The sequence below is a fragment of the Coffea eugenioides genome, chromosome 3 (assembly GCF_003713205.1).
Source record: "Coffea eugenioides isolate CCC68of chromosome 3, Ceug_1.0, whole genome shotgun sequence".
In the NCBI taxonomy this organism is placed as follows: Eukaryota; Viridiplantae; Streptophyta; class Magnoliopsida; order Gentianales; family Rubiaceae; genus Coffea; species Coffea eugenioides.
In genome coordinates, this window is record NC_040037.1 from 15,265,860 (window position 1) to 15,335,295 (window position 69,436).

General features: G+C 36.1%; 4 protein-coding genes and 1 pseudogene across 4 annotated transcripts; all 5 read left to right on the plus strand.

Moving 5' to 3' along the window:
- The first annotated feature begins 11,410 nt into the window (after positions 1–11,410).
- Positions 11,411–13,606, plus strand: LOC113766144 (annotated as a pseudogene).
- Positions 13,607–22,271: 8,665 nt separating this feature from the next.
- LOC113766145 (putative late blight resistance protein homolog R1B-17) lies at positions 22,272–25,857 on the plus strand. Its single transcript, XM_027310363.1, has 2 exons — positions 22,272–25,685; positions 25,795–25,857. Exons 1-2 carry the CDS (start codon positions 22,272–22,274, stop codon positions 25,855–25,857), a joined length of 3,477 nt encoding a protein of 1,158 aa, XP_027166164.1.
- A 10,402-nt stretch (positions 25,858–36,259) lies between these two features.
- LOC113766146 (putative late blight resistance protein homolog R1B-14) lies at positions 36,260–39,751 on the plus strand. The gene has a single exon (XM_027310364.1). It carries the CDS (start codon positions 36,260–36,262, stop codon positions 39,749–39,751), a length of 3,492 nt encoding a protein of 1,163 aa, XP_027166165.1.
- Positions 39,752–44,512: 4,761 nt separating this feature from the next.
- On the plus strand, positions 44,513–47,640 carry LOC113766147 (putative late blight resistance protein homolog R1B-17). The gene is made up of 2 exons (XM_027310366.1): positions 44,513–47,476; positions 47,623–47,640. The coding sequence occupies exons 1-2, from the start codon at positions 44,513–44,515 to the stop codon at positions 47,638–47,640; spliced, it is 2,982 nt and encodes a 993-aa protein (XP_027166167.1).
- A 6,072-nt stretch (positions 47,641–53,712) lies between these two features.
- On the plus strand, positions 53,713–55,529 carry LOC113766149 (putative late blight resistance protein homolog R1B-12). Its single transcript, XM_027310367.1, has one exon. The coding sequence runs from the start codon at positions 53,748–53,750 to the stop codon at positions 55,527–55,529; it is 1,782 nt and encodes a 593-aa protein (XP_027166168.1). The 5' UTR covers positions 53,713–53,747.
- The last annotated feature ends 13,907 nt before the right edge of the window (positions 55,530–69,436 follow it).

Below are 69,436 nucleotides of genomic sequence, written 5' to 3' on the forward strand. Positions count from 1 at the left end.
ATAATCTGGTTACTTTCAATTCTCGATCATCACTGGAAGCCACGGCCGCTACTCCAACAACTGCATTACCTTGATAGTAATACAAGTTATTATTTTTCCGGATTCCTTTCACCAGCACCAATGCACCTGAAATGATTTTCATCACTCCATTATATGCCGACACCTTGTAGCCCATTGATTCTAGTACTCCCACAGAAATGAGGTTCTTTTTCAATTCTGGCACATATCGGACATCAGTTAGAATCTTAATTGATCCATCCTGATTCCTCAGCCGAATTGAACCAACCCCATTTGTTGCTAATGTGGTCTCATCTGCCGTGTAAACGACTCCACCTTCTTTTTCCTTGAAATCAAAGAACCATTCTCTATTGGACGTCATATGATGGCTACAACCTGAGTCCAATAGCCATGTACTAGAATGACCAGTAGGCATGACAGCTAATGAAAAATCTGAGTTTTGATCAATGCACTCAGATACATTTGAATCCGCAACAGCTTTTTCTTTGTCAGGTCTACCCTTCAGTTTTGGACAGTCCTTCTTCCAGTGCCCTTTCTCTCTGCAAAAGGCACACTCATCTTTACTTAGTCTGGCTCTTGACTTGGATCTTCTTCTCGTCCCCTTTCTCTGGTTTTGTGAGCGTCCTCTAGTTACCAGAGCTTCTGCTGCTCCATCTCTGCTATTTTGCTTGTCTTTTCTTCTGAGCTCATAGCTGTACAGGGCAGAGCTAACTTCACTGAGGGACACCTCAGCTTTCCCATGGAGTAGAGTTGTTTCAAGATGCTCAAACTCCTCAGGAAGAGATCCCAACAACATGAGAGCCAAATCTTCGTCTTCAAATGTCACATCTAAATTCATCAGATCAGTGATTAACTGATTGAAATTAGTGATGTGATCACTTAGAGTTGTGCCAGGAACATAAGTGAAGCGAAATAAACGCTTCTTCATGTTGAGCCTGTTCTGACAATTTTTCTTCAAGAACTTCTCCTCCAATCCAGTCCATAATTTATTTGCAGAGGTTTCTTTTGAGAACACATATTTTTGTTCCCTTGAAAGACACGATCGAATTGTACCACACGCTAAACGATTTAGCGTCCTCCATTCCTTCTCTTCAATCTCTTCTGGTTTCTCTTTTTCGATGGCAATGTCTAGACCTTGATTAAAGAGCGCGTCTAGAATCTCACTTTGCCACATGCCGAAATGACCGGTACCATCAAATGTCTCCACATTTAATTTTGTATTCGTCATAACATTTCTCGCCATAATAGATAATGACGAGCTTGTTGATGCTTGCATTGTAGATGAAGATCTACTTTCGGCCATCTCTACAAATTATATTTAGTAGCTCCTAAATGTAGAGTAACAATAGCCCAAGAAATCTTTTCTGATGTGGAAGATCAGACCATGCTGCAACCACAGAGCATACTAAGAAACCTCGAGCTCTGATACCAATTGTTGCGGAAGCCCTACCAAAGTTAAGGTATAACGAGTAAATTATTGTACCTAAAATTGCAAAACAGGTAATTCCCAGGAAATATTTGGTGAGGCACACTGGCCTGCTTAAGTACCAATTTCCTAGACAGAATCACCTATATATGCACTTAATTGCACAATAACTCACTACAAATATACCTACAAATATAGCTACTAAATAGACAATAAAATAGAACACCAGAATTTAACGAGGTTTGGTATGAATGAAAAGACTAAACCTGTTAGTACTCCACTTGCTCCTCATTTCAAGTTTAGTGCATCGTTATCTCCAAAGAATGATGCAGAACGAGAATATATGGCAAAGGTACCGTATGCAAATGCGGTGGGTAGCTTGATGTATGCTATGGTGTGTACAAGGCCCGACATTTCACAAGCAGTTGGAGTTGTGAGCAGGTACATGCATGATCCTGGCAAGGAGCATTGGCAAGCTGTGAAATGGATTTTACGGTATATTTTGAACACCGTAGATGTTGGATTAGTATTTGAGCGGGATGAGAAGATTGGTCAAGGCGTAGTTGGATATTGTGATTCCGACTACGCAGGAGATCAAGATACACGTCGATCAACGACTGGGTATGTTTTTACACTTGCTAAGGCACCAGTCAGTTGGAGGTCTACCTTACAGTCAACAGTTGCTTTGTCTACTACAGAGGCGGAGTATATGGCAGTTACGGAAGCTGTTAAGGAAGCAATTTGGCTTCATGGATTGCTTGATGAATTGGAAATTGGACAGAAGTCTATCAAAGTTCATTGTGATAGTCAGAGTGCTATTCATTTAGCAAAGAACCAAGTTTATCATGCAAGGACGAAGCATATCGACGTACGGTATCATTTTGTGAGGAAGATTTTGGAAGATAGTACGATACTACTTCAAAAGATTCAGACCAAGGAGAATCCTGCTGATATGCTTACGAAGGTTGTGACAACTATCAAATTCCAACATTGTTTGAATTTGATAAATGTTGTGCACGACTTGAAGATTGGCGCTTGACAACGCATTTGAAGACACCACCGAATTTGAGGGAAAAAAAATTTGTATTTTTGGTGGGATTAGAAATTATGCCAAGGTGGAGATTTGTTGAATTCAAAGCCAAGCCTCAATTGATGACTTTTTCAAGCCAAAATTGAGGACTTTGAATTCTTTGGCCTAAGTTTCTAAATTCCACATCGGTTAAGTTTAACATTTGAGAGGTTGTTTGAGAACTATAAATAGCTCTCAAACAAACCAATTCAAGTACACCAAGCAAGAGCCAATAACTTGCTTTCTTCTCTCTCTTTGTAATATTTCTTCTAGTGAAATATTAAATTGTCGGTAGTGTCCGAGGACGTAGGCAAATTAGCCGAACCTCGTTAAATTCTGGTGTTCTATTTTATTGTCTATTTAGTAGCTATATTTGTAGGTATATTTATAGTGAGTTATTGTGCAATTAAGTGCATATATAGGTGATTCTGTCTAGGAAATTGGTACTTAAGCAGGCCAGTGTGCCTCACCAAATATTTCCTGGGAATTACCATTTTGCAATTTTAGGTACAATAATTTACTCGTTATACCTTAACTTTGGTAGGGCTTCCGCAACACGAGGAACTGCAGATATTCCTGCCCTGCTGTTGGCTCACTTTGAAGTGGTGGCTTTGAACGCAGCACGCCTCTCTTACATGTGTTCCTTTTGGGAAGATGAGGAACTGCACAAACCTGAGTTCTGCTCCATGATATATGAGCAACAACAGAAAATCACACCTATTGATTTTCAAGTCTATGAGATTTATATGGATGTTCTTAGAGCTACAAGATCCTCAAAATCATTGCATAATAGAATGATGGATAAGCAGATATTGAACAACTTAAATGATTCTCTGATAAGTTGTCTTTGGGAGCAGTTATGCTGCAGCTCTAGCTTTATGGATTCCTTGAAAGACGAAATGCGAATGCTCTATGCAGGACTGAAGTTCTTGAGAAGCATTTTAAGGGAGCAGCAGGAGAAGATGGATGAACATAATGAAAAAATTGGTGCTCTTCTCAGTGAGGCAGCCATTATAATTTGCTCGCCTTCTCTAAACAGAGTGGAAGAAGAAGTTAGTCTCTCAGAATCCACAGAGGCCCTTGACTGTTATGATATGCTGGCTAATACCAACATCCATATCAAGCATTTTAAGGATCAGATCAGTGGCTCAAGCATTATTGAAAGAATTCCTTCCTTTCATAGCTTCAGAGTACCAGAAGTTAGCAAGACTTCCAGCCGCGTGCTATCAAAAGGAAAAATGCCAATACCCCATGAAGTCATGGTTGGTCTTGATGATAAGGTAGAAAAAGTAATTGAACGACTTGTAAGCGGATCAAAACAGGTGAAAATTGTTCCCATTGTGGGAATGGCTGGGCTTGGTAAAACAACTTTAGCCAAAAAGGTTTACAATGATAGTTCAATTATCTATAACTTCCAGATTCGTCTTTGGTGTACTCTTTCTCAAGCCTTTAACATGAAAAATGTCTTACTTCAAATTTTGTGCTCTGAAGGCAAACATTCCAGGATGGATGATGAGTTAAAAAATCTGGATGAACATGTGTTGCTTGAAAAGCTCTACCAAAAGCTAAAGGAGAATCGGTATCTTGTTGTTTTTGATGATGTCTGGGACATTAAGGTATGGAATGAGCTGAGAATTTCATTCCCTGATGACAAGAAAGGAAGTAGAATCATCTTCACGAGTCGATCTTCTAATGTGGCTTCACAGGTTGAATATGGAGGGAAATCTCACAATCTTCGCCCACTCAGTGAGAAAGAAAGTTTTGAATTACTGCTGAAGAAGGTATTTGGAAAAGGAGATTGTCCTCAAGCATTGCATGGATTGGGAATGGAGATTGCCAAAAAGTGCATGGGATTGCCACTTGCAATTGTTGTTGTAGCTGGAGTCCTAGCAACTAAAGAGCATGGTATTATGGTATGGGAAGAATTTGCTGAAAGTTTAACTTTGACCATGGTGTCTAGTACAGACCAGTGCAAGAAGTCATTGGAGCTCAGTTATGAGCATTTACCATATCACTTGAAGGCATGCTTGCTGTATTTTGTTGCATTTCGAGAAGATGAAAAAATTGGTGCCAAGAATTTGATGCGTCTCTGGATTGCAGAAGGATTTGTGGAAAAAATTGAAGGAAAGAGATCAGAGGTCATTGCAGAAGAATATCTGATGGACCTAATTGGTCGAAACTTAGTTATGGTAAGTAAAAGCAGATCCATTGGTGGAGTCAAAACTTGTTACATTCACGATTTGATATTTGAGTTCTGTAAGGGCGAGGCGAAAGAAAAGAAATTCCTTCAGGTCCTGCGAGGATATGATGAGATTTCTACCTTTATTGAGCCTCCCAACCTGCCTCGGTTGTCCATTTGCTCCAGTGGAGAAGATTTTATAAAGTCAAAGCTATTTTGTCCATATTTAGGTACTCTGCTACTCTTTGATGCTACTCCAGGATATATTAAGTTTGAGTTGCGTAACATCTCCTTCCTTTTTCGCATCTACAAACAACTTAAAGTTTTGAATTTAGAGGGCATTAACCTAATGCTGAAGGAGCTTCCAGCTGAAGTTGAATCACTTCTTCGTTTGAGGTACTTATCCCTTAGAGCAGAGCGCATGGAATTCATTCGACCATCTATAGCCAAGCTCTCACATTTGGAAACCTTCTGGCTAAATTCTTACCGGAGGGTTTCATTGCCAGATAGCATCTGGAACATGAAGAAGTTGAGGCATGTAGATGCATGGAGTGGCGTTGTTATTTTTCTATCTTCCAACGGCAACGTTGTTGAAAACCTCTCTACTTTACCCAATTTAGACACACTCTCTACTCTGCGTCTTTATCTTGATAAAGAAGGAGAGAAACTGTTGAGAAGGATTCCCAACATTCGCCGACTTAAAATTTTCCATTTTGGGGATCAAAACAGAGTATGCTGCAACATGAGTCGACTAGAATGCCTAGAGTCACTCACCTTAGGGGCCTTCTGCCTCTTAGGCTCAGTGGAACATGTTGAGCTTTCTTTTCCCATTAATTTGAAAGAGTTGACTCTTGAAGCTCTGGGTCTTCCCTGTAGAGAAATGTCATTGATTGAACAACTACCCAATCTTGAAGTCCTCAAATTAGGAGTCCAGTCAATGGAGGGCCAAAAATGGGAGCTGATGGAAGGAGGATTACCTAAACTCAGGGTCTTGACTTTGAAATGTGTAGCGATTGTTGAGTGGATAGAGACAGACCCTGACAGTGATGATTACTTCCCTTGCCTTCAGCAATTAGAACTCCACGGAATTTCTTATTTGGAAATTATGCCTGCTTGTTTAGAACTCTCTACTCTCTGTCTTTATCTTGATAAAGAGGGAGAGAACATATTGAGAAGGATTCCCAACGTTCGCCGACTTAAAATTGTCGATTGTGGGAAACAAAACAGAGTATGCTGCAACATGAGTCGACTAGAATGCCTAGAGTCACTCACCTTAAGGGGCTACGTTTTCCCAGGTTCACGGGAACATGTTGAGCTTTCCTTTCCCATGAGTTTGAAAAGGTTGTGTCTTTCCCGTGTGAGTCTTCCCCGTAGAAAAATGTCATTGATTGAACAACTACCCAATCTTGAAGTCCTTAAATTAAGTGACCAGGCAATGGACGGCCAAAAATTGGCTTGCAGAAATAATCTATATTTAGCTTTTGGTAGTTTTTTTTGGTAATGCAGGCATGAAATTGATGAGCAAACAACTAATTATTGCTCTATTTTTTTCTTAATGATATCATCAGGGAGTGCTACGGTAGTGCTCATCTGTGTGGTTTGGCTTTCTTTGGTGCTTTTGTAGAAGATTTGAGGTAACAGTAGGCTCTTTTCTTGTCAAGATATGGTGGAAACAATGAATGAGGTTTGTACACCATTCACAATTTTATCAATCTGCTTGCAGCATAAAGGCCATTCAGATAATTTGTTGTTGGCGTATTTTGTGTAATTTTGTTTTGCTGAATTTAGTAATGGTTGTGTTATTTCTTTTCGAACACGTGTGAATTTGCTGAATCGGGACTTGGAAAATAGGAACAGTGTACGAAGATACTACCGCAAAATGATTGGCTTTTTGCTCTCAAGAAACTCTCTTATCTTTTCTCATTTTTTTTCTATTTGAGGTTGAAATTCCATCATTTTGACAGAATTGATTAGCAATTTATATTTGAACTCATGATTATTGGAAGAATAAGACAGCCCATACTTTTGATCTACAAATTCATGCCAAAATGAAACATCTATGATCTTCTCTGTTCTGCTCAAAACAGGTTTAAGGTAAAAGTTGCAATTGGGATCGCAAAAGGCATTGCGTGGCTTGATCAGGATAGAGTAGTACTCCGTCGTAGAATTGGTTGAAGATGTATGCTCAATCTTAATTTTGAATCCAGGATATCCAACTTTGAAATTTGCTAAATTTTCAGAATCATATTTTTACTTCTTCAAGTTAAAGAATTTTGGCAAAGAATGAAGTATGGACTTAGGTTCCTTTAAGAAAGATGTCTGCAACTTGATTTCCTGCTGCTTGACCTATTTGCTGGAAAGGACGTTAGTAAAAATAATTAATTCTCCAAAGAGCTTCAAAGGTCATATGATTGTATGGATATTTAATCTTCTATTTTTGAATTCCACACTATAAAATATCCAAATTGTATAAACTTCACAATTGTAGAGTAGGTCGATGCCTATATTTATTTGTAGGCTATGACAAGTGAACCTAGACAACTAATACAATGAATTTTGGGCTAATTAACATAGAATCAAATGAAAAAAAAAATGAGATTTGAATAATTTTAAAAGCCTCTGCTTGTCAAGCTATGCTAATAGATGGTAGTATTCCAACCGTGCAATTATTCAACTAAGTTGATTGACGATTCAACTAACACAGCTTTGTTTGGACAGAGTATTATTTCAAATAATTATTTGAAATAATTACTGTAGTACTTTTTGCCGAGTGTTCTCCTTTAGGTATTGAGTGATATATTGTGATAGATAAAAAATAAGATTGAAAATATAAAATTAAAGTAGTTTTTTGATTATAATTGATGTATTTTTATGATACAAGCAAAAAAAATTTTTTTTTGAAAAAAATTGACTATCCAAACAAATTGGACGTGTTTTGCACCTTACTCTGTTTGCGCATTGAATAATTGAATACTTGCTAGCTCCCTACAAGATGAGGATTGGTTCTTCTTTAGCTGCACTAAATTAAGAGAGTGAAATTGAGGAAGATCCCTACAAAAGAGATGGAGATGGCCTCCACTTGAGTCAATTGCAATTAGGATTAAGGTAAATTTGGGATTCCAATGGAGTGACAAAGCTTCCGTAGAGTAGTATAAAATGGTAAAGTTAAAGATCTAAGAGATAAAAATAGGAGCCATTCATAAAATGCTTTGGTAGCCATTTAGGTGGGGAGTTAGGATTCTCTCCATTGGATTTCTGTCTATTGTTCTCTTCATTTTTTATGTCTAAAATTTTATAACTCAATAAATTCATCCGATTATGTCATCCATTTTTTTATATCTATATCAACATATTAAAAATGATCCTCTTTTACAAATAATTTAGCATTCAACTTGCACAAAACTTATGAATGGTGAAAAATGAGTTAAAATTATAACAAAATTTGTAATGATTAATCCAAGGGCAAAACTTAGTTAATTTCATATGAAGTTTTATGTACAATTAATACAAGTAATGAAATATATTATGAACGGGATTGATTTTTAAAAATAAGTTTTAAATTCATTTTTAGGTAGGGGAGCTCAAATTCATCTCATTTTTAGGTGTTGCATATATTTAGGTCGCTATGTATTTAACCAAAGTTGATTTTGGCTACGGAATTCTAGGTCATGGATAGTCATCTAATTTAAGCAGTCAAGAGGTTAGCATTTAATCTAGCCCGTGTATGATATTTTTAAGCTAATCAAAGATGAAGCCAATAATACTATTGCCATTGCACCGTGGTTCATGACAAAATGTGCCAAAATTTGCTAGACTTTGGCTGCCAATTCCATTTGGGACGATGCAACAAGGCCTACAAAAATTCCTTTAAATTTTGGACTTGGATCAAATGTATGTATATCTCATTCCTGTCTCATCTTCCTCACCTTATTATCTCCAACATTGTTGGTGAAACTAGCCCTTTCATGGCCGAGCTCAAAACTTGTGCATGTCATTTCAACAAAGAAACTGCTAAGGCCCTCAGCAGATGCATACCAGGATTGAAGAAATCGATAGAGGCTACGATGATGGTAAATATGATGAACCCTACAATCGCATCCGTAAGCTAGGATGGATAAGGTGTGATACCTAAATCCTTCATTTGGGTAGGGTGTGATGAATTCTACACTTGCATTCGGACTTGATAGTAGTTGCTTATACGTTTGGTATCTGGTTGGGTCCTGGAGCTTAAATTTGTGCGTGTATATTTTTCTTTTGGTTGCGAAGGACAAATTGTTAAGTGTGGTTGTAGATCACATGGATGTTTAGGTTTCATCTAGCAAGTCTCAACTCAAGTTTTGAGAATAACTAAAATGTGACATATATTTCAAGGTGCTACCTTGCATTAGTTTAAATACAATAGAGAATTTAAATTCTCATTTTAGGGTGTATTAAAAGATTGTAATTATTCCCTGTGTGCAATTACTGTGCTATACATTAATGGTTTATCTAAGTTGAAAATTTTAGTGGTGGAGAGTTTTATATATTTTGCACGCCGAATTCAATAATTCAATGTAATAATAGCGTGCAATATGCTTTTGTTGTCACTATATTCACAAATAAATATGCTATTCAATATTTTGCTTAAGAAACTGAATTCAAATATAAAAGCTTCATTGGCACTTAATTACGATTTGAGGTCAACACGATGCCTCATGCAATATATAATTAGAAAAGTTTGCGTAAAATTTTTTTTTTCTAATTCACAAATTAAATTAGCAGTGGCTTTATTTCATAAGGATCACCTCGAGTGTATTTGGAGCTTACAGAATGATTTGGATACTTTATAGTACTATTTTGCACTATATTTTTAGAAACTAAAAAAAAAAAGAATTTCAATCCCATGCAAAATTTTTAGCAATGCTTGTTGAGATCCAGTAACTTGTTCCATCTGTCCTAAGCTTGATTACAATTACTTGTCTATCACCTTGGAAGGTGATAATCCTATAGTTATTGGGTAGAATAGATTTTAGAGTAAATTACTCATAACTCCCTTATATTTTTTTAATAATATGATATGAACCCATAGTTTTAAAACATCCACATAACCTTATGTAATTTTATGTAAAGTGAAAAATGTAGACAAATCTACAGTGAAATTTGTTTAGCTTTGCACATCTAATGTAAAGCACGAGTTGAAACTCGACGAGTAGGAATGACAACAGAGTAACAGAGGATCCTGTTGTCATATAACTCCCCCTGCTCCCGCTCCATTCCCGGCCCTGCTCCCCCTACCTCGCCTTGCTCCCTCTACGGGGGCATCCTTTTTTTCCTTCTTAGCACCTTCTTTTTTTTTTTTTTGGCTTGAATTCATTTTGAAAATGTGTGAAAACATTTGTGAGTATACCAATGGGATGAGTCAGAACCTCCACATTAAAGCATCAGAACTACAGGAAATAATTCGACAAGAAAGGTAGGGAATGAAGAGAACTAGAGAAGAGATTTAATTATATTAGTCTCTTTATTATTAGAAAAGACTAATATTATCACCACTACTACTACTAATAGTACTATTATTAGAAAAACTAATATTATTTCTACTACTAATAATTTAACCCAACATAACACGAAAAAAAAAACTAATATTACCACCACTACTACTAATAGTAATGTTTAATAAATACGGAGGACGAGGCCCCATTTATGGCCGTACCTCATACCTCCCTTCACAAGCATTGCCCCCATTGTCATCTCAAGACAAGACTTGATTTCATAGAAGTAGAGGTTGACAAAAAATTGAACCCAATAAAACTTGAGTTCAAGTATAATTAATCGAGCACATATGTAACTAGATATTAATTATAATTTTTTTGAAGGGGGTTTAAAATAGATTATCAATGCTACCGTTAAAAAGTATGTCTACATATCATGAAGTTTCGAAGCATCTTCTTAATCAAACTAATTAATACTTTAATTAAACTGCCTGAACTCAGCCAATATTGATTCAATTAGTTACTGATAAACTGGCTTATGAGATTTGTTTGTAGCTCTATCTAAGAGATAAATACAATATTATAAAAGCCTTATCAATTAGCTTTGTACAATATTATTAAATTTAACCACGAGCGAATATGAAAATATTCCTGCGACATATATCAATTGGTTTAAAAATTCTTCAGGTCCCAAAAACCTGAGTATAGTTGGTCACATATGAAAAATGGAGCAAGTTAAAATTACACGGCCAGAAATCGGTTACACATTATGAATGAAATCTTCTCCCACCTAAAACATTGCCCCTTAAATGCTAAAGCTTGAATTAAAGACCAAGAAAAGGGACAGTCCACTAGCCATGCTTGACCAGAATAGTATCCGGTTTTCATCAATCTATCGAATTCTCCACATGGACCCCCTGAATGTGGAAGAAAGACTTATGTTTAGAGTTGAATTGATTTCCAGTAGCCCGGTAACACTACATGCTTGTATTAGGCTATTAGCGTGCATTTCGGTTCTGACTCTTGAGACGACTACCACTAATTCTCAGTCAACTCATGGTTTTTCTCTGTTTTTTTTTTTGGGGAAAAATCCGGGAGGATGCCAACCCCAAATTCGTGGAAGTTGCTTTAGGAGACTTTCCCACTTCTTTCCCTGATTTACATACTTCAACCTCTGTGCATAAATATAGGGATCACTCTCTCATTTGCACTAACAAGTGTCTTGCACAAGTTCTGTTTCAAATTGCATGGCTACGGCCATTAATTCAAGGCATCTAGCCCTCGTGTTTCTGCTAGGAATATTTACTTTGGGAAGTGGTAACCCACGCGATGTTGATTGCTTGAGATCTATAAAGGAGTCCTTGGATGATCCATTTCACCGTTTATCAAGCTGGAATTATGACAACAGAACGGAAGGCTTTATATGTTCCTTCGTGGGTGTTGAATGCTGGCATCCTTACGAGAATAAGGTTCAAACTATTAACCTACGCGGATGGGACTAAAAGGTGAGTTTCCTAGAGGCCTATCCAATTGCTCAGCTTTAACGGCTATAGACCTTTCAACAAATAGTCTCTATGGAACCATTCCTTCTGATATATCAAGTATTGTCAAATTTGCTACAAGTCTTGACCTTTCTTTCAACAAATTTTCGGGTGAAATTCCTGCAGATCTTGCAAATTGTTCATTTCTAAATTCCCTACAACTCAGCAACAACCAATTAACAGGTCAAATTCCTCCAGAAATTGGCCTATTAGATCGCTTGAAGATTTTTAATGTTTCCACCAACCTTTTATCTGGCCCAGTCCCTAATTTTATTAACACAACTACACCTTCTGAAAGCTATGCAAATAATTTGGGACTTTGTGGTGGTCCTTTAGAGCCTTGTAAGTCTAATTCAGAAACAAAGAAACATGACAAAATCCTCTTCACAAGTGGTTTTGTGGTTGGATGGGTGCTTTCTACCATCTTGGCTCTAGTTCTTAACTTGTTTATTGTGCCTATCCTGAGTGCAAGAAAACTAAAGAGCAAGAATGAGAAAAAACAAGAGACTGCAGCTTCTCAAGGACCACGACTTTTAACTTCGAATGGGAGAATCCAAGACTCTAAGGTAACTTCATTCCCTATAACCAAATTGAGTACATAAGCTTGTGTAAAGATCCGTACTATTTCCAATTCTATCGCACTCCTTGTTCCAAGAAATAAAATATTCTTTGATCAAGAAAGAAGTTTCCCTTTTTTTTTGTGGGTAAAATGTAAAAGGTTTGATCATTCAATTCATTCAAGTTCTAGTATAAACTTGCTAGCACACAGTTTTGTTTTACTATAGACAGAATGAACTTTAAGTTACACGGGTGTATATATGGATTAAATTGAACATCCTATGACTAGTTTTGTTTTCTTTTTTTTGGTTATGATTAAGCAGCTAACTGTTTTCTTTCTTTTACCACTTCATGAGTGCTCTCCATTTTTCAGATCATATTTACAACCAAAATTTTTTTGGCATAAGTGAAGCTCCTTAAGGAGTATATATTTTGCAGTAATACTGTGTGCTCTAATGATAGATTATGGCACTGGAAAAACATGTAACAAGAATGAGTTTCGAAGAACTCAGCAAGGCAACTGATGATTTCCACTGTATGAATACAATTGGAAAGGGGAAACTGGGGACAATGTACAAGGCAATACTCCAAAATGGTTGGTTTCTTGCCATCAAGAAACTCCATAACTCATATGATTTCGATCAAGAATTTATGTCTGAGCTCATGACTGTTGGAAGGATGAGACATTGCAATTTCGTACCACTCATAGGCTTCTGCTATGAAATTAACAGCAGACTTTTGGTCTATAAATACATGTCGAATGGAAACCTCCATGATCTCCTCTTTTCTGCTCAAAACGGCAAGGTCAAGTGCATAGAATGGCCTATGAGGGTGAAAATAGCAGTTGGGATTGCGAGAGGACTTTCATGGCTTCATCAGGTTGGAGTAGTACATAGCAGCATTTGTTCAAGATGCATATTGCTTGATCATAGTTGTGAACCCAAGATATCCAACTTTGGAAGTGCAAAACTTTTGAAATCGAACTTTAGTTCTTCGAGTTGGAGAACTGTGGTAGATAATGAAGTATGGGAGTCGGGTTCGTTTAAGAAGGATGTCTATGAGTTTGGAGTTGTGCTTCTTGAGTTAATTGCTGAAAAGGAATTTAGCCAAATGAATGGTTGTCTGAAGAGTTTTGAAGGTCTTGATATGGTCGAATGGACATTTCAGAACTCCAAACCATATGATTCGGATGAGATTAGGCAAGCATATGAGGACGAGATCCTTGAGTTTGTTAGAATTGCAGTTGACTGCACTCAGTCTGATCCGGCAAGAAGGCCATCCATGCTAGAAGTTTACAAAACATTGAGCAAAATCACTGGGAGATCTGTACTTGCAAATGATTAATTTGGCTCTGTATGGGTGGATGATTTTTTTTGTTTTGAACTTCAAAATTCATAGTATTGTAAGATCCACCAAATAAACTCCAATGTACTTGTGATTGCTAGGAAAACTAATACCCAGACACAGTGCATCACTCTAATCCTAAGATAAAAGCAAACAACATGGAGTGTGTTTAAACACAAGATAATTTGAAATAATATTTTGAAAAAATATTGTAGCATTTTTTGTTGTTTGTACAATATATATGAGATTAAAAGATAATTAAAAGAATAAAAAAAATTGATTGAAAAATGTGTTTACTATAATGCAATCAAATAATTTTTTTTGCAAATAAAATAATATCTATGGTTGCTGAAGTACTCGAACACAAAATATTTCAATTTGCTTTCAAGTAAAAAGCGTAATGTAAGCAATAAGGTCAACAGAGTCAATACGCGAATTGGAAATTAAAAGGACGAAGAAATTTACATCTTTAGGTCGCTTTCTTGACTGCCTTTCATCCTTTTTAGCCTATCACAGAGAGTTAACCAGACTAATGACAGAGAGTGTGATGGGCACTAGTCCATGAAATCGCCATTACAAGCCGAGATGAGACAGTCAAGTGACTTGTGCAATAATGTCATTAACAACATTGTCACGTAAAAAGGTTGCGCATATTTCTACCTTGCAAGCCTTATTTTTCTTCATTTCTTTAAGCTTTATGAACAGGTTATAGACTTTGAAATCCGTGTGTAATGTAATTTGAAAGACTTGTTCAAACTGGATTAATGGGCATGCATACTTCTCGTGGCATCAAGATATATTGAAATTAAATTGGAAGTACAATAATTACTATCTATCTACGCGAAAGCATGCTATTTAGGGATTGGGATAGTTACGTTAATTTGAATCTTCCTTTCATAGGGTGGAAATGCTTGTGAAATATGCAATTAATTTTGGACCCTTACACTATAAACACATTCCTATTTTGGTCCTTAAATTTTAATTTTGGATATTTTACTTCCTTTAAGTATGAAATTTATCCACTTTAATTCGTATACTTCATTTTTAGACACTGTATCCCCTCAAATATCAACTCCTTTCCCTAGAATTGTCAAAACTAATGAAACGGTAGGTTAGTGATGCTCAAATTCAAGAACTAAAATGGGAAGGAGTCGCATTTTTGGGGGGGGGGGGAACTATCCAGAAATAAAGTTTAAGGAATAAAGTGGGATGAGATTTATATTTTAAAGGGTGAAGTGTCAAAAAATGAAGTTTAAGGTATAATACGAAAGTACATCTAAAGTTCAAGGGATCAAAACAAAATTTAACCTAAGAATTGCCTCCAATGCCTAAAAGTATTGGCTGTATACAAAACTTGGGCTTGTTTTCTTACACGGATCAAATATTTTCCGTTACTTCCGGTGTTTGGTTAGAAATAATTCATGAGTTTAAGATTGAATTATATGGTTCCTCCATCTGGAGAAAGATGCATCAACACACGTATAATAGTATGACCATATTCTTTTATGCAAATAATGCCCAAATAGACCATTCTGTGGCCGTGCTTGACCGGAACAAATGGACCCTCCTTGAACCTGGAAGAAAGATTAATTATTAGACTTGAAATAATTTTCAATAGCCCAAGTAAGACTATAAGGGCATAGACTTTGTCAGTCATGACACTTGAAAAAGTACTATTATTAATTAGGAGACTTCTCTGCTTCTCTAATCCAGGCTTTTCTGCAAAAATTGAATATCATTCTCCTTATTTGCAAGAGTAGCTGGCTGGCACTGGTTAAATTTGTTTCATTTTTGCAGGACTGCAGGTTGGGGTTCTATGCAATTGGCACATGAATGATTAAAAAAAAAAAAGTTGATGGTTGGAATAAGTTTAATTTGAGGATGAACAAGATTATTGTAGGACAACTTTCGACCGATAACAAAATTTGTTGTGTCTTATCATGTTATTATCTTAGTATCTATATTTGTGTATGGTGCTTACATTTCAGAAGACAATTATCCATCTAATTCGACTTCTTCAACGGTTGAAGCCCTGATTCTATTTTCTTTTTGGCGTGCGTTTACTTTAACACTCATGGTCATTAATGTTGGAGAATAATAGTCATGATTATTAACCTCGTTGGTCAAATTTTGGTGGTTTGGGACTTGAATGTGAATAAGAAAGAAAACAACCGAAGAAATTTGGAGAGCTAACTTAAACATGTCCTTGCTGAAGCGAAAAAAATCCAAAACTAATCAACTAAACATGAATGCTACAAATGTTATTGTTGCGATAAAAAAAAAAAAAACTAAACATGAATGCTAAGAGTATTGCCCGACGGAGAACCAGAGAAGAGATTTTAGTTTTTTTTTTGTTGCTCTAAATTAATTTGTTTTCTTTCTAAATTTCAAAGAAAACACAAATGCAAACCTATGACTGATGCTTTTTCTTCTATTTCTTTTTTTTTTTTTCCTTTTTGTTCTTTCTGCTTATCTTGGTAATTAGATACCAGAAAACCTCGGTAACCAAGCCAACATGCAAATATTGCTTTTGATTTTTATGAGCTGAAAGTCTTATAGACCCTGTTTGATAGCTTAATTCAACACCTAAATTTAATGGGTTTAGATCTTAACGTGCTCAGATATGTTTGATAACAAAAAAATAGAACATGTGAATTAAGTAAGTGGTATTGAATTTTTGGTAAAATTTGTTCCAAAAAATAAATGATAAGTTATTTACTTTCTCACTCAATGTGATATATATACTCAAATGTGTCAAATTTAGTATTTAACAATTGAGTCACTTAAAGAATTCAAACTTCATATTTCCCAATATGGCCCTCCTCAACTACACAATGAGTATGAATGAGTCCAAATCAACAAAATTACTTTAAAATGTTGGCTAAATCTGACTTGAACCAACCAAAAAGAAGAAAACAAACAAATTTTCTCGGCTCACTTAAGAACGAAATTTAGTTGAATAAAACTAGCATAATGTTCTGCCAACATGCAGCTGAAATATCAGCGTTTAAGAACCCGGAGCAAACCCCTTTCTCAACAATAAGAAAACAAATAAATGTAAGGAAACTAGCATACAAAGTAACAAACAAGAAAGGAGGACTTCTCAAAGTCTCCCTCGTGCATCAAGTTGAGGCTCCATATCTCGCTTGGTGCGTATACAGGTAAACTTGGCTCCCATTCTCTTATAAATCTAAAGGGCACGGTACTATACTATCCAGTATCCACCACCAACTCCCTCACACAACTCACTTGGGCACTCTCCTTCCTACAGTATAGGAGTAGGGTAAGATAAATCTTGATGCTTAACTCGGAAAAAAATATATGAAAACGAGAAAGAGTCTTGAAGGTGTCTTAAGGGCATTTACAGTGGAAGAGTGTAATTCATATGCTATATCATTAATTTATTATCCCCTCTTTCATTATATTATCACTCACTGTAGATTACACTCTACATAGTATAATAGCGTGGACCCATAATCAAATCATGTATTTATTTTAATAGTTCTCAACACATATCTCGTAAATAAATAGATCTATTTTCTGAAAAATAATTACATTTATTTTGGAAAAATATTATTAACTTTTGTTGAAAATTTTGTATTCTATAAATTTTTTATTTTCTAAAAAAAATAATATTATTAATTTTTGAAAACTAATAGTATATATTTTTATGGATTTCAAAAAATGCATTGTTATTTGCTAAAAATAATTAGGTAATTATTAAACAAATACCCAACGCTATAAAAAATTAGATAAGAGGTTAAAGAAAACAAATGATGCAGTAGGAGAAATGATGGAGTGGGAGAGTAAGAAATTGAGAAAACGATAACAATATTTATAGACAAAATTTTGACAATTGAAAGTGAAAAAAGAATTACTGTTGCAAACTGGTAAAATTGAAACAATGCTACCAGTATTTTACCATTGCAAACATGTTGAAAATTGGATTCAAGGGACCACTGCAAAGCAATGTTTTTAAACTCGGACCGGTCAGTGAACCGGAGAGGTGGCCGGTTCGCGGTTCGACCGGTCCGACCGGTCCAACCGGCCGGTTCAAAGGTTCACTGTTTTTTTTTTTTTTTTTTTTTTTTTTTTTTTTTTTTTTTAGTGTTAAGTACTAAGCAGGTTTCATTCTACACTTGAACTTTACCAACATAACTTAATTTAAGTTATGATAATAATAAATTTTCTAAAAGTTATACACAAAACATGGAATGATAAATATAATTAAAATATCATAATTCACCACAAGTTTTCATAAATTCATTATAAACATAAATAGATACAATCCAAATGTGCACCAATTATCACAAATAAAAACACAAAAAATAAATAAATTAAATATTGAAATTCTTTTACAACCCTTAAAAAAATCCATAAAAGAGTTCAAGTTAAGACAAACTATTTGAATAGCAAACTTTTATCAGTGGCATGATAAGCAACCACACCACCTTCACAATTTCATCAACTTAAGCTGAAAAAGTTAAAATTTTATTATAAAAATATAAATCTAATTGCTCAAACTAAAAAAAACTAAAAATTTTTGAAAAACAAATATACAGTTAAACACATAAAAAATTAATTGCTACTAAACATTACTAATTAACATGTTATATTAAATTCAATGATCCTATACCATTAATTATTTTAAATTCAATTATCAATAGCTTCGATTATGTGCCAACTACCATATTTTTGACCAACCCAATGTTATTATTTGTAATTCCTACCCAATTCCTACATGGATGTGCACTACTTTTGCAAAAATTTCATCCTTAATTAATCGAATAAAAATAAAACAAAAATGAGGGAAACATATGAAAATTGAGGGGAAAAAGAAGAAAATGCAAAAAATCAACTAAAGATAATAATATAGAAAAAAACCTTGAAAAGAAAAAAATTAAACTTACTAAAATGTTGGAAAACAAGAAAAGTTGAAATTTTCAACTTGTTTACAATCTGCTAAAGATAATAACCTGATAATAATGGTGAAGACTTGAGAAAATCTTGTTGTGGATATTTGGGTTAAAAATGGTTAAGAAGAAAAAATTGAAAAAAAAAATAAGAGAAGAACTTGATGTTTTAATATATTTTTTAGTTAAGTAGAATTCTCAACAAACTTAAGTACAGTCTAGCGGTAAGATTGTCATATTTAAACTTGGAGACCCAGGTTCGAATCTTAGCTACACCATTCTTAATATTTTGTTGAAGAATTTAAAAAACCGCCGGTTTACGGTTCTTAACGGTTCGCACGGTTCGTCCGGTTCGTCCGGGTTTCAACGGTTCTCCATGAACTTCCGGCTTTAACATTAGACCGGACCGGTGACATGGCCGGTTCGCGGTCCAACCGGTCGAACCGGCCGGTCCGGTCCGGTTCTGAAAACATTGCTGCAAAGTTTTGAATAATTGGATAAAATGAAACCTTTGCAAAGCTTTGAATAATGGGACAAATGAGACCCACTCTTTCAGCTTTTTTTGCTTCAATTATGCATGCAGTGACTGTTATGCGTGTAATAGGCATTATAATCTTACTAAGGGAGAGTTTACAATGCATCGGTCTAATAAAGGGTAATTGTGGATACCCCAAACAATATTTGACCCCAAAAGGGCCAAAACTAGGGTTCAATGAACTAAATTGTATGGCTTTCGAATACCAAATACTAAGCCTTTCGAACATCAAATAAAAAGTCCAAAACTTCCCCAGTTTAAAGTTGTGGTGCGTTGTGGACTTTTTCTCACTTCAGCCCACCTCTAAATGATCCTGTGTGGCCCAATAATTTTCAGCAACCTAGGTGAAGTATATTACTGGTTTTGTTATGATCATTCCAAATCATGTACTTTCATAGTTTGGAGTTTATTCTCGTTGCCCAGTATGTTGATTGTAGCACTTCAAAGTTGATTATAAGCAGGGATAATCTCATAAACCTCCTCTAAGGTTTCAGATAATCTCACTAAGCTCTCTTGAGGTTTTAAAAATTATACTTACATCCCTTGATTTTACAGATTTGGTAATCAAACCTTAGACCTGGTCAAAAATTTAAATGAACATCCTAAAATGTCCTTGATTTATATAGTTTATATTGCTTTCCAAAACAATTGTAAGATATATAGCATAACTATAAAGAAAAAGCCTCAAATTTTCAACACCTATATTTATTATTTAATAAACAATTATTTTCAATAGTTTTATCACTATGATAGGCTACTGTACATAGTGCTTTACTAGGGATACATATTCCCTGAAGGTTGGAGAAGAAAGTATTATCATAATTGTTTTAGAGTTTGTAGATTTTTGAAATGTTAGAGATATCAATAATTTAGTAGTAGTTTTGGACACTTTCTTTTTAAATCACTGTTGTTTTTGGTGCAAAGAAAAAAAATATCAACAAAAAATTAGATCACATTCAAAGTTGTCCAAAAAAAGGTCACTAATTCAACATTTGGTAATGATAGCGACTAGAATCAATATTTATAGTTTATAGTTATGCAGTTTTACTTGTAAACTATGAACAAAAAATGAGGAATAAGAAGAGAAAAAAAAGAAAAAATAATTATAAATCCCATTCTTTCTATATGTACCCAACAAGGGAGCTTCATTAAAATGGTAAGGTTAATATTGTCATTTTAAGTGGGTAAGGAAGGTAAGTGTAATTTCTAAAATCTCAAGGGATCTCATTGAAATTGTTAGAAATCTCAGAGGAGGTTTTTGAAATTATTCCTTAAATTCAATCACAAAAGGATATGAAAATATTCATGCGACATATATCAATTGGCCACGAGAAAAGAGATGGGTTGGATGGTTCGAAAAAAAAATATAAATGAGAAATTTAAATTCAAACCCTCTCTCACTGTATCATTTGAGTCTCCAAAAACCTGAGTAGAGCTGCTCACAAATAAAAAATGGAGCAGGTAAGAATTACAAGGCTAGAGGTCGGTTGCACAATGTGAATGGTATCTTCTCCTATCTAAAACATTGCCCCTTAATTGAAGGCCGAAACTTGAATTAAAGAACAAGAAAAGGGATCGTCCACTAGCCATGCTTGACCAGAACACTATCCGGTCTTCACCAATCTATCGAATTCTCCACATGGATCCCCTGAATGGGGAAGAAAGACTATAAAAATGTTTAAGAGTTCTAATAGCCCAGTAACTAGTACATGCTTGTATTAGCCTGCATTTCGGTTCTAACTCTTCAGACTATTACCACTAATTCTTAGTTGACTCGTGGAAGTTTTCCACTTAAATACTAAGAATTGATATCAAACATTTAAAAATAGGTATGTGGTATTATACCCTTAAGCCCTGTATTAAAAAGCAAGGAAAGTGATGGTTCCCTAGCCAGTTTCCCATCTCTCTCATTTTCCAATTGGACCCCCAGAATGTGGAAAAAAGACTAATGACTAATGAGAAGACTAGAATTAATTTCCAATGGCCCAAGTAACACTGAAATGGGCATATAACTTGTGTTTGAATATGAGATTATTTGGAATAATTTTTTAAAAAAGTATTATATTATTTTTTTGATGTGATATATATGAAATAAAAAAGTGATTGAAAAATGTGTTTATGAAATAAGTAGATAATTTTGTACAATAATGAGCGTGCATTTAAGTCCTGACTCTTGAAAAGAAGTACTACTACTAATTAGTAGCAATTTTCACTTCTTTAATCCAATCATTTTCTTTGACCATTGTATATTGGTAACATTAATTTTGCAAGTTATCATTTTACTGTTTATATTTATTATCTTAGAGTTTACATTTATTATTGTAATGCATATATTTTATGATATAATTGACACTAATAATTGCAGAAATCCCAAATTCTCTACTTCCACAATATCAAGGGTTGAAGAAGCCCTCAATTATTTTTTCTCATACCTTTTACTTTGTTGGTCATGGTTATTAATCTCCAAGATCAATGGTCATGATTATTAATACGAGATAATTAGAAGAGAAAGTGATCAAATTTAGTGGTTTGCTAAAGAAAGAAAACAATTGAAGAAAATTAGAGAGCTAGCTTGAAGGTTCATTATACTTAGATCATTTATATTGTGACGTCTCTTGGATCATTTATATTTTGATGTTTCTTTGTTTTCTGTTCTTCCTAATTATAAAGTTTAACATATTAAACTGTGGATGCTTGAAGCAAAAAAAAAAAACATATTAAAACAGGGACGCGCAAGAATGGAATACAATCATTCCGAATAATTCTATGAAATCGGACCCACTACTTTATTGAGGCAATAATATCATCAAAGTGTCTTAAATCACCCTAACCACTGCTGTTATTGTCTTAAAACATAGACTTTTATGTGATCCCTAATATCAAATTTCCCTAATAAAATGTTGATGACAGAGTCAACTAATCTTGTTTATCAATTTCCTCCATTTGTGATTAGTTCAAGATGAATTTGGATTTTGGGTGCCTAGCTCCAATTCCACCTAGTTGAATAATTGATTATCATTGCCTGGGATCCACCTTGATGCCAATTCCACCTAGTTGAATGGTTGATTGTCTCAATACTCTTCTTCACCTTCTCACCAGAAACAAATAAGCCATTTTCAGGAAAGAAATGCTTTGCTAGCTCTGCAGTTAGTGAGATTTGTTTCTCTCTTAAAATTTGAGAGTGAAACTGACGAAAATCCCTCCATAAGAGATCGAGATGGCCACCACTTGCAGCATCGATCGTGTCTTACTTGGTCTAGAGTTGCTTCTGAACAGATTCCGAGACAATTTTTCTCTTTCGCATGTTGGTGGTAATCTTCTTTTGGATGTTCGTGATGCAATCAGACACATGAAATTTCTCAAAACGTTTCTTATGTGTGCTAGAAAGTGGAGCCTTGTTCATTTGTACTTGCAATCTGACAATGTTGTGAAGAAGGTGAGTCTTCCATCTTTCTTATCTTGTATCGAAGATACCTTTCACAAATCCGAGGAGGACATTCTGTCTCTTTGCCTTAGATTAGAAATGGAAAAATATGAATGGGTTATTCACAATTCTATTTTTGCTCGTGGAGTGTTCCGCGAAATTGAGAAAAAGATCACATCACTCAAGCAAGAAATCATCCAAATTTACCTTGCTTTGGCAAGCAGCAGGTCATTTCAATCAAATTCTTGTGTGACAGATGATGAACTGTTGGAATTCATAGACCTCATCCTGCAAAATCTAGCAGATTTGACCAATGACTATATGAATTGGCGAATTCATAAATATGATCCTTTGAGTGCTCCTTTGACTGCTCAAATCCAAGATCTTGAAGCAAAGCTGACATTCTTGAAAAGCTTCATTCCCTTTGCCAAAATGCGAGGAACCGCAGATATTCCTGCCTTGCTATTATCTCACTTTGAAGTGGTGGCTTTGACCGCAGCACGCCTCTCTTACATGTGGTCCTTTTGGAAAAATGTTGAGTACAGAAGTACTTGCAGCTTCAAACTCCTCAGCATCAGAGCGGTTGATTTTCATGTCTACGAGATTTATAAGGAAGTACTTGCAGCTTCAAACTCCTCAGCATCATTACATACAGCAGTGATGGATGAGCGGATATTGAACAACTTCAATGATTCTCTGATAAGTCGTCTCTGGGAGTTGTTATGCTGCAGGTCTAGCTTTGTAGATTCTATGAAAGATCAAATGCGAATACTCTATGCAGGCCTGAGGTTTTTGAGAAGCATTTTAAGGGAGCATCATGAGATGATGGATGAACAAAATGAAAAAATTGGAGCTCTCCTTGGTGAGGCAGGCATTATAATATTCACGCCCACTCTGAGCAGAGTGATAGAAGGAGAAGTTAGCTTCTCAGGATCCACCCAGGTTCTTGATTTTTGTGATATGCTGGCTAGTACCAACATCCATATCAAGAATTTTAAGGATCAGATCAGTGGCTCAAGTACTATAGAGAGTCTTCCTAATTCCTCTCATAGCTTAAGAGCACCAGAAGTTAGCCAGACTTCCAGCCGCATGCTATCAAAAGGTAAAATGCCAATAGACCATGAAGTCATGGTTGGTCTTGATGATGAGGCAGAAAAAGTAATTGAACCACTTATCTCAAGTACTATACAGAGTCTTCCTAATTCCTCTCATAGCTTAAGAGCACCAGAAGTTAGCCAGACTTCCAGCCGCATGCTATCAAAAGGTAAAATGCCAATAGCTCGTGAAATCATGGTTGGTCTTGATGATGAGGCAGCAAAAGTAATTGGACGACTTAGATGGGGATCAAAACAGGTGGAAATTGTTCCCATTGTGGGAATGGCTGGGCTTGGTAAGACAACTTTAGCCAAAAAAGTTTACAATGATAGTTCAGTAACCTGTCACTTCCACATTCGTCTTTGGTGTACTGTTTCTCAAGAATTTAACATGAAAAATGTGTTACTTCAAATTTTGTGCTCTGATGGCAAACATTCTAGGAAGGATGAGTTTCAAAATCTGGATAAACATGCGTTGCTTGAAAAGCTCTATCAAAGGCTATTGAAGAATCGGTATCTTGTTGTTTTTGATGATGTCTGGGACATTAAGGTATGGAATGAGCTGAGAATTTCATTCCCAGATGACAAAAACCAAAGTCGGATCATCTTCACGAGTCGATCTTCTAATGTAGCTTCACAGGTTCAATATGGTAGAGAACCTCACAAGATTCGCTGCCTTACTGTCGAAGAGAGTTTCGAATTGCTGCAGAAGAAGGTGTTTGGAGAAGAAGAAGAATGTCCTCAAGCATTGCATGAATTGGGAATGGAGATTGTCAAAAAGTGCTGGGGATTACCCTTTGCAGTTGTTGTTGTAGCTGGAATTCTAGCAACTATAAAGCATGATATTTTGCTTTGGGAAAAGTTTGCTGAAAGTTTAACTTCAACCATGGTGTCTGGTACAGACCAGTGGAAGAAGTCATTGGAGCTCAGTTATGAGCATTTACCATATCACTTGAAGGCATGCTTGCTGTATTTTGCTGCATTTCCAGAAGATGAAAAAATTGGTGCCAAGAAGTTGATGTGTCTATGGATTGCAGAAGGATTTGTGGAAATAATTGAAGGAGAGAAATCAGAGGATATTGCAGAAGAATATCTGATGGACCTAATTGGCCGAAACCTAGTTATGGTAGGTAAGAACAGATCCATTGGTGGAGTCAAAACTTGTTACATTCACGATTTGATATTTGAGTTCTGTAAGGGCAAGGCGAAAGAAAAGAAATTCCTTCAGGTCCTGGGAGGATATGATGAGCTTTCTACCTTTAATGAGCCTCCCAACCTACCTCGGTTGTCCATTTGCTCCAGTGTAGAAGATTTTATAAAGTCAAGGCTATTTTGTCCGCATTTAGCCAGTCTGCTACTCTTTGATGCTACTCCAAGATATGATAAGTTGTTTAATATCTCCTTCCTTTTTTGCATCTACAAACATCTTAACGTTCTGAATTTAGAGGGCATTAACCTAAGGCTGAAGGAGCTTCCAGCTGAAGTCGAGTCACTTCTTTGTTTGAGGTACTTAGCCCTTGAAGCAGAGGACATGCAATTCATTCCACCATCTATAGCCAAGCTCTCACATTTGGAAACCTTTTGGCTACATTCCAACTTGGTCGTTTCATTGCCAGATAGCATCTGGAACATGAAGAAGTTGAGGCATATACATGTAAGAGGGCGCGTTGCTATTCATCTGCCTTCCAACGACAACGGTGTTGAAAACCTCTCCACTTTACCCAATTTAGACACACTCTCTTGCTTGTGTCTTTTTAAAGAGGGAGAGAACTTATTGAGAAGGATTCCCAACGTTCGCCAACTTAAAATTTCCGATTATCACACTGGAAATGGAGTGTTGAACATGAGTCAACTAGAATGCCTAGAATCACTCACCTGGTGGGGCAATTACTCCTCAGGTTCATGGGAACATGTTGAGGTTCCCTTTCCCATGAATTTGAAGAAGTTGAGTCTTGAAAATCTGGGTCTTCCCTGTAGTAAAATGTCATTGATTGAAGAACTACCCAACCTTGAAGTCCTCGAATTAAGACTGCAGTCAATGGACGGCCAAAGATGGGAGCTGATGGAAGGAGGATTCCCTAAACTCAGGGTCTTGACTTTGACATATTTTAAGGTTGTGGAGTGGACAGAGACAGACCCTGACAGTGATGATTACTTCCCGTGTCTTCAGCAATTAAATCTCGACAGTACTCGTATTTTGAAAATGATGCCTTCTTGTTTAGGGCGTATATCAACTCTTGAAACGATTGAGATCGACCATTGCGGAGATCGTGTCAAATCTTTAGTACGGGAAATTGAAGAAGCACAGAAAAATTATGGAAATGTGAATCTGGAGATCATCATAGATTGAAGGGCATCAGCTGGTGCAATATCTGGTAATTTCCCTTTTTGTCATTACCGTTAATTGGCTTGTAGAAATAATCATGCTTTTCATTTTTAAACAAGTTTAATTTATATTTACCATTTGGTAGCTTTTTTGTACTTCAGTTGCCTGTAATGCATGCACAAGCACATTGAAATTGATGAGCAAACAACTAATTATTGCTCTATTTTTTTTTTTTAATGATATCATCAGGGAGTGCATGCTACGGTGGTTTTTCCTCTTCAGATTGTAATTGATCATCTGTGCGATCTGGCTTTCTTTGATACTTTTGTGGAAGATGGAGGTAAATGTTGGAAAGGATTGATGGCTCTTTTCTTGTCAAGATATGGTCGAAACAATCAATGAGATTATTCAGATATTTTGCTGTTGGCCTATTTTGTGTAATTTCGTTTCGCTGAATTTAATGATGGTTTTGTGCTATTTCTTTTCAAACACGTGTCAATTTGCCGTCAAGGAACTTTGTTATCTTTTTTTTTTTTTTTTTTTTTCTATTTGAGGTTCAAACTCCATCATTTTGATAGAATTGATTAACAATTTATGTTTGAGCTCATGATTCTTGGAGGCATATGATAGCCCAAGTGGGAAACCTCTATGATCATCTCTTTTCTGCTCAAAACAGGTTTAAGGTAAAAATTGCAATGGGGATTGCAAAAGGCATTACGTGGCTTGATCAGGATAGAATTGGTTGAAGATGTATGCTCAATCTTAGGTTTGGATTTAGGATATCCAACTTTGAGATTTGCTAAATTTTTAGAATCATATTTTACTTCTTCAAATTGGAGAATTTTTGCAAAGAATGAAGTATGGGACTTAAGTTCCTTTAAGAAGGATGTCTGCAACTTGGTTTTTCTGCTGCTTGAGCTAATTGCTGGACAGGGCATTAGTAACATAATTGATTCCCCAAAGAGCTTTGAAGGTGATATGTTTGTATGAATATTTAATTTTCCATTTTTGAATTCCACACCATATGTTTTAGATGATATACAGAGCTAGGGATAAATTACCAAAATTGGAGAGAAAATGTGTATAAATTTTACAATTATGTTATGTCAAGTGAACCTAGACAACCGAGGTACAATGAATTTTGGCTAATTAAGTCAAAAGAACAAAAAAAGAGATTTGGAGATTTTCATGGTTAAAAAAAAGAGACTAACTTCATTGTCACTTAATTGGTGTACATTTTCTGTAACTATGATAATACTTTGTTTGGAAATAAATCCCCAGCATAACTGAGAAGCCAATATAATGGTACATATCAGCACATTAATCATAACTTTACATTAAAAGTGTGTGGAGTTACAAAGAAAATTTTTATTTAAGAAAAATTGCGTGGAAATCCGTGACTTTACATTAAAATATAAGCATATTAACGGAATCAGTTTTGTGACGTTGGAAATTTCTGTTTAACTTAAAGTCCTTATTTATTTTTTCTATACCTGGCAATTTGGCGAGTTGAGCGGTTTTTGGGCGATTTGATATTGAGTTTTCATTTAAATGGATGACACCCAATCCGCTCAACTTTAAATTGGATTAATTTTGAGTTGGGTTATATTGAGTCATCTCAAACCTATGACCCAATATATTAATTAATAGAATTTGATACATAAACTCTCTCAAATATATTTGCACATACAAAAAAAAAATTCATACACGAAAACACATTTTCACATAGATAGACATATTTTTACACACTAAAACACTCATAGACACACACACTCACTTTTTAAACTCTTTTGAAATACGTTATTTTTACACATGCAAACACATTACAATACACACTAATATACTTTCACAAATACACACACATACTAGCTATGTAAATTACTTGGATGAACTCACTATTTTTTATACAAGTAAGGATTTTCAAATTGGGTATAGCTTTGGTCCAAACTAAGAGACCGAAGCAACAATTTTGGTTCAAGTTGAATATAGCATGAAAAATGGCATACCAATATACAATTTTCTAAGTCTTGTTACTTGATTTAACATTAGCTATTCCGGACATATTTCTAAGAAATCTGCCAAATTCATGAACTATTAGCTATTCCGGACAAATTAGCCAAATGAAGCCCATCGACCATGTAATGAATTTGGACCGTAACAACTTTTGGAGTTCTGTGAGTGTCCGGAATAGCTAATTTGGCAGATTTGGGACAACTTGGCTAGCGGATGTTTTGCTTGATCCAACAAAGCTGGTCATTTTTTTTTTTGTTTCTTGATTTTAATTTGTTAATTTATTTTTTTAACTTAAGTAAGGTAATGGGTGCCCAACACAAATACCTAAACCATCCAAAATATATATGAGTCTTTATTACCCAACCCAAAATTAACCCAAAACCCAACTTATCCAATCCAACCTCTCAAATTAGTGAGGGGATTGGATGAGTTGTTGGGTTTTGGGTATAATTGCCAGCTCTAATTTTACCTACACAATGGTTGCATCATGGTAAGACGGGGAATTAATTTTTATTCTACACGCTTTGGACGGTAAAATCATCAAAGTGTCTCAAATCACAAAAAAAAAAAAAAAAAAAAAAAAACAGAGCCCAGGTGCGGATGCAGGGTCCTTCCCAGAAATATGGATAAATATTCCAAAAACAATAAAAATTTCTTTCCTTGAATCTTTCAAAACGAAAGGCAAGTGTGGGGTGCAGGTCCTTTCTTCTCAACAACCTAACGAGTATAAAAAAACTCCAAAAGAAATACTAAATACTTGCTTGCTCTGCAGTCGGTGAGATCTGTTTCTATAAAAGGTGAAATTCCTGTAAACTTGCAAATTGTACATTTCTAAATACTCTACTACTCAACAACAACCAATTAGCAGGTCAAATTCCAGCAGAAATTGCCCTGTTGGATCGGTTGAAGACTTCTGATGCTGCCAACATCCTTCTATCTGGCCCTTAGTAGATCGACCTTTGATTAAATTCATGTGACATAAAGTTAGTCAAGAAAATTAATATCAGAATTGATGGAGATCTAATGCAGAGGATGGTAAAGTGGCCCGATGGTTATGTATAACTTTTCAAGGTGTAGGTGAGTTATGTATATATATAAAAAAAAATCCATAAGGTACAAAAGTGTAATTTATCCTATATATATTAATTTTTTTTTAACAAGGAAGAAGTAGGATATTTTTTTTAACAAGGAAGAAGTAGAATTTTTTTTTAAAAGTGGAGAGGAGGAAGGAGAATTAGATTCCAAGACTTTTTTTTTGATAGAAAGTGACAAAAATATTATTAATCTGAGATGATGTCCGCAGCAAGCGCGGTAACAATAAAATCTGGAGATGATTCCAAGACTTTTAAATCTTAGAATTTCAACGTTAGTTAATAAAATCATTTTAGGCTTTTAATATAAATAATTTTAACATTTTAACTAATTCCAACGCAGAGGACGATATCCATCATTTTGATACTGTGCTTCAAATCGTGGAGTCATGTACATTTTACCACACGATGATTATACGAAAATGCACTAAATTGTAAGGGTTGACACTATAATTTATTCGTTTGTTTGTTGATGAATATAATTAGGAAGGAGGCTGATCATTCCAGACCATTAAACTGTCTCAAATCCTAAAGTCATCAAACTGTCTCAAATTCACCACAACAACTCATCTTGCAAGTGAAAGTGCTCTAACACGCATATGTATTCACTCTTTTATTTTATTTTTTTTGAGGGATCTTCTGAAGAACCAATCCCACTTTTACAGTTAAGAAGCCAGTGTATAGGTGCATATTGCTCCTACAATGACATTAATATTGTGTGAAACCACAGTAATTTTGGATGGATTATTAACTTTAGGTGCAAAATATCCAAAATAAATTTTAAGGTACAATTTCATGGTAATTAGTAATTTTAAAGTGCAAAATATCCAAAATAAATTTTTAGGTACAATTTCATGGTAATTAGTAATTTTAAAGTGCAAACTATCCAGAAATAAAAATTTGAGATGCAAAGTGGAAATCATTCAAAAGGGTGTCAAGTGAAATTGGTTGCTTATCAAGCAATCTTACAAGGAGGGAGAGTGAAAACAAGGAGTCTACTAAGGATTTTTGCGGTTAATTGATTAACATTTTATAGTTTTGCTTGTTCATATATAAAGGTTTAAGGACTTTGTTAAGATGTAATTATTTTCATTCAACTCAAAGAATCCATTTAGCTAAAATATCTAATAGAGTCATTTTACAATTTTCTTAGCAATTACAGCTAAAAAAATTGTTATTTCGTAAAATTATGTTGTTTGTAATCATAGGGTGTAAAAATTATTAAGCAACAATACTTGAATTTTGAAAGAAACTATGAATTTTGAAAGAAATCTAGCAGATTTCTAATTACCGTGAAATTGCACCGCTTTCATTTTTGGCTTCAACATCACACGTATTGGGTTAGACGCACTCAATACTTTCATGGTAATTTCAAAATCCATTAGTCGTCTTGTCCAGACCTACCCATTACACGCATCATCAGAATGATGCATTTAATGAACATTACACGGCCACAATGGCTGGCGGTGTAATAGACCCGTGTTATGACAGGCGTAGTACGCATCATTACACTCCATTGCAGATGCCCTTATCTTCATAACTCATCTCCACCTTCCCGAGTTGATCCCGCCTCGGCTGTACCCCCAAGCCTGGTCACTTAACGTCTGACACTTACAAGCATAGCTGATTAATGTTAGGCAAGTTGACATGGCTGTCGCCGTCATCCTGCCCAGACCTGCCTCTGACACCGCCGCCCTAGACTGATGCCCTACAGGTGACAGGGAGTAGATTCCATCATTTCTCTTGTAGGTTTCTCTACTATAAATACTCTCCTCCTTTTTTGTGGGCACATGAGGGAGAGACTCCAACTCAGTTTAATCTGGCCCTCATTCATAACTCCAGTCCAATTAGTCTTCCTTTTACTCTTGATTTCTTACACAACTGACTTTAGCATCGGATCTAGATCGGGGGACAAAACTCCGGCTGTGTCTCTATCTTAGCAGGTATACTTGTGCTGTCAACTCGGTTCGTCTGTCCAGAAATCACCTCGTCAGGAAACATTCTCTCAAATTATTTCTCTCAATGCTAATCTTGATTCATATTTTAAATGATTCAAACTATGATGATCTAAAGGTCAAAAATACTTATTTCACATTTACCATCTAATTGGTGAATAATAACTTCGAAATATGATACCGAAACGAGACTCCAGAATCAGCATTTACACGTAAAAGAAAATGTTATTGCACTTTATGGCAATATATGCACATCCCTTCGCACAATTTGCTAGCCAGAACTAAAAAGCATCTGTATGTACCTATGAATGTTGATTTACTGAAACTTACAATGCAAAGAGACAAAATTTATTTAGTATTTGACAATTGAGTCACTTAAAGAATTCAAATTTCATATTTCCCAATATGACCCTCCTCAACTACACAATGAGTATGAATGAGTCCAAATCAACAAAATTACTTTAAAATGTTGGCTAAATCTGACATGAACCAACCAAAAAGAAGAAAACAAACAAATTTTCTCGGCTTACTTAAGAACGAAATTTAGTTGAATAAAACTAGCATAATGTTCTGCCAACATGCAGCTGAAATATCAGGGTATAAGAACCCGGAACAAACCCCTTTCTCAACAATAAGAAAACAAATAAATGTAAGGAAACTAGCATACAAAGTTACAAACAAGAAAGGATAACCAATCCAGCTTTACTCGAGTTGGCCAAGGAGGACTTCTCAACGTCTCTATCGTGCATCAAGTTGAGGGTCCAAACCTCGCTTGGTGCATATACAAGTAAACTTGGCTCCCATTCTCTTATAAATCTAAAGGGCACGGTACTATACTACCCAGTATCCACCACCAACCCCTTCACACAACTCACTTGGGCACTCTCCTTCCCACAGTATAGGAGTAGGGTAAGATAAATCTCGATGCTTAACCCGAAAAAAAATATATGAAAACAAGAAAGAGTCTTGAAGGTGTCCTAAGGGCATTTACAATGCATTGCACTCTTTAGAGTGTAATTCATATGCTATATTATCACTTTATTATCCCCTCTTTCATTATATTATCACTCACTATAGATTACACTTTACATACTATAATAGTGTGGACCAATAATCAAATCACGTATTTATTTTAATAGTTCTCAACACATATCTCGTAAATAAATAAATCTATTTTTTGAAAAGTAATTTCATTTATTTTTGGAAAAAAATTAGTAACTTTTGTTCAAATTTTTGTATTCTAAAATTTTTTTTATTTACTAAAAAAATAATATTATTAATTTTTGAAAACTAATGGTATATATTTTTATGGATTTCAAAAAAATACATTGTTATTTTCCAAAAATAATTAGGTAATTATTAAACAAAAACCCAACACTTTAAAAAATTAGATAGGAGGTTAAAGAAAACAAATGATGCAATAGGAGAAATGATGGAGTGGGAGAGTAAGAAATTGAGAAAATGTTAACAATATTTATAGACAAAATTTTGAGAATTGAAAGTGAAAAAAAATTACTGTTGCAAATTGGTGAAATTGAAACAATGCTACCATTATTTTACCATTGCAAACATGTTGAAAATTGGATTCAAGGGACCACTGCAAAAGTTTTGAATAATTAGATAAAATGAAACCTTTGCAAAGCTTTGAATAATTGGACAAATGAGACCCACTCTTTCAGCCTTTTTTGCTTCAATTATGCATGTAGTGACTGTTACGCGTGTAATGGGCATTATATTCTTACTATGGGAGCGTTTACAATGCATGGGTGTAATAAAGGATAATTGTGGACACCCCAATCAATATTTGACCTCAAAAGGGCCAAAATTAGGGTTCAATGAACTAAATTGTACGGCTTTCGAACACCATATAATAAGCCTTTCGAACACCAAATAAAAAGTCCAAAACTTCCCCAGTTGAAAGTTGTGGTGTGTTGTGGACTTTTTCTCACTTCAGCCTACCTCTAAACGATCCTGTGTAGGGGTGTGTAAAATCGAAAAATTTCAATTACCGATCGAATTCGAATTGAATTCGGAATTTCGAATTCGATAATTCAGTAATTCGGAATGGAAATCGGAATATCCGATTTCGAATTGGTTGAATTCGGGTCGAATTTGGTAATGAGATTTTTCAAATCGGAAATTCCGATTTCAAATTCACAATTTGAAATCGAAATCAGAATTCGGAATTCCTATTTTGATTTCAAATCTGTTTTCATATATATATATATATATATATATATATAATATAACATTTATATTATAATAATAATTTTTATATTCATGAATTCGGTGAAATCGGAATTCCTATTTCGATTTCAATTTCGTTTTCACACATATATATAATATTTTTTATATATATGTAATTTAATATTTATATAATAATAATAATAATAATTTTTATATTCATGAATTCGGTGAAATCGGAATTTACCGAATTCCGAATTGAATTCGGAATTAGTGAATTCGAAATCGAAATCGGTCGAAAATTCTGATACCAAAATTTCGAAAAATTCTGATTTCAAAGTTCTGAATTACCGATTTCGATTTCGATTCACACCCCTAATCCTGTGTGGCCCAATAATTTTCAGCAACCTAGGTGAAGAGTATTAATGGTTTTGTTATAATCATTCCAAGTCATGTACTTTCATAGTTAGGAGTTTATTCCTGTTGCCCCCTATGTTGATTGTAGCACTTCAAAGTTGATTATAATTAGGGATAATTTCATAAACCTCTAAGGTTTTAGACAATTTCACTGAGCTCCCTTGAGGTTTTAAAAATTGTACTTACCTTCCTTAATTTGACACATTTGGCAATCAAACCTTAGACCTGGTCAAAAATTTAAATGAACATCCTAAAATGTCCTTGGTTTAATCGTTTATATTGCTTTCCAAAACAATTGTAAAATGTATAGCATCAAATATAAAGAAAAAGCATCAAATTTTCAATTCCTATATTTATTATTTAATAAACAATTATTACAATAGTTTTATCACAATGACATGATAGTGTACATAGTGCTTTACTAGTGATACATATTCCCTGAAGGTTGGAGAAGAAAGTATTATCATAATTGTTTTAGAGTTTGTAGATTTTTGAATGTTAGAGGTATCAATAATTTAGTAGTAGTTTTGGACAGTTTCTTTTTAAATCGTTGTTGTTTTTTGTGCAAAGAAAAAAAAATCAACAAAAAAATTAGATCACATTGAATGTTGTCAAAAAAAGGTCACTAATTCAACATTTGGTAATGATAGCAACTAGAATCAATATTTATAGTTTATAGTTCTGCGGTTTTACTTGTAAACTATGAACAAAAATGAGGAATAAGAAGAGAAAAAAAGAAAAAATAATTATAAATCTCATTCTTTCAATATGTATACCCAACAAGGGAGTTTCATTAAAATAGTAAGGCTAATATTGTCATTTTAAGTGGGCAAGGAAGGTAAGTGTAATTTCTAAAATCTCAAGGGATCTCATTGAAATTGTTAGAAACCTCAGGGGAGGTTTTTGAAATTATTCCTTAAATTTAATCACAAAAGAATATGAAAATATTCATGGGCATATATGAAAATAGTAGAGTTGCTCACATATAAAAAAATGGAGTAAGTAAGAATCACAAGGTTAGAGATCAGTTACACATTGTGAATGGTATCCTCTCCCATCTAAGACATTGCCCCTTAATTGAAGGCCGAAACTTGAACTAAAGAACAAGAAAAGGGATCGTCCACTAGCCATGCTTGATCAGATCACTATCCAGTCTTCACCAATCTATCGAATTCTCCACATGGACCCCCTGAATGTGGAAGAAAGACTAAAAAATGTTTAGAGTCAACTTGATTTTTAATAACCCAGTAACTAGTATTAGCCTGCATTTTGGTTCTAACTCTTCAGAGTATTACCACTAATACCACAAATTCTTAGTCGACTCGTGGAAGTTTTCCACTTAACATGAACCCTGTACTTAAAAGCAAGGAAAGGGATGGTTCTCTGACCCGAAGAACAACCAGTCTCCCATCTCTCTCATTTTCCAAATGGAACTCCAGAATGTGGAAGAAAGACTAATGAGAAGACTAGAATTAATTTCCAATGGCCCAAGTAACACTGAAATGTGCATATACTTGCGTTTTAACATGAGATTATTTGAAATATTTTTTTAAAAAGTATTATATCACTTTTTTGATGTGATATATATGAAATAAAAATGTGATTGAAAAATGTGTTTATGAAATAAATAGATAATTTTGTACAAATAATTAGCATGCATTTAAGTCCTGACTCTTTAATCCAATCATTTTCTTTGACCGTTGTATATTGGTAACATTAATTTTGCAAATTATCATTTTACTGTTTATATTTATTATCTTAGAGTTTACATTTATTATTGTAATGCATATATTTTATGATATAATTGACACTAGTAATTGCAGAAATCCCAAATTCTCTACTTCTACAATTTCAAGGGTTGAAGAAGCCCTCAAATTTTTTTTTCTCATACTTTTTGCTTTGTTGGTCATGGTTATTAATCTCCAAGATCAATGGTGATGATTATTAATACGAGAGAATTAGAAGAGAAAGTGATCAAATTTAGTGGTTTGCTCAACAAAGACAACAATTGAAGAAAATTAGAGTGCTAGCTTGAAGGTTCATTATATTTTGATCATTTGTATTTTGATGTCTCTTGGATCATTTATATTTTGATGTTTCTTTATTTTCTGTTCTTCCTAATTATAAAGTTTAACATATTAAACTGTGGATGCTTGAAGAAAAAAAACATATTAAACTGATTGCCTCGTGATAAGAAGGTGGAATTATTGCAGAAACAGAGACGCCATTTGTCAAAGGTCCACAAGCACTGAGTCTGAGTCCGCCACTTTAATTATGATCCTACAGCTTTGGACAATAAAATCATCAAAGTGTCTTAAATCACCCTAACCACAGCTGTTATTGTGAATGAACGTCGACTAAAACATAGGCTTTTATGTGATCCCTAATATCAAATTTTCCTAATAAAATGTTGATGACAGTGTCAACTAATCTTTATCAATTTCCTCCATTTGTAAAATTAGTTCAAGATAAATACGTGCCTAGCTCCAATTCCACCTAGTTGAATAATTGATTATCATTACCTGGGGTCCACCTTGATGCCAATTCCACCTACTCTTCTCACTTTCACCAGAAAAACAAATAAGAAAAGCAAAGAATTGTAGTTTTCAGGAAAGAAATACTTTGCTAGCTCTGCAGTTAGTGAGATTTGTTTGTCTCTTAGAATTTGAGAGTGAAACTGACGAAAATCCCTCCATAAGAGATGGAGATGTCCTCCACTTGCAGCATCGATCGTGTCTTACTTGATCTGGAGCTGCTGCTCCTGAACAGCTCCCGAGACCGGTATGTTCTTGTCGATGTTCGTGTTGCAATCAAACACATGAAATTTCTCAAAACATTTCTTATGTCTGCAAGAAAGTGGAGCCAAAGCAATGATTTGTACTTGGAATCTGACAATGTTGTGAAGAAGGTGAGTCTTCCATCTTTCTTATCTTGCATCGAAGATACCTTTCACGAATATGAGGAGGATATTCACTCTCTTTCCCTTAGATCAGAAACGGATAAACAAGAAATTGAGAACTATACTATTGGTAGTTATTATAGCATGTTCAGGAAACTTGTGAAACAGATCAAATCACTGAAGCGAGAAATCATCCAAATTTACTTTGCTTTGGCAAGCAGCAGGTCATTGCAATCAAATTCTTGTATGACAGATGATGAACTGTTGGAATTCATAGACCTCATCCTACAAAATCTAGCAGATATGACAAATGGCTGTATGGATTGGAAAATTAGTGAATCATCTATTTCTGCTGCTTTGGATGCTCAAGTCCAAGCCCTTGAAGCAAAGCTGACATTCTTGAAAAGCTTCATTCCCTTTGCCAATATGCGAGGAACTGCAGATATTCCTGCCTTGCTATTGGCGCACTTCGAAGTGGTGGCTTTGAACGCAGCACGCCTCTCTTACATGTGTTCTTATTGGTACGATGCTGAGGAAATGCACAATCCTCAGTTCTACTCCATGATATATGATCAACAACAGAAGATCAGAGCTGTCGATTTTCATGTCTACGAGATTTATAAGGAAGTTCTTAGAGCTACAAGATCCTCAAAATCATTGCATGATAGAATGATGGATAAGCAGATCTTGAACAACTTCAATGATTCTTTGATAAGTTGTCTCTGGGAGCTGTTATGCTGCAGCTCTAGCTTTGTGGATTCTATGAAAGATGAAATGCGAATACTCTATGCAGGACTGAGGTTCTTGAGAAGCATTTTAAGGGAGCGGCAGCAGAAGATGGATGAAGAAAACGAAAAAATTGGTGCTCTTCTTTGTGATGCAGGCATTATAATTTGCTCGCCTTCTCTAAACAGAGTGAAAGAAGGAGAAGTTAGCTTCTCAGAATCCACAGAGGCCCTTGACTGTTATGACATGCTGGCTAATACCAATGTCCATATCAAGCATTTTAAGGAGCAGATCAGTGGCTCAAGCATTATTGAAAGTATTCCTTCCTTTCATGGCTTAAGAGCACCAGAAGTTAGCAAGACTTCCAGCCGCATGCTATCAAAAGGCAAAATGCCAATAGCCCATGAAGTCATGGTTGGTCTCGATGATGAGGCAGCAAAAGTAATTGAACGACTTATATGGGGACCAGAACAGGTGGAAATTGTTCCCATTGTGGGAATGGCTGGGCTTGGTAAAACAACTTTAGCCAAAAAGGTTTACAATGATAGTTCAATTACCTATAACTTCCAGATTCGTCTTTGGTGCACTGTTTCTCAAGAATTTAACATGAAAAGCTTGTTAATACAAATTTTGTGCTCTAATGGAAAACAGTCTAGGATGGATGAAGAGCTTAAAAACTTGAATGAACATGAATTGCTTCACAAGCTCTATCAAAGGCTAAAGACGAATCGGTATCTTGTTGTTTTTGATGATGTCTGGGACATTAAGGTATGGAATGAGCTGAGAATTTCATTCCCGGATGACAAGAAAGGAAGTAGAATCATCTTCACGAGTCAATCTTCTAATGTGGCTTCACAGGTTGAATATGGGGGGAAACCTCACTATCTTCGCCCGCTCAGTGAGAAAGAAAGTTTTGAATTACTGCAGAAGAAGGTATTTGGAAAAGAAGATTGTCCTCAAGCATTGCATGGGTTGGGAATGGAGATTGCCGAAAAGTGCAGGGGATTGCCACTTGCACTCGTTGTTGTAGCTGGAGTCCTAGCAACTATAAAGCATGATATTTGTGTTTGGGAAGAATTTGCTGAAAGTTTAACTTCAACCACGGTGTCTGATGCAGAACAATGCAAAAAGTCGATGGAGCTCAGTTATGAGCATTTACCATATCACTTGAAGGCATGCTTGCTGTATTTTGCTGCATTTCGAGAGGATGAAAAAATTGGTGCGAAGAAGTTGATGTGTCTCTGGATTGCAGAAGGGTTTGTGGAAATAATTGAAGGAAAGAGATCAGAGGATATTGCAGAAGAATATCTAATGGACCTAATTGGCCGAAACTTAGTTATGGTAAGTGAAAACAGATCCATTGGTGGAGTCAAAACTTGTTACATTCATGATTTGATATTTGAGTTCTGTAAGGGTGAGGCGAAAGAAAAGAAATTTCTTCAGGTCCTGCGAGCATATGTTGAGCTTTCTACCTTTAATGAGCCTCCCAACCTACCTCGGTTGTCCATTTGCTCCCGTGGACGAGATTTTATAGAGTCAAAGCTATTTTGTCCATATTTAGGTACTCTGCTATTCTTTGGTGCTACTCCAGGATATGAGTTTGACTTGCTTAATATGTCCTCCCTTTTTTGCATCTACAAACATCTTAACGTTTTGAATTTAGAGGGCATTAACCTAAGGCTGAAGGAGCTTCCAACTGAAGTCGAATCACTTCTTTGTTTGAGGTACTTAGCCCTTACTGCTCGGCACATGAAATTCATTCCACCATCTGTAGCCAAGCTCTCACATTTGGAAACCTTTTGTCTAAATTCTGATGCGACGGTTTCATTGCCAGATAGCATCTGGAACATGAAGAAGTTTAGGCATATACGTGTATCGTTCGATTGCATTATTCCTTTCTCTTCCAATGAAAACCTCTCCACTTTACCCAATTTAGACACTCTCTCTACTCTGCGTCTTTGTCTTGATAAAGAAGGAGAGAACATATTGAGAAGGATTCCCAACGTTCGCCGACTTAAAATTTACAATCGAGTGGGACAAAATACAGTGTGCTGCAACATGAGTCGACTAGAATGCCTAGAATCACTCACCTTGCGGAGCTGCATCTTCTTCAATTTGCTGGAACATGTGGAGCTTTCTTTTCCTATGAATTTGAAGAAGTTGTGTCTTGAAAATCTGGGTCTTCCCTGTAGAAAAATGTCATTGATTGAACAACTACCCAATCTTGAAGTCCTCAAATTAAGAGACCAGTCAACGGACCGCCAAAACTGGGAGCTGATGGAAGGAGGATTTCCTAAACTCAGGGTCTTGACTTTGGAATTTGCAAATATTGTTGAGTGGACAGAGACAGACCCTGACAGTGATGATTACTTCCCGTGTCTTCAGCAATTAAAACTCCAAAGAATTTTTAATTTGGGAATGATGCCTGCTTGTTTAAGGAGTATATCAACTCTTGAAACAATTGAGGTGAGTTTTTGCAGAGGTAGTGTCAAATTTTTAGTACGGGAAATTGAAGAAGCACAGAAAAATTATGGAAATGAGAATCTGAAGATCATCATCATAGATTGAAGGGCATCAGCTGGTGCAATATCTGGTAATTTTTTTTGTCGTTACCATTAATTGGCTTGTAGAAATAATCGTGCTTTTTTCAGTTAAAGGAGTTTAATTTATATTTACCTTTTGGTAGGTTTTTTGTACTTCAGCTGCCTGTTATGCATGCACGAGCACATTGAAATTGATGAACAAACAACTAATTAAATGCTCTTTTTTTTGGCTTTTTGTTAATGAAATTGATGAACAAACAACTAATTATTGCTCTTTTTTTTCTTGATGATATATCACCAGGGAGTGTGGTCTGGCTTTCTTTGGTGCTTTTGTGGAAGACTGAGGTGAAAATTGAAAGGATCGTGCACCAAAGGCAGGCTCTTTTCTTGTCAAGATATGGTCGAAACAATCAATGAGATTTGTACACCGTGCACCATTTTATCAATATGCACGGCCGCTTAAAGGTTATTCAGATATTTTGCTATTGGTGTATTTTTTGTAATTTCGTTTTGCTGAATTTAGTGATGGTTGTGTAATATTTCTTTTCAAACATGTGTCAATTTGCCGTCAAGGAACTTTGTTATCTTTTTTTTTTTTTTTCCTATGTGAGGTTCAAACTCCATCATTTTGACAGAATTGATTAACAATTTATGTTTGGGCTCATGAGATCTGAATAATTTTAAAAGTCTCTGTTTCTCAAGTTATAGATGGTAATATCCCGACCGTGCAATTATGTGATATATGATGACGGTCACTAAAATTGATTCTGCTAAATTAGTTTTGAGTTGTAGCAATATTCTTAATTCTACTGGGAGTCCCCTTGCATGGATTTGGAAAGTTGAACCAAGCATTTTCTTCGGTTGTGTTCTCAAAACAGACTAGCCTCGAGAGAACTCCTGGCAAGGAGTCTAAACATATAAATTAGGAGGTGTCCTAAAGCTCCTTTGTCTTTGGATGGCTACATCCTTACCTATCAATTCCCCTTCTTTGGGTGGCTCAATTAGATTTCATTAGTTGGCTAAATTTTGGTTGTAAAAAATTCTAAACTGTTAACCGCTTTACTGTTCTTTGGTTTCCTCTTTTTCCCGTTATCTGTTGGGTTCTATTGTACGGTAGGAATAAATTTTTGTTTGATTGTTAGAAGTAATACAAGTTTATGTAACACAGGTTGTTTATTTTGATCAAAGAAACCCAAAAAATTGTAAACATTGATTCGATCTGAACTGCAAATTAGGATACTCGAATCAGTTTTAATTATGTGTAGTTCGGGTAACAACAAATCGGATTAACAAGGGAGTACATCCTGCCGCAATTCAAAGCCTTTGAAAATCGCAGATACCTGACCCAATTCATATGCAAGGATATGCTTATAATTTTGTCCATTAAAACTAAAATTAATAGAGGAATATATAATCATCTTTCATCAAATATTTATACTTGACTATCTCAACAATATAAAAGTCTTAACTTGTTTAATTTGCTAATTATATAGTAATATATTTAGCTTTTGTTGCTGAGAATGAGTGATATTTATAAACTTGTTTTACTATGAATATGCAAGTATTGATGGTTATGTGATCTTTCTTAACAAATAATGAATTACATTTAAATAAAGTCTTTTAGGTGTTTAATTATTTTCTAATTCTCAATTATGAAAATATGATTTCTTTTTTTAACTTTGGGTGCCGAGTGTAGTACCTTCGGTCCGTAAACCGCTTTGCCAAATACCCAGTCATTCAAGTACTCTACGTCGTCTACGACCGTGTACAATGTTATGATTTAATTTTTAATCGAACCAATAGAACTCATTCGGGTTATAAATCTGTTAGGCGGAAAGAACACCGACCCGTGAAACGTCACGGACTGATGCTGACTCCTCTTTACTCTTTTTTCATGGCTTAAGGCCCTTGTTAGTAATTATTTAAACCCAAGTCAAAGATTCCATCAACCTAAAATCTCCATTGAAGTCAATCTACTATTTTCTTTTGAAAATAAAAACTAGCTATTGATTTTTGGATTATAAGATTGATTTTTGGAGCATGCATGTTGAGCAACAATGCTTGAATTTTCAACAAAAAGAAAAAAAAATGCGAAATAAAGCTAACATAGATGACTAATTATAAATTATCATTCTCTTTTTCCCTTTCACTTGAAAATGAAAGAAACTATTTTCGTGACAAAAAAATTTTCTCTTCAACTTTAATTTTTTTCCTTTCTTTTTTTTCGGGCCCCTTATATGCTCTTTTTCTCTCAAAAATTCCAAGAAAGCCTTACCTTATGGAAAGCGAAAATTTTTTAAATTAAATAAAAAGTGTCTAGGTGTAGGGTCCCTTTTTTAGTGGACAATGCCGACATTGGTGCTTCTTAGCTAACCTTTGCTTCAAAAACCATAAAGTAATGAATAAAAAAATTCTTTGCTTTTCCAAACCGAGATGGGTCTTTCTCGTGATTCCAACATTAATTGTCACAGCTACGTTGTTATTTGTTAACCTTTTCTTTCTTGCTCCGTTTGTTTGTTGAATAATTGAATATTCCACAAGAGAAATACTTGCTAGTTCTGGAGAATGTGACATTTGTTAATATTTCTCCTTGTGCTACACTAAAAATTTGAGAGTGAAATTGAGGAATTGCCTTGCATTATAAGAGATGGAGATGACCTCCACTTGCATAGATCTGATCTAATTGAGCTCATATGTAAGTAGATATTAATTATAATATTTTCCTTGAAGGAATTTAAAATAGACGATCAGTACTAATGTTAAAAAGAATGTCTACATATCATGAGGTTTAGGAGTATTTTCTTAATCAAACTACTTGATCTGATACTTTGATCAAACTGCTTGAGCTCAGTCAGCCAATATTGAAGCAGTTGTCGCTGCTGCTAAAAAGCTGGCTTGCAAGGTCCTATCTAAGAGATAAATACAACACTATAAAAGTCTTATCAACTCATTAGCTGTCTATAATATTATTAAATTTAACCACAAGAGAATATGAAAATGTTCTTGCGACATATATCAATTAGCCCAAAATTGTTCGGGTCCCAAAAACCTCAATGTAGTTGCTCTCACATTAAAAATTGGAGCAGTTTAGAATCACGAGACCAGAGTGGCTACGCGTTGTGAATGAAATCTTCTCCCATCTAAAACATTGCCCCTTAACGGCTAAATCTTGAATTAAAGAACAAGAAAAGGGGCCGTCCAGTAGCCATTCTTGACCAGAATAGTATCCGGTCTCCATCAATCTATCTAATTCTGCACATGGACCTCCCGAATGTGGAAGAAAGACCGATGTTAAGAGTTGAATTGATTTCTAATAGCTGTAACAGTATATGCTTGGATTAGCAAGCATTTGGGTTCTGACTCTTGAGATCATTGTCACTAATTCTTCGTCAACATTTAAGAATTGATATCTAACATCTAAAAATATGGGCATGCCGTGCTTGACCCGAAGAACAACCAATCCCCTTCTCTCTCATTTTCCAAATGGACCCCCCGAATGTGGAAGAAAGACCAGTGAGAAGACTTAAATTAATTTCCAACGGTCCAAGTAACACTGAAATGGACATATACTTGTGTTCGAATATGAGATTATTTGGAATAAATTTTTTAAAAAGTATTGTATCATTATTTTAATGTGATATATATAAAATAAAAAATAATTAAAAAATATTTTTATAATGCAAGTAAATAAATTTATACAAATAATTAGCGTGCATTTAAGTCCTGACCCTTGAAAAGAAGTACTACTACTAACTAGTAGAAATTTTCACTCCTTTAATCCAATCATTTCTTTGACTATAGTATTTTGGTAACATTAATGCACTCCGGTGACATGAATTTTGCACGTTATTGTTTTACTGTTTATATTTATTATCTTAGAGTTTACATTTATTATAGTAATGCATATATTTTATGATATAATTGACACTGGTAATTGTAGAAATCTCAAATTCGCTGCTTCCACAATTTGAAGGGTTGAAGTAGCCCTCAATTTTTTTTTTCTCAGACTCTTTACTTTGTCGGTCATGGTTATTAATCTCCAAGATCGATAGTCATGATTATTAATACGAGAGAATTAGAAGAGAAAGTGATCAAATTTAGTGGTTTGCTCAAGAAGGAAAACAATTGAAGAAAACTAGAGAGCTAGCATGAAGATTCATGCTAAAATAAAAAAATGAAAAGAAACCAGACTCAAACTCTTGCTCCACAGCTGCTATCAAAGCACGGCTTCTTAATTATAAAGTTTAACATATTAAACTGTGGAGTTATTGCAAAAACAGGGACCCCAAGTGCACCGAGCCCACCACTTGCGTAGTAATCTACTTGTCAAAGGAATTTTCCTTTCCACCCCCTGTTTCTTTCTCCTGTTAGTGTTGCTGCTGAATTTCCTCATTTGGGGCCCTAGTGTTGAGAGGCCAATAAATATGGACGACAAGAGATGGGTTGTAGATTACTATTCAAAACCAATTTACCAAGAGATGGATTCGAGGATTGTAATTTACTCGCTTTCTCCTATCATTTGTGACTGGCGGAGAGTTTCACTCTACCAAATTCAGTTGGCCACATTTAAGCATATCTACATATAGGCAAATAGGACTACGGTCTTCATGGCAAATCTAGGATATAACCAGTTGCTCCGTTCGTCTGTTGAATAATTTATTATCTCATTTCTCTTCTTCACTTTCCACCAGAAAAAAAATTTCGGGCTGCTTGCTCTGCAGTCGGCGAGTTCTGTTTCTCCCTTCAAATTTGAGAGTGAAACTAAGGAAAAATCCCTGCACAACAGATGGACGTGGCCTCCACTTGCAGCGTCGATCGTGTCTTCCTTGATCTAAAGTTGCTTTTGGACAAGCTCAATGTCATGTTACGACCAGGCAAAATTGGATATGCGGACGTGGGTGTAACATTTCTCAAAATTGAAGCTGCGTACCTGAATATAACATTTCTCAAAACATTTGTTATGTGTGCAAGAAAGTGGAGACACTGCAATGATCTGGACTTGGTGAGTCTTCCATCTTTTTTATCTTGCATTGAAGATACCGTTCACAAATATGAGGAGGACATTCACTCTCTTTGCCTTATGTTGGAATCTGATGCACTTGGCATGCGTGATGTTGGCGATGAAGTGCTTTTTAAATTTTTGAAACAGATCAAATCATTTAAGCAAGCAATCATCCAAGTTTATTTTGCTTTGGCAAGCAGCAGATCATTGGAATCAAATTCTTGCATGCCAGTTGATGAACTAATGGAATTTATAGACCTCATTCTACAAAATCTAGCGGATTTAACAACTACCGATTTGTGTATTGTTGAAATGGATCCCCAAGTTGGTGCTCAAGTCCAAGCCCTTGAATCAAAGCTAACATTCTTGAAAAGCTTCATTCCCTTTGCCAAATTGCGAGGAACTGTAGATATTCCTGCCTTGCTGTTGGCTCACTTTGAAGTGGTGACTTTGGACGCAGCACGCCTCTCTTACATGTGTTCTTGTTGGGATGATGAGTTCTGCAATCCTCAGTTCTGCTCCATGATATATGAGCAACAACAGAAAATCACACCTATTGATTTTCAAGTCTATGAGATTTATATGGAAGTTCTTAGAGCTACAAGATCCTCAAAATCATTGCATAATAGAATGATGGATAAGCGGATATTGAACAACTTCAATGATTCTCTTATAGGTTGTCTCTGGGAGCTGTTATGCTGCAGCTCTAGCTTTATGGATTCTATGAAAGATGAAATGGGAATACTCTATGCAGGACTGAGGTTTTTGAGAAGCATTTTAAGGGAGCAGCAGGAGAAGATGAATGAGCAAAACGAAAAAATTGGTGCTCTTATTTGTGAGGCAGGCATTATAATTTGCTCGCCTTCTCTAAACAGAGTGAAGGAAGGAGAAGTTAGCTTCCTAGAATCCACAGAGGTCCTTGACTGTTGTGATATGCTGGCTAATACCAACACCCATCTCAAGCATTTTAAGGATCAGATCAGTGGCTCAAGCGTTATTGAAAGTCTTCCTTCCTTTCACAGCTTAAGAGCACCAGAAGTTAGCAAGACTTCCACCCACATGCTATCAAAAGGTAAAATGCCAATAGCCCATGAAGTCATGGTTGGTCTTGATGATGAGGCAGAAAAAGTAATTGAACGACTTGTAAGCGGATCAAAACAGGTGGAAATTGTTCCCATTGTGGGAATGGCTGGGCTTGGTAAGACAACTTTAGCCAAAAAGGTTTACAATGATAGTTCAGTAATCTATAACTTCCACATTCGTCTTTGGTGTATAGTTTCTCAAGCCTATAACATGAAAAATGTGTTACTTCAAATTTTACACTCTGATGGCAAACATTCGAGGATGGATGATGAGTTTCAAAATCTGGATGAACATGCGTTGCTTCAAAAGCTCTACCAAAAGCTGAAGGGAAATCGGTATCTTGTTGTTTTTGATGATGTCTGGGACATTGAAGTATGGAATGAGCTGGGAATTTCAATCCCGGATGACAAGAAAGGAAGTAGAATCATCTTCACAAGTCGATCTTCTAATGTGGCTTCACAGGTTGAATATGGGGGGAAACCTCACAATCTTCGCCCACTCAGTGAGAAAGAAAGTTGGGAATTACTGCAGAAGAAGGTTTTTGGAAAAGAAGATTGTCCTCAAGCATTGCATGGATTGGGAATGGAGATCGCCAAAAAGTGCAAAGGATTGCCACTTTCAATTGTTGTTGCAGCTGGAGTCCTAGCAACTATAGAGCATGATATTTGTGTTTGGGAAGGATTTGCTGAAAGTTTAAGTTCAACCACGGTGTCTGATGCAGAACAATGCAAAAAGTCGATGGAGCTCAGTTATGAGCATTTACCATATCACTTGAAGGCATGCTTGCTGTATTTTGCTGCATTTCGAGAGGATGAAAAAATTTGTGCCAAGAAGTTGATGTGTCTCTGGATTGCAGAAGGGTTCGTGGAAATAATTGAAGGAAAGAGATCAGAGGATATTGCAGAAGAATATCTGATGGACCTAATTCATCGAAACTTAGTTATGGTAAGTGAAAACAGATCCATTGGTGGAGGCAAAACTTGTTACATTCACGATTTGATATTAGAGTTCTGTAAGACTGTGGCGAAAGAAAAAAATTTTCTTCAGATCCTGCGAGGATATGATGAGCTTTCTATCTTTAATGAGCCTCCCAACCTACATCGGTTGTCCATTTGCTGCAGTGAAGAAGATTTTATAAAGTCAAAACTATTTTGTCCAGATTTAGATACTCTGCTATTCTTCAATGCTACTCCAGGAGATAAGTTTGGGATGCTTAATATCTCCTCCTTTTTTTGCATCTACAAACGTCTTAAAGTTTTGAATTTAGAGGACATTAACCTAATGTTGAAGGAGCTTCCAGCTGAAGTCGAATCACTCCTTTGTTTGAGGTACTTAGCCCTTCGTACAGCTCAGCCCATGGAATTCATTCCACCATCTATAGCCAAGCTCTCACATTTGGAAACCTTCCGTCTAAATTCTTGCACGACGGTTTCATTGCCAGATAGCATCTGGAACATGAAGAAGTTGAGGCATGTACATGTACAGCGTAACTGCATTATTCTTCTCTCTTCCAGCGACAACGTTGTTGAAAACCTCTCCACTTTACCCAATTTAGACACACTCTCAAATCTGTGTCTTTATCTTGATCAAGAGGGAGAGAACATATTGAGAAGGATTCCCAACGTTCACCAACTTCAAATTTTCAATTGTGGGGGACGAAATAGAGTATGCTGCAACATGAGTCGACTAGAATGCCTAGAGTCACTCACCTTAGGGGGCAACTATTTCTCAGGTTCACGGGAACATGTTGAGCTTTCTTTTCCCATGAATTTGAAGGAGTTAAGTCTTCAAGCTCTGGGTCTTCCCTGTAGAAAAATGTCATTGATTGAACAACTACCCAATCTTGAAGTCCTCAGATTAGGAGAGAACTCAATGGACGGCCAAAAATGGGAGCTGATGGAAGGAGGATTCCCTAAACTCAGGGTCTTGACTTTGTTCAAATTAGATATTGTTGAGTGGATAGAGACAGACCCTGACAGTGATGATTACTTCCCGTGCCTTCAGCAATTAAAACTCCAAATCATTTCTAATTTGGAAATGATGCCTGCTTGTCTACAGCATATATCAACTCTTGAAACAATTAATGTGAGTTCTTGCGGAGAGGGTGTCAAATCTTTAGTAAGGGAAATTGAAGAAGCACAGGAATATAATGGAAATGAGAATCTGAAGGTCATCATCATAGATTGAGCTGGTGCAATATCTGGTAATTTTTTTTGTCGTTACCATTAATTGGCTTGTAGAAATAATCATGCTTTTTTCATTTAAGGGAGTTTAATTTATATTGATGAACAAAAAGAAGAACTGAATTGTTCTGTCATATCTTTTGTTCCAGACTCTGTACAACATTTATACAAATGGAATTTGACTTTTGTCAATTCCATGAAATCTGTAATTTCCTAAAAATTAGGAGCTAATTTATTCTATCCTAAAATACATTAGGAGTAAATTATTCTATCCTAAAATAGAGCAGAAATCATGGGATATAGCAGAAATCATGGGATATACATAGAAAAAGATATTCTAGATCTCAACACTCCCCCTCAAGATGGTGAATAGATATTTTCCATTCCCATCTTGCATGTAATGTCTTCAAAGTTGGAAGTTGGCATTCCCTTAGTTAAGACATCTGCCAATTGATTATTTGATGCTACATATGGAGTGCAAATCATGCCACTGTCCAGCTTTTCTTTAATAAAATGTCTATCAACTTCGATGTGCTTTGTGCGATCATGTTGCACTGGATTGTGTGCAATGTTGATGGCAGACTTGTTGTCGCAATAGAGTTTCATAGGTCCTTCCCACTTGATTTTAAGATCATCAAGTATTATTTTGAGCCATAGCAATTCACAAACTCCATGAGCCATAGCTCTAAACTCTGCTTCCGCACTTGATCTTGCAACAACCGATTGCTTCTTACTCCGCCATGTCACTAGGTTCCCACCAAGAAATGTACAATATCCTGAAGTTGATCTACGATCTACAACAGAACCTGCATAATCAGCATCAGTATATGCCTCTATGAGCAATCCTTCATTTTTCTTGAACAAAATTCCTCTACCTGGTGTCCCTTTGAGGTAGGATAGAATTCTATTGACAGCCTGCAAGTGTTTCTCTCTTGGATCATGCATAAATTGGCTTACTACACTTACAGCAAATGCTATGTCCGGCCTTGTATGGGACAAGTATATCAGTTTCCCAACCAACCGCTGATATCTTCCCTTATCTACTGTGCTATCATCCTTCTCTTCATTCAATCTCAAGTTAGGCTCAATGGGTGTACTTGCTGCCTTGCATCCAAGATTGCCTGTTTCTTTAAGCAAGTCTAAGACATACTTTTGTTGGGAAACAAAGATGCCTTTACTTGAGTATGCCACCTCAATGCCTAAAAAATACTTCAGCCTCCCTAGTTCTTTAATTTCAAACTCCTTTGCTAAGCACTTTTTGAGTGTTTCTCTTTCAATTGGATCATCCCCGGTAATGATGATGTCATCTACATATACAAGTAGAGCTGTAACACCTCCTTTTGAATATTTTATGAACAAAGTATGATCTCCTTGACTTTGTTTGTATTGCATTGCTAGCATCACTTTAGTAAATCTTCCGAACCAAGCCCTTGGCGATTGTTTTAATCCATATAATGCTTTCTTTAACCTGCACACTTTTTTTTTAAAAAACATTTCATTGAAACCCGGTGGGGGTTCCATGTACACCTCTTCTTCTAAATCCCCATGTAAGAATGCATTCTTAACATCAAATTGCTGTAAACACCAACCAAAGTTAGCGGCTAAAGACAAAAGAACACGCACAGTATTCATTTTTGCAACGGGTGCAAAGGTCTCTTGGTAATCTATCCCATATGTCTGTGTATATCCTTTTGCAACCAACCGAGCTTTATGCCTTTCTAATGAACCATCAGCTCTATATTTCAAAGTAAACACCCATTTACACCCCACTGTTTTCTTTCCTTTGGGCAGGTTTACAATTTCCCAAGTCTTATTTCTCTCTAGGGCATTCATTTCCTCTTTCATAGCATGTAACCAGTTCTTATTTCTAAGTGCCTCTTGTAGTGTTTGTGGGATTGAAATGGAGTTGATGGTGGTAAGGAAAGATTTATGTTGTGGAGAGAGTCTATGGAAAGACACGAAATTTGAGATTGGGTGCTTAGTGCATTCTCGTGTTCCTTTTCGAACAGCAATAGGCAGGTCTAAATCAATAAATTCACAAGGAGCAGAGTCAGATTGAACACACAAAGGAACAGAATTTTCAGTACCTGATTGTGGTTCAGATTCTTGGATTTGCACAGGTTCAGAAATATGAACTTTCTTCCTTGAGTAGACCTTGAGTGGTGTAGTTGGATTTAAACCAGATTTTCCCTCAGCTGCAAGATCAGGTTCAATTTCTTTACTGGCATGTTCAACTTCAAATTCAGGTTCAGGTTCACTGCTAGTATGTTCTCCTTTAGAATTTGGTGTATGGTCAGGCTTGAAAGACTTTAAGTTTAGTGTAGGACTTTGAAGATCAAGGAGAAATTCCTTATCTTCCCAAGAACTCTCCCCCTGGGGATGAGGATTGTTACTTTGAGAATAAGGTTCATTTTCAACAAATGTGACATCCATGGAGGTAAAAAAATTTTTTGAAGGAGGATGATAACACTTATATCCTTTCTTTGTGTTTGAGTATCCCACAAAAATACATTTTAAAGCTCTTGGATCAAGTTTCCCTCTTTGGTGTGCATGAACATGTACAAAAGCAATACAACCAAACACTTTTGGTGACAATGTGCAAGAGACATTAAAATCAGGGTAAAAAACAGAAAGAGCAGCAATGGGACTTTGATTATTTAGTACTTTTGAAGGTACTCTATTTATCAAATGTGCAGCAGTTAAAACAGCCTCCCCCCAAAAAGTTTTTGGAACTTTATGTTGAAACAAAATTGCTCGAGTCACATTGAGTAAATGTCTATTTTTTCGTTCAGCAATCCCATTTTGTTGGGGTGTATCTACACAAGATGACTCATGTATTATACCCTCTTTTTGGAAAAAAGATGAGAGAATTTGATTAAAATAGTCTCTTGCATTATCAGATCTTACTCTTTTAATCAGACTTCCAAATTGTGTACAAATCATTTTATGAAACATTGGAAAAATACTGCTTACTTCTGATTTTTCTTTCATAAGAAATAACCAAGTAGTTCTAGTACAATCATCAATGAATGTGACAAACCATTTTGCTCCAGAAATACTAGAAATTCTACAAGGCCCCCAAATATCAGTATGTATCAAAGAGAAAGGTCTCGTAGATCTTGTATTACTCAATGGAAATGATAGTCTATGATGTTTAGCAATTTCACATGTATCACAATGAAAACTACTAACATCTTCATTCTTGAAAAGTGAAGGAAACATGCTTTTAAGTAGAATAAAAGATGGATGACCAAGACGGAAATGATGAAGCCAAATTTCAGATTTATTATTTGAGGAGCAGGTGAGGGATAACTGATTTTTGTTCTTCTTGTTGCCACTCATCTCCTCAAGGTAATAAAGCCCATCATTCACCTTAGCAAGTCCAATCGTCCTCCCCGTAACCAAATCCTGAAAAACACAGTGAGTAGTATAGAAAATTACTCTACAGTTCAGATCTTTGGTAATTTGATGGATGGATATGAGATTGGAGGACAATTTTGGGACATGCAACACATTATTTAGGGACAAAGAATTTGATAGATTTACTGTCCCTTGGCCAGCAACAGTTATAGGAGATCCATCCGCAACAGTAATTTTTCTATTTCCAGGACATGGGTTGTATGTTCTAAATCTGATTGGGCTGTGAGTCATATGATCAGTAGCTCCTGAGTCGATGACCCAAGAGCCTAGAGAAGACATGCTTGAGGCACTTAAAGCATAAGAGTTAAGGTACTTACCTGATTGAGCCAATGAACACGTACTAGAGGACTTTTCAAGGGAATTTAGGAGGTTTCTTAGCTTTTCGATTTCTTCTTTCTTGAATTCTCCCATACCAGCCTGGTTGGATTTTTCTTGTGTTTGGTCTTCTCCAGCAGTTAAGTGGGCTTTTCGCCCTTTGAATCCTCCTTTACGACTAAGGACTTGTTCCTTCCCATGGAGTTTGAAGCAATCATCTCGCGTATGGCTTGATTTTTTGCAGTACGTGCACCAAATTGTGTCTTTATTTGACTTTGTAGAAATCATTGCAGAGCCTTCTAATGTTTTAGGCTCTAACATGACTTCTCGCCTGTTCTCTTCAGCTCGAATCAATGATATTGTCTCATTCAGAGATGATAATCTTTCCTTCCCCAATATCTGGATTCTGACCTGATCAAATTCCACATTCAGACCTGCAAGGAAGTCATAAACTCTATCCTTTTCGATAAAGCTTTTCAAGGTGGCTGCATCTTCACTACACACCATCTGAACACACCGATATTGGTCCAGTTCCTGCCATAGATTTTGCAGAAGGTTGGCATATTGAGTAACAGAAAGGTTGCCCTGTTTAGTGGCTGAGATCTTTGTTTTGATCTCATAGATTAGGGCAGCATCTCCTGCCTTTGAATAGGTCTGTCGAATAGTAGTCCATATATCTTGAGCTGTTGGTAGGAACATGCAAGTATCGCTTATTTCAGGTAACATGGAATTCCACAGCCATGACATGACCATAGAATCCTCTTCATCCCAAGCAGCGAATTTAGGATCTCCCTTTTTCGGTCCAGTTCCAAGCAAGTGGCTGATTTTGCCCTTTCCTTTGAGAAATGTTTGAACAAATTGTGACCACTTCAAATAGTTTTTCCCGTTGAGCCTGTAGGCTGCCTGGATACTCTGCAAATCCCCTGTTTGTGGAATATTTGAGGTCTCCTCTGATTTGGTATTGGAGTGGATTTCTGATGTTTCAGTTTCAGACATGGTGGAGGTTTCAAAGAAAAATTGGCAATGAAGGCCTAATGGAAAAAATCAGCAATGAAGGCTGGAAATTGCACTTGGCAATAAGACTTGAAAAAAGGAAAGTTCTCAGCAATGAAGGCTGACAAGAAGAGGTCCCAAGAGCAAAAGCTCTGATACCATGAACAAAAAGAAGAACTGAATTGTTCTGTCATATCTTTTGTTCCAGACTCTGTACAACATTTATACAAATGGAATTTGACTTTTGTCAATTCCATGAAATCTGTAATTTCCTAAAAATTAGGAGCTAATTTATTCTATCCTAAAATACATTAGGAGTAAATTATTCTATCCTAAAATAGAGCAGAAATCATGGGATATAGCAGAAATCATGGGATATACATAGAAAAAGATATTCTAGATCTCAACAATTGACATTTTGGTAGCTTTTTTGTACTACTTCAGTTGCCTGTAGTGCGTGCACGAGCACATTGAAATTCATGAACAAACAACTAATTATTGCTCTATTTTTTCTTGATGATATATCATCAGGGAGTGTGATGGTCATCTGTGTGGTCTGGCTTTCTTTGGTGCTTTTGTGGAAGATTGAGGTGAAAATTGAAAGGATTGATGGCTCTTTTCTTGTCAAGACATGGTGGAAACAATCAATGAGATTTGTACACCGTGCACCATTTTATCAATATGCACGGCCGCTTAAAGGTTATTCAGATATTTTGCCGTTGGTGTATTTTGTGTAATTTCGTTTTGCTGAATTTAGTGATGATTGTGTACTATTTCTTTTCAAACATGTGTCAATTTGCAGTCAAGGAACTTTGTTATGTTTTGAGCTCATGAGATTTGAATAATTTTAAAAGTCTCTGTTTCTCAAGTTATAGATGGTAATATTCCAACCTGTCACTGATATCTAATCTTGGGTTGGAAATTTCCACCTGCTACTAAGATTGATATCTAAGCAGTTCTTGAACAACTTCAATGATTCTCTCATAAGTTGTCTCTGGGAGCTGTTGTGCCGCAGCTCTAGCTTTATGGATTCTATGAAAGATGAAATGCGAATACTCTATGCAGGACTGAGGTTCTTGAGAAGCATTTTAAGGGAGCAGCAGGAGAAGATGGATGAACAAAACGAAAAAATTGGTGCTCTTCTTAGTGAGGCAGGCATTATAATTTGCTCGCCTTCTCTAAACAGAGCGAAAGAAGGAGAAGTTAGCTTCTCAGAATCCACAGAAGCCCTTGCCTGTTATGATATGCTGGCTAATACCAACATTCGTATCAAGCATTTTAAGGATCAGATCAATGGCTCAAGCATTATTGAAAGTCTTCCTTCCTTTCACAGCTTAAGAGCACCAGAAGTTAGCAAGACTTCCAGCCACATGCTATCAAAAGGTAAAATGCCAATAGCCCATGAAGTCATAGTTGGTCTTGATGATGAGGCAGCAAAAGTAATTGAACGACTTATATGGGGACCAAAACAGGTGGAAATTGTTCCCATTGTGGGAATGGCTGGGGTTGGTAAGACAACTTTAGCCAAAAAAGTTTACAATGATAGTTTAGTAATCTGTAACTTCCACATTCGTCTTTGGTGCACTGTTTCTCAAGAATTTAACATGAAAAGCTTGTTAATACAAATTTTGTGCTCAGATGGAAAACAGTCTAGGATGGATGAAGAGCTTAAAAACTTGAATGAACATGAATTGCTTCATAAGCTCTATCAAAGGCTGAAGATGAAGAGGTATCTTGTTGTTTTTGATGATGTCTGGGGCTTTAGGGAATGGAATGAGATGAGATATTCATTCCCAGATGACAAAAACAGAAGTAGAATCCTCTTTACGAGTCGATCTTCTAATGTAGCTTCACAGGTTCAATATGGTGGTGAACCTCACTATCTTCACCCACTCAATGAGAAAGAAAGTTTTGAATTACTGCAGAAGAAGGTTTTTGGAAAAGAAGATTGTCCTCAAGCATTGCATGGATTGGGAATGGAGATAGCCAAAAAGTGCAAGGGATTGCCACTTGCACTTGTTGTTGTAGCTGGAGTCCTAGCAACTATAGAGCCTGATATTTGTGTTTGGGAAGAATTTGCTGAAAGTTTAACTTCAACCACACTTTCTGATGCAGAACAATGCAAAAAGTCGTTGGAGCTCAGTTATGAGCATTTACCATATCACTTGAAGGCATGCTTGCTGTATTTTGCTGCATTTCGAGAGGATGAAAAAATTGGTGCCAAGAAGTTGATGTGTCTCTGGATTGCAGAAGAGTTTGTGGAAAAAATTGAAGGAGAGAGATCAGAGGATATTGCAGAAGAATATCTGATGGACCTAATTCATCGAAACTTAGTTATGGTAAGTGAAAACAGATCCATTGGTGGAGTCAAAACTTGTTACATTCACGATTTGATATTAGAGTTCTGTAAGACTGAGGCGAAAGAAAAGAAATTTCTTCAGGTCTTGCGAGGATATGATGAGCTTTCTACCTTTAATGAGGCTCCCAACCTACCTCGGTTGTCCATTTGCTCCAGTGGAGAAGATTTTGTGAAGTCAAAACTATTTTGTCCAGATCTAAATACTCTGCTATTCTTCAATGCTACTCCAGGATTTAAGTTTGGGCTGCTTAATATCTCCTTTTTTTGCATCTACAAACATCTTAATATTTTGAATTTAGAGGACATTAACCTAATGTTGAAGGAGCTAACAACTGAAGTCGAATCACTTCTTTGTTTGAGGTACTTAGCCCTTCGTACAGCTCAGCCCATGGAATTCATTCCACCATCTATAGCCAAGCTCTCACATTTGGAAACCTTCCGTCTATAGCCAAGCTCTCACGCAACGGTTTCATTGCCAGATAGCATCTGGAACATGAAGAAGTTGAGGCATGTACGTGTACGGCGTAAATGCATTATTCTTCTCTCTTCCAATGACAACGTTGTTGAAAACCTCTCCACTTTACCCAATTTGGACACACTCTCCAGTCTGTGTCTTCATCTTGATCAAGAAGCAGAGAACATATTGAGAAGGATTCCCAACATTCGCCGACTTAAAATTTTCAATCATGGGGGACAAAATAGAGTATGCTGCAACATGAGTAGACTGGTATCACTCACCTTAGATGGCGATTGCTTCTCAGGTTCGCGGGAACATGTTGAGCTTTCTTTTCCGATGAATTTGAAGAAGTTAAGTCTTTGCAATCTGGGTCTTCCTTGTAGAAAAATGTCATTGATTGAACAACTACCCAATCTTGAAGTCCTCAAATTAAGAGACCAGTCAATCGACGGCAAAAAATGGGAGCTGATGGAAGGAGGATTCCCAAAACTCAGGGTCTTGACTTTGGAATGTGTAGAGGTTGTGGAGTGGACAGAGACAGACCCTGACAGTGAAGATTACTTCCCGTGTCTTCAGCAATTAAAACTGGACGGAATTTCTAATTTGGAAATGATGCCTTCTTGTTTAGGGCGTATATCAACTCTTGAAACGATTGAGATGGAGGATTGCGGAGATGGTGTCAAATCTTCAGTACGGGAAATTGAAGATGCACAGAAAAATTATGGAAATGAGAAGCTGAAGATCATCATCATAGATTGAAGGGCATCAGCTGGTGCAATATCTGGTAATTTTTTTTGTCATGCCGTTAATTGGCTTGTAGAAATAATCATGTTTTTTCTTTTAAACGAGTTTAATTTATATATACCCTTTGGTAGCTTTTTTGTACTTCAGTTGCCTGTATTGCATGCACGAGCACAGTGAAATTGATGAACAAACAACTAATTAAATGCTCTTTTTTTTTTCCTTTTGTTCACGAAATTGATGAACAAACAACTAATTACTGCTATATTTTTTCTTGATGAGATATCATTAGGGAGTGCTACGGTACGTAGCAGTTTTTCCTCTTGAGTTGTAATTGACCATATGTGTGGTCTGGCTTTCTTTGGTGCTTTTGTGGAAGATGGAGGTAAAAGTTGGCAAGGATCGATGGCTCTTTTCTTGTCAAGATATGGTGGAAACAATCAATGAGGTTTGTACACTGTGCACCATTTTATCAATATGCACGGCAGCATAAAGGTTATTCAGATATTTTGCTGTTGGTGTATTTTGTGTAATTTCGTTTTGCTGAATTTAGTGATGGTTGTGTGCTATTTCTTTTCAAACATGTGTCAATTTACTGTCAAGGAACTATGTTATCTTTCTTTTAAATTATTTTTTTTAATATTTGAGGTTCAAACTCCATCATTTTGACAGAATTGATTAACAATTTATGTCTGTGCTCATGATTCTTGGAAGAATATGACAGCTCAATTTGAAAATTAACAGCAGATTTTTGATCTCCAAATTCATGTCGAAAGGAAACCTCTATGATCATCTCTTTTCTGCTCAAAACAGGTTTAAGGTAAAAATTGCAATTGGGGTCGCAAAAGGCATTACGTGGCTTGATCAGGATAGAATAGTACTCCATCGCAGAATTTATTTATTGAAGATGTATGCTCAACCTTAGGTTTGCATTTAGGATGTCCAACTTTGAGATTTGCAAAATTTTCAGAATCAAGTTGGAGAATTTTTGCAAAGGATGTCTACAACTTGGTTTTATGCTGCCTGAGCTAATTGCTGGAAAGGGCATCAGTAAAATAATTGATTCTCCAAAGAGCTTTAAAAGTGATATGATTGTTTGAATATTTAATCTTCTATTTTTGAATTCCACACCATATGTTTTAGACGATACATGGAGCCAGGGGATAAAATATACAAATTGGAGAGAAAACGTGTCTAAATATCACAATTGTACAATAGGCCGATGCCTCTATTTATATAGGCTATGTGAAGTGAACCTAGACAACTAATACAATGAATTTTGGGCCAATGAATATAGAATCAAAGGGAAAAAAAATGAGATTTGAATAATTTTAAAAGTCTCTGTTTCTCAAGTTATAGATGGTAATATTCCGACCGTGCAATTATGTGCTATATGATGACGGTCACCGATATCTTGGGTTGGAAATTTGCACTTGCTACTAAGATTGATTCTGCTAAAGCACCTGCTAAATTACTTTTGAGTTGTAGCAATATTCTTAATTCTACTAGGAGTCCTCTTGCATGGATTTGGAAAGTTGAAGCCTCATCTCGAGCCAAGCATTTTCTTCAGTTGTGTTCTCAAAACAGACTAGCCTCGAGAGGACTCCTGTGTTTTTTCCCCGTTGTCTGTTGGATTCTATCGTATGATAGGAATAAATTTTTGTTTGATTGTCAGTAATAAAGATTTGCGAGCTTATGTAACACAGGCTGTTTATTTTGATCATAGAAACCCAAAAAATCGTAAATATTGAGTCGATCTGAACTACAAATTTAGAATACTTGAATCGGTTTTAATATGTGTAGTTCGGATAGCAGCAGATTGGATGGGAATTCCCTATGTTAAGATTAGCTTCATGATTCAAAATCATCATCAATAAAGCTTGTTAATATTTGAAATTCACGAAGTCGGTTGATATTACAAGCTGTAGCTTCGCTCATTTTGATGGTAGATCCCCGACATTTCTTGCTCGGTTTATTAAAAAAGAACACCCCATTTTATGCATGCAATACGTAAAAAGGCAAGATGTTCTTGCTATTTTTTTTTGGCCAATAGTGCGAGGTGTAGCTCTAATTAATTGAGGATTCTATTCCTCTGTTTTGTCTTATGTTTGTAGTTTGAGCTAAGCTAGTTGCAGTAAATTTCAATTGGTTAGATTTCTATCTTCAGGATCCTCTTTAAGATTTTTAATCGAATAATGGTGATGATAAAGGCCATGTTCCTCACCTACATTTGAGCCATTGGTGCTGTGAAATTCTTGAATTTAATCTGTGTATTTTGTATTTCAACATATTCATGCTTTTTTAAGGGCTGCAATTCGTACATATATCTGTGTAAATGAAGTCTGACGCTATGCTCGGACTCTAAGGTGCATTGTTCATTGATTGTAGCACTTATCGTTTGCTGGTATTAGTAGTAATATATCTATTTCCGCTGCAAAAAGTTTATCAATGCCCTTCAGGTTATCGATTTGCTTTGCCATGATTCATCTTGTCCTGATTACCCTATTGAGAGTATTTACGGTGACATATTTCCTGAAAATTTTCTTGTCATGCTCGGTTCATAGAGAGAACTTAGTGTTAGTATCCCCTGAATATGTTCTCTAAGTCAATGAATTAGCATCTTTCTTGATACATGTAATACTGAATCATGATGCCGTTTTCCTCCCTTTTGGCAGGCTGAAGGCTTCTACTTTTGTGAGAACCAAGACAGCTTCAGTTTTGTTGATATGTACTTTGTGAGTAAAGGGCTTTCCTAGAAGAGTTTAAACATTATGCATAGGATGTAACTAGAGGAGGAGTTTCCTAGCAATAGCATATCCATAACCTTTTATTTGGAACTGCTGCATAACTTTTCAGTTGAAAATTGGCAACCTGTAGAGATTGGTTACTTCGCTCATTTTGCAGTGCAGTTAGCCTTTTGGAGCGTGTGATTTGAAATTTTTTAATCAGTTAACTTTCGGAATTATCCATAAGAATGGGGAATGGGCAACTTTTCTATATATTTACCAGTACTTATGGTCTAGGGATGCTAATTTTTTTTTTTTTTTAAAATGACAAAAAGAATTTGTTAGTACAACTTCGCACTCTGGCAAAGTAAGTGAAATTCGCTTTGTTGTTATTAGGCAATCCCGTTTGAGGTTCGGTTGAAACGTGGAATTTTTAAGTTCAGCTATAATATCAACAGCATATGATATTCTTTTGTTCATTTTCCTTGAGGCTTTAAGTTCAGCTTCCCCTCTTATTTGTTTGTTGGGATGGGATGTAAAGTACACCTAGTTGGCTTTAATAAACTCATCACGAGACATCTACATTTCCATTGTGTTCTCCATAAATGATTTATCATTGTTCGTCTATTTCTTTCATTTTATTCTTGAAAAAGTGGATTTTGGTTTGGATTACATGTTAGTGACCCGAAGCAAATTTATTTGAAATAATGATAATAATTGGAGAATAATTTGAGGCAAAATCAATTGACACTTGAATAGAGCCAAATGAGATCGGCTCAGCTAGATTTGGGAATTCATTTCAAATTTTTTAAAATTTTGAAATGGACCACCCAAGACTGAGGTTAGGCTCCTTTCTATTAATGAGAGAGGATTTTCTCTTAATTACACCTAAATAAACATAATTATAATATTACTTTTGCGAATCAAAGCCATCCATATTATATTTCTCCAGTTGTTTAAAGTATATACAACAATTGAAATTAAATTGATTAAATTTTACCGTTTGATCAAAATTTACAACTTTCAACATAATTCTGACCCATTTTGCACCTCAAAATAATTTGAGCAAATTGAATGACAAAACATTCGTAAATGAGTTTCATTTTTGAGTATGTTGATCTCCTTGCTCGGGCCGTAGGGGATTAGTTGGGTCCCGTAAGGATCGACCCGGACACCCCTGTATCGACAAAAAAAAAAAAAAAGATCTCCTTGTGAAAATAAAACTACTGACATAAACATATCGTTGTGAAAAAATTTAATTTTATAAATATAAAAAAATAGATGAATGGAGAAAAAAAAAAGAAATGGACAGAATCTCATCCCCTGATATTGGAGTAATTTTATTTGACTTGTCTCATGGTGTCAAATCTGTTCTCGTGCTTAAGGTTTACATAGATTATCACTGTGCATCTTTTATTTTTATTTCACTAATTTCGGACCCTAAAATCCGTTTAATTTTTCTCAGGTCACCCCAAACAACTCATATTGCAAATGAAAGTGCGCTAAAAGATATGCATTCCCTCATTTTATTTACAACTCTTATGAAATAAATCACCTTACATAACTGAGAAGTCAATATAATCATAGTTATACACCAAAAGTGTGTCAAATTTTAAATATTTAGCATGGATTAGCAACTTTAGGGAGCAAAGTGTCCAAATAAAACTTAGAGGCACAACTTTGACATTAATTAGTGACTTTAGGGTACAAAGTGAGAATCATTAAAACACTTCCTCTAGTCAAAAACATTTTAGTTCCTCTTGGTGGCCTATTGGTTTCAAACAATCCTGCCAAAAACATTGAACTCTATGGTCTTCAAGATTGGGAGTTCATATATATATATATATATATATATATATAAATTGATGTTTGCAGTAGTAATAAAGTATAAGTATATTAAAGGAAACGTAGATGACTAACTCATCTGTTCTTCTTTTTTTTTTTCCCTTTTCCCCTTTTCAGTTGAAAATAAAAAGGAATTAGTTTGTGATGTTGGACATTTCTGTTTCAAATTAAAGTCTTTGTCCATTTTCTCTCATTAACTAATGTAACAAGGCCAACTTGCAACAAAGTCATACCTAATGAAAAGGAATAAATCTTTCAAAACGAAGAACAGGTCTAGGTGCAGGGTCATTCGCAGCAATATGAGTATGGAATAGTCCAAAAACAATAAAAATTTCCGTATTTAATCGAGAAGACTTTCTGATGATTTCAACACTGTCTCGAAAACCTATTGTTTTAAAACGAAATCGGTATAAATTATAGAAGCTCCCAAAACCAAGATGACTTCCAGATTATTTGAACACCGTCTCATTAACTTTGGTTGATCTTTTCTTTCTTGTTCCTTTTGTCTGTTGAATTATTGATTATCTCATTTCTCTTCTTCACCTTCCCACCAGAATATAATTTTTTTTTTTAAAAAAAAAGCAATTTTCTGGAAAGAAATACAACTTGCTAGCTCTGCAGCAGGTGAGATTTGTTTCTCCCTTAAAATTTGAGAGTGAAATTGAGGAAATCCCTGCATAAGAGATGGACATGGCCTCCTCTTGCAGCATCGATCGTGTCTTCCTTGATCTAAAGTTGCTTGTGGACAGCCTCAATGTCGTGTTTCGAACACACACACTTGAAGCTACGTACCTGGATATAACATTTCTCAAAACATTTGTTATGTGTGCAAGAAAGTGGAGCCACTGCAATGATTTGTACTTGGAATCTGATAATGTAGTGAAGAAGGTGAGTCTTCCATATTTCTTATCTTGCATTGAAGATACCGTTCACAAACACGAGGAGGACATTCACTCTCTTTGCCTTAGATTAGCAAATCATGGAGTTGAAATACGTTGTGCTATCGATAATGTGCTTTTTAAATTTTTTAAAGAGATCAAATCATTTAAGCAAGAAATCATCCAAGTTTACTTTACTTTGGAAAGTAGCAGATCATTGGAATCAAAATCTTGCATGCCAGTTGATGAACTAATGGAATTTATAGACCTCATTCTACAAAATCTAGCGTATTTAACAACTAGCTATTTGCATATTGTTGCTATGGGTCCCCAAGTTAGTGCTCAAGTCCAAGACCTTGAAGCAAAGCTAACATTCTTGAAAAGCTTCAATCCCTTTGCCAAATTCCGAGGAACTGCAGATATTCCTGCCTTGCTGTTGGCTCACTTTGAAGTGGTGGCTTTGAATGCAGCACGCCTCTCTTATATGTGTTCTTGTTGCGATGACGAGGGACGGAAGAATCCTGAGTTCTCCTCCATGATATATGAGCAACAACAGAAAATCACACCAATTGATTTTCAAGTCTATGAGATTTATATGGAAGTTCTTAGAGCTACAAGATCCTCAAAATCATTGCATAATAGAATGATGGATAAGCAGATATTGAACAACTTCAATGATTCTCTGATAAGTTGTCTCTGGCAGCTGTTGTGCCGCAGCTCTAGCATTATGGATTCTATGAAAGATGAAATGCGCACACTCTATGCAGGACTGAGGTTCTTGAGAAGCATTTTAAGGGAACAGCAGGAGAAGATGGATGAACAAAACGAAAAAATTGGTGCTCTTCTTTGTGAGGCAGGCATTATAATTTGCTCGCCTTCTCTAAACAGAGTGAAGGAAGGAGAAGTTAACTTCTCAGAATCCACAGAGGCCCTTGACTGTTATGATATGCTGGTTAATACCAACATCCATATCAAGCATTTTAAGGGTCAGATCAGTGCCTCAAGCATTATTGAAAGTATTCCTTCCTTTCATAGCTTAAGAGCACCAGAAGTTAGCAAGACTTCCCGCCGCATGCTATCAAAAGGTCAAATGCCAATAGCCCATGAAGTCATGGTTGGTCTTGATGATGAGGCAGAAAAAGTAATTGAACGACTTGTAAGCGGATCAAAACAGGTGGAAATTGTTCCCATTGTGGGAATGGCTGGGCTTGGTAAAACAACTTTAGCCAAAAAAGTTTACCATGATAGTTCAATTATCCATATCTTCCACATTTGTCTTTGGTGCACTGTTTCTCAAGAATTTAACATGAAAAGCTTGTTAATACAAATTTTGTGCTCTGATGCCAAACATTCCTGGATGGATGATGAGTTTCAAAATCTGGATGAATATGCATTGCTTGAAAAGCTCTGCAAAAAGCTAAAGAAGAATCGGTATCTTGTTGTTTTTGATGATGTCTGGGACATTGGGGCATGGCATGATCTGGGAATTGCATTCCCGGATGACAAGAATGGAAGTAGAATCATCTTCACGAGTCGATCTTCTAATGTAGCTTCAGAGGTTCTGTTGAAGATATGTAATTTGATATTATGGAAAGATTTGATATTGTAAATATTAGGAAAGATTAGATTTGATTGATTATAGTATCATATGATTATAGTATCATATATTAATTAGGTAATAGTATGATTATAGTATCCACTTGTGTATATATATTTGTATATTGTGTAGTCCAAGAATGAGATGAAGAAGAGTATTTTTCTCTCCCTTTTTTCTTAATTTACATGGTATCAGAGCTTCAAGCTCTGTTATTAGTATGTCTTTTGACGTGACCCTATTGAGTCACTTTTAGGTCGTGACCCTATTGAGTCACTTTTGGATTTTTCTTGTGTGAATCTCTGTTATCAGTTTGTCTTTTAACGTGACCCTATTGAGTCACTTTTAGGTCGTGACCCTATTGAGTCACTTTCAGGTCTTTCTTGTATGAATTATAATGACAGATATGAAAGGTAGCAGTAGAGAGATGAAACCAGCAATTTCTGATGTTATTCCTACAATATCAAAAATTACTGAACACAAATTGAGTGGAAAAATTTTTTGGATTGGAGTAAAACTATTCGGATATATTTGCGCAGCATCGATAGAGATGATCATCTCACTGATGATCCACCCGTTGATGGAGAAGAGAAGACGGTTTGGCTAAGGGAAGATACAAAATTTTTTTTGCACCAGTCATGTGAGAACTGGAGAACAGTTAGCTGATATCTTCACTAAACCTCTAAATGGTCCGAGAATTGATTACATTTGTGGCAAGATGGGCATGATTAATGTTGGGTGTGGGCCAGCCCATTTGTGGGCCAACCCATATATACAAAGCTTGAGGGTTTCTCAAGCTTAAAAGAGAGCAGCCGCACGTAGTATTCATTCTTCGGTCCTTTGTGCGAAGAAAAAAATTCCAGCCGTCACTTTAAGTGAGACGAAGAGAGGGAAAGAGAGACTTCAAGGTCTTGATTGGAGAGCGATTCGAAACCCGATTGAGACGAAATTTTACACACGTGATCCTCTCGACAAGCTCTACTCATCTATCGGTTTAGATTTCAGATTTCCTCTTCGTTTGGTAACACATTTTCAAACCCACTTCTTTGACAGTTGTAGTTTTTGGGGGGTGATTTTGTAGCAGATTGGCTTGATTGGTATTGGTGATATTATTGTCATCCGAATATTTCGGGTAGATCTGTGTATTCCCATTATTGTGATAGTGGAGATTTTTGACTGGACTAGGCCCCGCGATTTTTCCCAATTTAGGTTTTTCACCTAAAAATCTTGGTGTCCTGTGCCTTTTATTTTTCTTGCATTTTATTATCACTGTTGGTATTATTACTTGGTGATTTGGTTTATTCCTATTTTAACTGGTACTTGGGGAAAGAGAAATTTATCCTGGGCTAATTCTGATATTGTGTGCCTGTACTGGTACCCCTTTCCCAACAAGTGGTATCAGAGCAGTCAGGTTAGGCTGCTCAATTGTACCTGTTAAAATGGATGATTCGGATAGTGGTTGCATGATAAAATTAAATGCTACTAATTATTCGATTTGGAAGCCTACAATGGAGACTACCTGTATTGTAGAGATTTGTTTGAACCTGTTCTAGGGGATAAAGGCAAACCAAGTGATATGAGTGATAAAAAATGGGCTAATATACACAGGAAAACTGTTGGTAATATTAGAAAATGGATTGATCAAAGTATTTTTCAACATTTTGCTAATGACACCAGAGCTGATATATTATGAAAAAAGCTTGAGAGTATGTATGAAAGAAAGACAGGTTTGAATAAGGCTAGTTGTCTGAAGCAGATTACTCGAATGAGATATAAGGATGGGGAAGATATGACTGAACACTTGAGTAATTTTCAGGGATTGATAAATCAGGCAACTACATTAAACTTGAATCTGGATGATGAAGTGCAGGCTTTATTATTATTCAGTTCACTACCGGATAGTTGGGAAACCATAGTGGTCTCCATCAGTAATTCAGCTCCGAATGGTGTGTTGACCATAGCTATTGCAAAAGAGGCCGTAATGAATGAAGAGTTCAGGAGAAAGGAACAAGGAATTGTCTATGAGTCCCAGACCCTGGTGACAGAAAAGAAAGAAAGAAGAGGAAGAAGTAAAAGTAGAGGACCCCATAACAGGAATGACAAATCTAGAGGCAGATCTGAGTCACAAAAAAATGTTGCATGCTATTATTGTAAAAAGAATGGGCATTATATGAAGGAGTGCAGAATCCTAAAACGGGATCAGGCTGAGAAAAAGGGTAAGGCGAAGGAAAAAGATGATGAGGACACTACAGCAGTTGTGGCAGCTCATGATGACATGTTTGTGTTCTGTGATGATGGTCAGGTGAATATTATTCACTATGACAGTGATTGGGTAGTTGATTCAGGTGCATCATACCATGTTACTCCTCACAGGCATTTTTTCTCAACCTACACCGAAGGAGATTTCGGACGTGTTAGGATGGAAAATGAGGTCTCATGCAAAGTTGTTGGCATGGGAGACATATACTTGGACACAGATACCGGGTGTCAGTTGATATTGAGAAATGTCCGACATGTTCCTGATATTCGACTTAACCTTATTTCTACAGGAAAACTTGACGATGAGGGCTATTATAGCTCGCAAGGTGGAAGCAAATGGAAACTCAGCAAAGAAAATCTCGTTGTTGCCAGAGGAAAGAAGCACAGTACCCTCTATGTGATGCAAGCCAAGTTGAAGAAGAGAAAAGTCAATGCAGTTCATGATTCATCAATTGACTTGTGGTATAGGCAACTTGGGCACATAGGTGAAAAAGGGATTCAGACACGTTCGCAAACAGTTCCTACCTGAAATTAGAGGTAATGCACTTAAACCTTGTGTTGACTGCATTTATGGGAAACAACACAGAGTTGCATTTCAAAATTTTCCTCCATCTAGAAAATTGAATCCTTTAGAATTGGTGCACACTGATGTCTACTATATGAAAGATAAGTCTCTTGGTGGTGCTGTTTATTTTGTAACATTTATTGATGACTTTGCTAGAAAGGTTTGGTGTTTTGCTTTGAAATCCAAAGATCAGGTTTTGGATGTGTTTAAAGACTTTCACAGCAAAGTTGAAAGAGAGACTGGCAAGCAATTAAAGTGTGTACGTGCTAATAATGATGGTGAGTACAGAGGACCATTTGAAATCTATTGCAAGTCTCGTGGGATCAGATTGGAGAAGACTGTGCCAAAAACTCCTCAAGAGAATGGAGTAGTAGAGAGGATGAACAGATCCATCACTGAACGGGTCAGATGTATGCTCTCTAATGCTAAATTGCCAAAATCCTTCTGGTGTGAGGCAATGAGGGCTGCGGTCAATTTAATTAATCTTTCTTTATCAGTTCCTCTAGATGGTGACATCCCAAAAAGAGTATGGATGGGAAAAGATATATCTTTTAAGCACTTGAGAATTTTTGGTTGCCGGGCATTTGTTCATATTCCTAAAGATGAAAGGTCAAAACTTGATGTAAAATCAAAGCAGTGCATTTTCTTGGGTTATGAATATGAAGATTTTGGTTATAGGTTGTATGATCCTATTGAGAAGAAGGTGATCAGGAGCAGAGATGTTGTCTTCTTTGAAGATCAAACCATTGAAGACATTGATAAAGGTGACAACTCAAAATCCTCAGATGACATTCCTGCTAGCTCAAATTCAGATCCAGATCCAATTCCAGTACCTGTTGATTTTAATCAAGGGGGAGCTGAGATAGAGCAGAGAGAGGATATTAATGACGGTGATAATCCTACTACTGATGAACCTGAGCATGAGGCACCACCCACTCCACCACCGCCATCACAAGATGAGGTTAGGAGATCTACTAGAGAGAGGAGACCTTCTAACAGATATAATCCTCATGAATATGTATTGTTGACAGATGGAGGAGAGCCAGAGTCCTACGGTGAGGCTCTAGAGCATGAGAATAAAGAAGATTGGTTGCGAGCCATGCAAGAGGAAATTGTGTCCCTACATGAGAATCATACTTATGATTTAGTGAAACTACCTAAGGGTAAGAGAGCTCTAAAGAACAAATGGGTTTACAGGTTGAAAACTCAGGAGCACACCTTACAACCAAAGTATAAAGCAAGATTGGTTGTGAAGGGATTCAGTCAAAAGAAAGGTATAGATTTTGAAGAAATCTTCTCTCCTGTGGTAAAAATGTCCTCAATTCGAGTTGTTCTTGGTATTGCAGCCAGTTTGAATTTGGAGATCGAGCAACTTGATGTGAAGACAGCCTTCCTGCATGGCGACTTGGAAGAGGAGATCTACATGGAGCAACCGTAGGAGTTCAAAGAAAGTGGTAAGGAAAATCTTGTATGCCGTCTCAAGAAGACCTTGTATGGGTTGAAACAGGCACCGAGACAGTGGTATAAGAAGTTGGATTCCTTCATGACAGACCATGGGTACCACAGGACTACATCTGATCACTGTGTTTATGTGAAAAACTTTTCAGATGGTGATTTTGTTATTCTCTTGTTATATGTTGATGACATGTTGATTGTTGGTCGTGATACTGTGAAGGTTGACAGGTTGAAAAAGGAGTAAAGTAAATCTTTTGCAATGAAGGATTTGGGTCAGGCTAGACAGATACTGGGGATGAAAATCTCACGAGACAGGCAAAATGGGAAGCTTTGGTTATCTCAAGAAAAATATATTGAGAAAGTGCTCAATAGGTTTAACATGAGCAATGCTAAGGAAGTCTCAACTCCACTTGTAGGTCACTTTAAACTGAATATCAAGCAGTATCCTACAAGTGAGAAAGATAAAGAAGACATGAAGAAGGTTCCTTATGCTTCGGCCGTTGGTAGCTTGATGTATGCTATGATTTGCACCAGGCCAGATATTGCTCACGCAGTTGGAGTAGTCAGTCGGTATCTCTCTAATCCTGGTAAGGAGCATTGGAATGCTGTCAAATGGATTCTCAGGTATCTCAAGGAAACTTCTAGATTGTGTCTATGTTTCGGCAATGGTAAAACTATACTAGATGGATACACTGATGCAGACATGGCAGGTGATCTTGATAATAGGAAGTCCATATCTGGGTACTTGATGATTTTTACAGGGAGAGCAGTGTCATGGCAAAGTAAGTTACAGAAGTGTATCGCTCTTTCTAGTACGGAGGCAGAGTATATTGCAACCACTGAAGCATGCAAGGAGACTCTTTGGTTGCAGAAATTCCTTCAAGTGTTGGGTATGAAACAAGAGAAGTATAACCTTTATTGTGACAGTCAGAGCGCTATTCATTTGTGTAAGAACTCTACATTTCACTCTCGATCCAAACACATTGATGTGAGATATCATTGGATTCGGGAAGTACTGGATTCCAAGTTGTTGACACTTGAGAAGGTGCATACAGATGATAATGGTGCTGACATGTTTACCAAGGCTTTGCCTAAGGAAAATCTCTTGTTTTGTAGACAAGAAGCAGGTTTGGTGGAACCCCCCAAATGAGCTGGAGGGGGAGATTGTTGGGTTTGAGGGCCAGCCCATTTGTGGGCCAACCCACTTATACAACACTTGAGGGTTTCTCAAGTTCAAATAGAGAGTAGCAGCCGCAAGAAGAAATAAGAGCTTCGGTCCTTCGTGCGAGAGGAAAAGGAAAAAAAGCCAGCCGCCATTTTTTTGAGTGAGACGAAGAGAGAGAAAGAGCTAGAGAGAGAGAGGCTTCAAGGTCTTGATTGGAGGGCGATTCCAAACTCGATTGAGACGAAATTTTACACACGTGATTCTCTCATCAAGCTTTACTCATCTACCGATTCAGATTTCGAATTTTCTCTTCGTTTGGTAACACCTTTTCAAACCCACTTCTTTGACAGTTGTAGTTTTTGGGGGGGTGATTTTGTAGCAGATTGGCTTGGTTGATATTGGTGTTATTATTGTCATCTGAATATTTCGAATAGACCTGTGTATTCCCATTATTGTGATAGTGGAGATTTTTTGACTGGACTAGGTCCCGTGGTTTTTTCCAATTGGGTTTTCCACGTAAAAATCTTGGTGTCCTGTGCCATTTTATTTTTTTGCATTTTATTATCACTATTGGTATTATCACTTGGTGATTTGGTTTATTCCTATTTTAACTGGTACTTGGGGAAAGAGAAATTTATCCTGGGCTAATTCTGATATTGTGTGTTGTACT

Bases quoted from the DNA above. Each gene is read 5' to 3' on its own strand.
- LOC113766145 (XM_027310363.1), top strand. From the start codon at position 22,272: ATGGCCACCACTTGCAGCATCGATCGTGTCTTACTTGGTCTAGAGTTG. The intron at 25,686-25,794 runs GTTGTGGAGTGG...CTTCTTGTTTAG, and splicing joins TGACTTTGACATATTTTAAG to GGCGTATATCAACTCTTGAA.
- LOC113766146 (XM_027310364.1), top strand. From the start codon at position 36,260: ATGGAGATGTCCTCCACTTGCAGCATCGATCGTGTCTTACTTGATCTG.
- LOC113766147 (XM_027310366.1), top strand. From the start codon at position 44,513: ATGGACGTGGCCTCCACTTGCAGCGTCGATCGTGTCTTCCTTGATCTA.
- LOC113766149 (XM_027310367.1), top strand. From the start codon at position 53,748: ATGGATTCTATGAAAGATGAAATGCGAATACTCTATGCAGGACTGAGG.